This window comes from Prionailurus viverrinus, chromosome D3, assembly GCF_022837055.1.
Source record: "Prionailurus viverrinus isolate Anna chromosome D3, UM_Priviv_1.0, whole genome shotgun sequence".
Lineage (NCBI taxonomy): Eukaryota > Metazoa > Chordata > Mammalia > Carnivora > Felidae > Prionailurus > Prionailurus viverrinus.
The window spans coordinates 46706078-46767025 of record NC_062572.1 but is presented as its reverse complement, the minus strand read 5'-3'; the positions used below and the strand labels follow the sequence as shown (position 1 = coordinate 46767025).

At 38.4% G+C, this 60948-nt stretch overlaps 1 pseudogene; it reads right to left on the bottom strand.

Annotated features, from left to right (window-relative positions):
* Positions 1 to 21760: 21760 nt before the first annotated feature.
* On the bottom strand, positions 21761 to 22446 carry LOC125148926 (ferritin light chain-like; annotated as a pseudogene).
* Positions 22447 to 60948: the final 38502 nt, after the last annotated feature.

Here is a 60948-nt window from a genome sequence, read left to right as displayed (position 1 = left end):
AAGAATGTGTTTTTAAGTCTCTCAAGTTGTTGGCTGGATTAATTTCTCTGTAACTGTAGAACTGAGGGCCCTGGCTTCTTGCAGACTGTCAGTTGGAAGCCACCCTTAACTCCTAGCAGCTGTCCACAGGTCCTCAAGGTTTCTTGCCATGTGGGCTTTCCCAACATAGTTGTTTAATTCATAAAGCTAGTAGGGAGAGTCTCTAGAGTGAATCTGCTAGTAAGACAGAATGGTACATAGCATAACATAATCACAGGAGTGATAGGCATTCCATCATCTTTGTTATATTCTATTTGTTAGAAATCCACACACAAGCGGAGGGTGTTAGACAAAATATGAACTCTAGAAGAGAGGATCATGTGGAGTCAATGCACAGTCTGCCTGCATAGATGATTAAAGGACTTCAGGCAATTTTGTTTAAAACAAAATTGAAGCAGTAATAAAATAATAATTATAAATGAAGCAAATTGAGAGATGTAGGGATTTGGACTGAATGATAAATTGGTTGGGTCAGGTTTTTCTTCTTTTAATGTGTTATTTATTTTTGAGAGAGAGAGAGAGAGACAGAGTATGAGTGGGAGAGGGCCCGAGAGAGAGAGGGAGATACAGAATCCAAAGCAGGCTTCAGGCTCTGAGCTATCAGCACAAAGCCTGACGTGGGACTTGAGCTTATGAACTGCAAGATCATGACCTGAGCTGAAGTTGGATGCTTAACGGGCTGAGCCACCCAGGTGGCCTGGGTTCAGTTATGTTCAGAGATCATTAAGAAAAACTATAGGTTTGATTAGCAGTGCACTTTAATTTATTGAGTATTCAGACTTGTTATGCTTTAATTATTATTGTGTTCCCATGTAAATCTCATCTTTCAAATTTGGCTACAAGTTCCTACTTCTATGGTATTCACAGTATCTTTTAGCATGTTAATGGGAGCATATAGGAACTCAGTAAATTTCAGTTGAATGTTTACAAACCCCTAATGAATGAGTTTGTTACACATTTAAAAACAAAAGTGATAAAAAAAAAACCTACCAAAAGTGTTTTAGCCTTATCTGTTGGTCAATAAAGCATTATTTGATTGGGTTCATTTCAGTTGGAGTTTAGAAAAATAATGTGATTTGCTTGATTTAGGATTCATTTTTTAAAAAACTTTTTTACTGCAAAAATGGAAACAAATTTAAAGTAAATAATAGTGTTAGGGTTTATGTTTTTAATTTTTTAAGTTTTAGAAAATTTGCTTATTTTGTAAATTAGCAAAAATTCTCATTATTGCTATAAAAGTGTCACTGTCATTTATTTGCATTATTGCATTTTTTAAAGGAAAGTTGTTACCAGAAATTACACTTGAGTCATGACTCATTCCATGTATGCTAAAACCTATTGTGAATAGTCATTCAATTTATTAAAATTTTTTTTATTATGGAAAGTTCCAAACATGCAAAAGTGGAGGAAAATAGTATAATAAAACTTCATGTACCCAAAATTGAGTTTCAGTAATTATCAAAACTATGGACAATCTTGTGTCATATATAACTTCACCAACTTCTCACTACCTTATATCATGTTGAACACAATGTTAGGCATTATATAGTGTCATTTACAAATATTACAGTATGTATCTCTGAAATGTACTTACTGTGCTTAAAATGGAGAGAAATACTTAATATCAAATATTCAGTTGGTGTTCAGTGTCTTTAATGATTTCATTTTTTTTAAGTTGCTTTGAGTTAGATTTCAAACATGGTATACACATTTTCCTTAGTTGGTACATCTCTTACATCTATAGATTCCTTTTCCTTATTTATTCGTGTTTTGATTTAGATCCTTTAATATAATTTCTTCAAAGTGGTTGGAGACCTTGGAAAGTTACCTAATGCATTCCCTCACTTTCATGTCAAGTAAAATCACACCTAAACTATCTTGGACAGAAAGGTGCTGTCTGAGAAAGTTTCTAATTTGATGAAATCAACTTTGTTAGGGTGTCTTCTGCATTGAGATATCTGAGACTACGGAGATACTTTGCAGAAGGGAGCTATCTAAATGAATTTAATGTGCACCATAGACTGAACTGCTGGAAAGACCTCTTACTTCCTTCAACTCAGTTAACCAGGATTCACTTTTGCCACTAACCTGAGAAGAGGTTTTCTTTGTTATATATGAGAGTTTATTATGAAAGTATAAAGAATGCTTCTCAATGGAAGAATCTGTCCAAGGATGATGTATCCCTTTCTATGGGTCTCTGAAATTCTTACCTTAGACAGCAGTTCAGTTAAAAAGTATTTACATGCTGCTTTATATTATGAAAAAGTAATTGGTGTTTTCCTTAGAATCCTGGCCAAATTCCAACTCTGATAAATACATTCTACTTCCCAAAATTTCACTTGCAATTTCAAATGGATTCTGTACCCTTAATGACCTGTCTCAGCCTGTTTCGTGGTGTTGAAGTTCACCTATTAAGCAGCTGTTGCTTTTGGCTGCTTTTTGTACCTTTTGGGATTAGAAGGGATGCTGGCAAATTTGACAAACAAGTATGTGGTTCTAGAATTTAAACTTATCCTCTAATATGAAAAAATTGGAAATTTCCAGATTGAAAGAGAGGGAGGAAAAGAGAAATACACAGCCATTTTAGAACCATGGGCCTTTCATTTGCTCAATAAACTTTTATTAAGAAGTTTGTATTCTTACTTTTATGTAAGAAGTTTGTACCTTGTTCTAGGTATTGTGGGGGATATAAATATGAAGTTGATAATAGTTTTTGCCTTAAAGGAATATACAGTCTAGAAGAGCGAATGTTTTCATAATATTAATCAGTGCCAATTTATTTTTTTCTTTAGATATTTATTTCTTTTTATTTCCTTTTTGTTATTTTTTAAAATATAATTTATTGTCAGATTGGTTTCCATACAACACCCAGTGCTCATCCCAACAAGTGCCCTCCTCCCTGCCCATCACCCACTTTCCCCTCTCCTTCCCCCCCCCCCCACCCCATCTACCCTTAGTTTGTTCTCAGTCCTTAAGAGTCTCTTATGGTTTGTCTCCCTCCTTCTCTGTAACTTTTTTTTTCCCCCTTCCCATTCCCCATGGTCTTCTGGTAAGTTTCTCAAGATCCACATATGAGTGAAAACATATGGTATCTCTCTTTCTCTGCCTGGCTTATTTCACTTAGCATAATACCCTCCAGTTCCATCCACATTGCTGCAAATGGCCAGATTTCATTCTTTCTTATTGGCAAGTAGTATTCCATTATATATATAAACCACATCTTCTTTATCCATTTGTCGCAGGAAAAAACCTCTTTGACCTCAGCCACAGCAATTTCTTACTCGACACATCTCCAAATGCTAATTACTTTTTTTTTTTAAAGTCTTCTTTATAATGGGTAAAAACTGGAGCAAGTTCCATATCTCCTCAATCCTAGGTTTTCTCATCTGTAAAATGGTGATAAGAATCCACCTCAAAGTGTTTTGTGAAAATTTTATGATGTAAAGCACTAAAGATATTGCCTGGCACATAGTAAGTGCTCAATGAATATTAGTTACTATGGATTTCTAAATGTGCCACTGGGTCAGCTGTCAGGGAAATGTCAATGCCACTGAAGACAGTATTGGGTTGTTCATAAGGATTCACATATCTCGACTTGGGGTTATAAAATCATGAATAGACAGCTCACTCATCCCATAAACACCAAGATTATAGGAGAATTCCACACTGGGGTGCCTAGCAGCCTCTAAATCTTTCATTTACTAGTTCTCTGGTAAAGATCAAAAAGGGTGGAGATGGAATTGAGATCTTTCTGTTCTCACCCCATTATCTAACCTAAAATCCTGAGTGGTGGTAGGGACCAAGATTTGGAAATTTAAAGCTGTTACAACAGGAGAAAATAAAAACTTTACTGTTTGACATTGGCACATATTCCAAAGTCCCTCCCTATTTAACAAGCTTTTAGCTTTCTTATGAGACATAAGACACTTAAGGGAAAAAGTATTGCCACAAGGCTAATGATGACAACAGCTGCCAGCACACCTTCCATCAAAAGCAAGTAAAGACTTGAAACAAAACTGAGCTCCGGTTTGTTTTAGAAGCATCACTATGACATGCCTGTGCCGGCAGAGGCTCAGAATGCATTCCTTAACACTAGGACGTTAAGATGTGCTGGATGCCAGAAGCCCAGTGGTAATGAGAGAGCAATTGTGAAGCTTCATTCAGATGGTGTTCTTTCATTGTGGGCATGTTGGCTCTGAAAGTTTGGTGCAGGGAGCCACAAGAAAGATGGACCAATTCCTTTCCTTCATTAGGGGTTAGAGTCCAGCTAATACATTGATTACTTTCATCCTCCAGACATATACTGAATGCCCATTATATTCAAAGGCACTGTGTTGATGATTAAAGCAAGTAAAATAGTATATTTAGGACTGGCAGTCAATTATAATCTTCATATTCTATTCTTCGTGTAGTTCGGAGAAAACCCATTGAAATACTTTAAACTGAATGAAATCAACTAATATATACAATATGACTAGAGTAATAAAATTGATTCTTTTATAATGAGAATTTATAATGTGTAGAACACCATCCTGGGTACTGAGGAAATCCTGAAAATAAAATGGCTGAACTCTAATAACTTGGTTGGTGTGGAAGCAGATGCCTTCATTAACTTTAAAAAGAGGAATCTGTGTATTTTTTTTTTTTCTGGAAACAGTCTGCTTATAAACAGATAGTCCTTTTACTAAGTCTTAGCTTCCCACCTATGGATCAGGTAGCTAGCTCCTTCTAAAAACCTTAAATTAGTAAGTTGCAATCTCAACATTCTTATTTATGGGCTTTCCACATCCATTCTTGCTGTGATTACTTTCCTACCTTCAATTTAGATGACTGGTGGAAATCCATCCTATCCCTTTTAGCATTAAAAAAATTATATTTCTATAAATATCTATTGGGATAAACAGTATATATTTGGTTTTTAAATTTTAAATTATATTTTTAATTATATTTGTCTTTCACCTGTGAAATGAGAGGGATCATTGAGAAAAGTTTGTACAGATTCATTTTAAATCTGTGCTATCCATTAAAGTTTTATTGGCTAAGGAATGCTTTACATGGTCAGAATATGCTTTACTTCTAACTTCTAAAAGTCTATGAACAGAGGTTTTAGTAAACTATTACCATCAAGTTAATATGATAAGACAATCATACATTTCATTTTCTTTATTACCTAAAAATCCAGTTATTTTCATTTGCAGCCACTCTTCTTTTCCTACCATATATCCCTAAGACAGGTAATTTTCATTCAACTTCTCCTCCCCACTTTTAGACAATTCCACTGTGACTTGAGATATATGGAATTTAATCCTATCAGCTCTTTCTGCATTGTTTGTCTTTATGTGTTTTCTTTAATGTCTAGGCTTATGCATAGTCTTTTTTATCCTCGACAACTCCATTTTCCTGACATTATACTTAGCTCTATAGCATATATTAACAAAGATATTATTTCTGCTCTCAAAGAGTTAGCATTCTATTTGGGGATACAAGACATATGCCTTTTGGGAGAAGGAGTTCCTGCCTATATTTCTTTCATGAAATGTTTATTTTATGAAAGACTATGGTGATCTTAAGACTTAATAAATGTAAGTAAACTGCAAAACTAGGTACACAAATAGAAAAATATCTTTAAATGATTCAGAATTATGGAGTGATTCAAATACTAGATAGTGGTACAGATGTCTTTTAAAAATAGTTCTTTATGGGGCGCCTGGGTGGCGCAGTCGGTTAAGCGTCCGACTTCAGCCAGGTCACGATCTCGCAGTCCGTGAGTTCGAGCCCCGCGTCAGGCTCTGGGCTGATGGCTCGGAGCCTGGAGCCTGTTTCCGATTCTGTCTCTCTCTCTCTCTCTCTCTCTCTCTCTCTCTCTCTGCCCCTCCCCCGTTCATGCTCTGTCTCTCTCTGTCCCAAAAATAAATAAAAATAGTTCTTTATTTGTGTCAGTGGCCTTTCAGTTGGCTAGTCTTGGTGTGTTGGGACTCTGTCTGCTGTTGTTTGTTGCTTTAAATAGCATAATCAAATGGTCCAGCCATGCAGGGATTCAAATTGCTGTCAAGCAACACAATACTCTTATTTCTTCTCTTAAATACAAATTTTGTCTTTGTATAGTTGAATGTTTTATAGTCTTTCAGCCTAGTAAAATAGAAAACAGCAAAGTAGAAAGCACATGACTAAGTATTTTTGGAAATTATCTGTAAGAATGCTTCTGATTTCTGAAAATAAACAGTACCTCTTGTGGGTCAATTGATAACATGTGGTTGAAGTAGGTTACTTATAGTTAAGCAAATGGAAAAAAACAAACGTCAGCTTAATGGGAGCAATACTGCAATTTTAATCTTTTGAAGGTGCAGGCACAATATTTGCAAATGCCTGCTAAATTTCTGGATACAGGTAAGGTGGAACAAGCATATTCCACCTCGTTTCTCCCACTGAAGCTATAAAACCCGGACAGAATGAATTTGAGGATTCTGAAAAGTAAATGGTAGTAGGCAGATGGTAGAAGAAAAGAATTCAAAACACCACCAAGTAGGATGAGATTACCATTTCTTATCCTCTGGTAACCTCTAGCTTGAACGTGAGGTAGCTCCAAATCAAGAAGCAGGCATACACATGGACAGAGTGAGTTCCAAGAGAAAACCTCTAGTTCTGGCTTAAGGAAAAGAAAAGGGATCAGTTAACACTCAAAAAAGGGGGGAAATCCTGCTCCTTTTTCTCCTTCTTCTCCTCTTTTGAATCTCTTTTCCATTCTCTTGTGCTCCAGTCCCTAGGCAGTCATACTGTGGTAGTGGAAGTGGCAGCAGGAAGAGCAGCAGCTGGAGCCCTCAGCACCTACAACTGAGGGAGAGGAACATTTGTCTCTGATTGTAGGTGTTGTAGTTCCAAAAGGGTGAAGCGAATCTCTGCTGCTTTCTTTTCTCTCTTTCTATTATCCTGCTGCTATCCCCACAGAGGGATCAGTCTTGGGAAGTGTGTAGAGAAGTCCGGCTTCCTGACCAGATCATTGAAAAGGGAGCCATAGGACACCAGGAATACCAGGGGGATTATAAAGAAAGTGGGAGCCTGAGAATAAAACCTTGAAAGTTGTCTGTGAACTCTGGGGCTCATTCTTGAGCTCTCATGCATGGATCTTATCCTAAACAGCATACCAAAGACTGAGAACTGAATTAAGTTCAGCCCAAGTCTCAGAATGGTCATTGGGTGACACACACATAGAACAGAACTGAACACCAGGAAAATCTCAACTGACATAAGAATTGATAGATGCTAATATGTCACAGCTGTTGGAATTATCTGGCAAAATATGCTCAAAGAAGTAAGACCATACATTCCTTTTTTATTCTTAATGTTTTGCTGTGGTAAGAACACAACATAAGATCTACAGACTTAAGAAAGTTTTAAAGTATACAAAAAAGACATTATTGTTGACTATAGGTACAGTGAGATACAGCATGTCTCTAGAGCTTATTTATCTTGCTTAACAGATGCATTATGCCTGCTGATTTGATCAGTAACTCCCCATTTTCCCTGTGCCCAGTACCTAGAAACTGCCATTCCATTCTTTGAGTCTAAGAATTTGACTCTGAATTAAGATAAGCAGAATCATGAAGTATTTGTATTTCTGTGACTGGCTTATTTCATTTAGCATATTGTCCTCAAGGTTCATCCATGTTGTCAAACCTACAGATTCAAAAAATTCTGTGAATACTAACCAGGACAAACCCAAAGAAATCTAGGCTTAGATACATCACAGTTAAACTACTAAAAACTAAGGACCAAATATTTTGAAAGAAGCAAGATAAAAATAATGTATTATTCAAATAACTACAGTTTTCTTACCAGAAATTGTACAGGCAAGAAGAAAATGGTGCATTTTTAAAGTGCTGAAAGAAAAGAATTGTCTTCTAGGACATCCACTTAAAATGTCCTTCAGGATATGAAGGTTAAATAAAAATGGTCTCAGATGAGGAAAACTAGTAGAATGTATCACCCACAGACCTATTTTAAAAGGGTTATAAATCAAAATTCTTTTTTTTTTTTCTGAAATTTATTGACAAATTGGTTTCCATACAACACCCAGTGCTCATCCCAAAAGGTGCCCTCCTCAATACCCATCACCCACCCTCTCCTCCCTCCCACCCCCCATCAACCCTCAGTTTGTTCTCAGTTTTTAACAGTCTCTTATGCTTTGGCTCTCTCCCATTCTAACCTCTTTTTTTTTTTTTTCCTTCCCCTCCCCCATGGGTTCCTGTTAAGTTTCTCAGGATCCACATAAGAGTGAAACCATATGGTATCTGTCTTTCTCTGTATGGCTTATTTCACTTAGCATCACACTCTCCAGTTCCATCCACGTTGCTACAAAAGGCCATATTTCATTTTTTCTCATTGCCACGTAATATTCCATTGTGTATATAAACCACAATTTCTTGATCCATTCATCAGTTGATGGACATTTAGGCTCTTTCCATAATTTGGCTATTGTTGAGAGTGCTGCTATGAACATTGGGGTACAAGTGGCCCTATGCATCAGTGCTCCTGTATCCCTTGGATAAATTCCTAGCAGTGCTATTGCTGGGTCATAGGGTAGGTCTATTTTTAATTTTCTGAGGAACCTCCACACTGCTTTCCAGAGCGGCTGCACCAATTTGCATTCCCACCAACAGTGCAAGAGGGTTCCCGTTTCTCCACATCCTCTCCAGCATCTATAGTTTCCTGATTTGTTCATTTTGGCCACTCTGACTGGCGTGAGGTGATACCTGAGTGTGGTTTTGTATAAATCAAAATTCTTAACACAGAAAGGAAATGATACCAGAGGGATGTTTGGAGCATTCCCAGAGGGAATGAGGAATAGCAGTATAAATGGCAAATATCTGGGTAAATATAATAGACAACTTTTCTCCATTTCAGTTATTTAAAATATATTTGATAGTTGAAAGTAAAAGCTGTAACATTGTCTGGTGGGGGTTTCAATATATGTAGATGTAATACACAAGACAATTACAACATGAAGTTGGGAGGGTAAAAGGATCTATATTGTGGAAAAATTTCTACACTGCATTTGAAGTGGCAAAAAAATTGCTTCTAATTAGGCTGAGAATAACTTTAGTATGTGTACTGTAATATCTACAGCAACCACCACATACACTATACAAAGAGAAAGTAAAAAAACAAAAAAATCCCTATATTGGATAAATTAAAATAAACTCCTAAAAAATACTCAAATAACCCGAAAGGAGGAAGGAAAAGGATAACAGAGGAAGGAAAAAACATAAAAAAGAGAGAGTAACAAAATAGCAGGCCTAAATCTAAACATGTCAATAATTATATTTAATGTAAATGTAGACATCTAAGTGCACCAATTAAAAGATAATCAGAATGGGTAAAAAGGCATCACCCAAGTATCTGCTATCTACAAGAAACTTACTTCAAATATGATGATACAGGAAGGTTAAATGTAAAGGAATGGAAAAAAGCATATCATACAAACACTAGTCAAAAGACAGCTGGAGAAGTTTATCATAAGATCACACAAAGTAGATTTCAGGGGTAAGAAAATTACCAGGGATAAAGTGAGACATTATGTAGTGATAAGAGTCAGTTCACTGAGAAGACATAAAAATCCTAAATATGTTTGTACCTAACAACAGACTTTCAAGATACATTTAGCAAACCATAGGCAATATTGAAAGAAGTAGATAAATTGACAATTGTATTGGAAACTTCAATGCTTTTCTTTCAATAATAAAACTAACAGAAAATCATAAAACTATAGAAGAACTGAATGACTCAATGAACTGACATTTATAGAGTATCTTAATCCAATAACCCTAGAGTACATATTCTTTTCTTTTTTCTTTTCCTTCCTTTGCTCACTTTCTTTCTTTCTTTCTTTCTTTCTTTCTTTCTTTCTTTCTTTCCAAGTTTGTTTGTTTGTTTGTTTATTTATTTTTGAGAAAGAGAGAGAGAAAGAGCACAAGTAGGGGAGGGACAGAGAGAGAGGAGGAGAGAGAAGAATCCCAAGCAGGCTTCATAGTGTCAGTGCAGAGCTTGACAGAGATACGGGGCTTGAACTCACCAACAATGAGATCATGGAAACCAAGAATTGGACGCTTAACCAATGGGCCACCCAGGCACTCAAATACATATTCTTTTCAAATGAATAAGGAACATTCACCAAATAGACCATATCCAGGTTCATAAGACAAGCCTGAATAAATGTAAAATAATTGAAATCCTACAAAGTCTGTTCTCTGACCACAGTAGAAATCAACAAAGATCAATAACTCATATCAATAATCTAAGCTTCCACCTTGAGAAACCAGAAGACCAAATAAACTAGCAAAATAAACCCTAAGTTAGCATAAGGAAGGACTTAATAAAATTTAGAAAAGAAATCAATGAAATAAACAGAAAAGAGAGAAAACCAATGAAACTGAAGGCTTTTTTTTTTTTTTTAATCAGTAGAATGAATACAACTATAATCAGGACAAAGAAAAGACATAAGATACTAATGTTAGGAATGAAAAAAGGGGTATCCTTAAAGAACCCTGCATACATTAAAAGGATAATAATGGAGAGCTATGAACAACTCTACTCAGGTAAACTTGTCAACTTAGATGAAATGAACCCATACCTCAAAAACCGCAAACTATTGAAACATATCAAATTGATTTCTTGGGTATTCAGAATGTTTTGATATTTATCTAGCTGTGTTCGAGGGAGGAGGCAAGCTTAGGGTTGCCCTATTCCTCTTCCATCTTACCTCCAACTCCTGAAATATATCAAGTTAAAATAGATAACCTGAATAATTCTATGTCCCCCAGGGGTGACTCTCTCTTGTTCAGGCTTACTTTGGGCCATCAGAAACATGTTCCTTTGACTCATAGTTGGTGAGGGTGCAGTAATTCACTCTTTCATTTGACCACCTCAGTCCTTCCATCCTAAATAGTTGTCTAATAACTAGAATGAGAATGCCACCAGCTAGTTATTTGATATCTAGAAATTGAGAATCAAATTTTATTTTTGTCATGTGTATTATGTATTTTTAGATATCTGTAGCAAATGCTAGCTCCCAAGCCTTCTATACCCTAGCTTGTTTGTGACCTACCGCTTACAGTTGTGTTCCAAATAAGGAAAATAAATCCTAAAATTAATCTAAGCAAAAATATAGGAAGATGGCATTGTTGCTGCAGAGAGTTACCTCAAGGATTCCAAATAAGCTCTGAATTTTGTTTTCCTATTGTAAGATTATCCTTTCAGTTTCCTTTCTACATGGAAAATTAAGAGTTAACATATTGAGTTAATGTGATACTCAAGCAGGAGGACTTAAATGTGATATTAGAATTTTGGGGGTATCTACTTCATCTTAAAAACCCTTCCATGAGCTTTTTGTCTCCCCAGCGTAAATGATTTTGTGGCAATCAATGAACAGGTAATTATTCCTGTGCTGTGCTATGGAACCTGGCCAATTTCTTGGGGGAAAAAAGTCAGTTGTAAGAGTTGTTTGGGCATTACACAGTTTTTAATTGATTGATTTGTGAATACATGGAGCTCAGGATTGAATGGTACACATGAAGGATTTTAAGTTTCTGGGTGCTAGTCGGTGGTTGTTTAGAGTGTTTTACTCTGTTCAGTTTAGTCTTTCCTCATCTCTTTTCAATACTGTTAAAATGGCTTTTTAGCTGATCTTGACGACTCCAACTTACTCAAACTATCGTCCACACTGTCATTTTATAATCTTTCAACATTTTCTAATTTGATTATACTACTTTCCTGTTCAAAGGCCCCTCAGCAGTTTTGTGTTACATGCAAAAACAGTTCATATTCTTTAGCTGGCCTTTAGGACTTAAAAATCTAGCTCCGATCTACCTTACCAGTCTTATTTCCTTTAACATGTTTGCCTCACCTCTGTGAATTGAGTGCCCTAATGCTCCTCTCCTGCTGTGTTATATCATTATAGTACTTTGCACATGCTTGTCTCAAGGTAGTGCAAGTATTTATCTGTTTTGTCCAATAGAAGTGAGCTCCTTGAAGAGACGGACTGTTTCTGTATCTCAAATCTTAGCCCAGTGCCTGACATAATAAACAGCCAGGCAATGTTTGTGGAATGAATGATTGATTGCCTAAAAGAGTTATTGTATTTTTAGTGGTTTATTTCTTATTCATAAGAGTGAGCACCTACTCTAGAGAATCTGGCACATTTATAACTTCATAAATTACCCTTTATAATGAAGTGATTGCCCAAAAGAAGTTGTGAAACTCTTGTGGTGCAGCTTGTTCCTTCTCATTCATAGACTCAGTCCAGGGCTCTAGAGGGTGTTGGGAGAAAATCATGAGTGTAATTATTAGGCATTCTTCTTACAATCTGTAAGTATGACTAAGCACTTGACATACACAAAGTTAAATTTGGTTTAAAGCTCAAAAAATTACCCCCCCCAAATATTTTAGAATTTTCTCTTCATAATAGCCTAACAAGCTCCAGCATTTGTATATCATAAGAATACCTACTTAATAGAGCCTTGCCCAAAGTAGGTGTTCCGTAAATACTTGTTTAGTGAATTATTTTTCTTCCTTCTGTAGCAATAGCAAATGGCACCAATGCTTATGTTCCCCTGTGTATCTATATATGAACTTGACACTGCAACTCTTAGAATCATAGAATATTAGACCTAAGATCTTTGAACTCATCTTATTAAATGGCCTCAAGTTATAGATGAAAATATTGAAGTCTGGAAAGATGAGACCTTGCTTGAGTTGAACCCATGTGAAATTGCTGTTTTAATAGGTCGAAATGGTCTAAGGTTGGCCATTTAATTTGTTGCAACCTAATAAAGGTCAAAATGTACATTATATATCAGGATACAGAATTCTGTATCCTGAGCATGATAAAAAAAAGAAAGGAATTAATATCTGGAGTGAAAATGAAACATCAAATGGGTTAACCTTCAAGTTGTAGGAGAGAAACCATATCTGCTCCTGTGGCTTTACCTGTTAGTTACACATGATCAGGGCCACATTTGGATCATAGGATATAAGGTAATGTTTTTCACTGATGGCAGGTTGGGAACCTTATAAAGAAATAGTTGATAGATTTTTTATTTAAGCTCCTGAGGTATAAAAATTTCCTTCCTGAGTTTTTTGAAAATCACATTAAAAAACCTTTGGCTAAGTTTAACTGGGGTGGCTATATTTCAGAGGGTCAGAATTTCTTAGATGATTCCTATTCCCTGAACATTATAGATCCTGCCTAGAATAAAGCAATGTAATTGAAAGTGAGGATTATTTTGTTTACTCTGTCCTGCCTTAATGGGAAGCTAGGCTTGCCATGGGACTACATTTCATTTTTGGAATGAGCTTTCGACAGGAAGCATTCTGCTCATGCATGCATGACAGGAGAGGAATGTACCCTGAGATAATGATATTTTTACCCAAGAGTTTTGGCACAGAAGTTTCTTTGGGATATCTCTTTATGGTGTTTTTCCCCTTGACACATGTGGTCTACTTGGCACTTTTCTTCATAAACATATACAGTTCAACCCAAGCCATCCTGTAGATCTTTCTCTCCTTATTTTCTCTTGTTTCTGAGCCTTTCCAACAGATGAAATTTAACATTAGTTAGGCTTGGGGCCAGAGATGTCATCAAGTTCTTAGAGTATTCAGAGGTTTCTAATCTTAGAATTTGGGCCCTTTTAAGACCCAAAGGTGAAAAGCGAACACAGATGCAATTTCCTAGACAATCAGAGTAAATGTGTTTTTGTTTGTTTTTCTTTTGGATTAGATAATTACTTTGGCTCTTCCCTTTACCTCAGAAGTTCAGGTAATTATTTCTGCTTTCTGTTTTTCTTTATGTCTACTGAAAAGAATCAACGGTGAGTAATGGTTTAAAAATATTAGTCACATGTTTCTGATTTTCTTTTCTTTTCTTTTTTTTGTTTACTTTTGAGAGAGAGAGAGAGAGAGAGAGAGAGAGAGAGAGAGAGAGATCGAGAAGGGAGGGGCAGAGAGAGAGGGAGACACAGAATCTGAAGCAGGCTCCAGGCTCTGAGCTATCAGCACAGAGCCCAACTCAGGGCTCAAACTCATAGACTGCGAGATTGTGACCTGAGCTGAAGTTGGATGCTTAACTAACTGAGCCACCCAGGCACCCCTCTGATTCTCTTAATGAGCATATTCACATTTCCTGGATAGCCTATCTGATTAATTTTATAGTCGTTTAAAATAAATGTTTTATGGCTGCCTGCAAATGTAGCAAATGTTTATGTGCATAATCCATAAATTCCATGAGGGCTGGAATTGTCTGTTTTGTTCACTCTTGGATCCTCAGCTAGTACTCTGCCTGGCACATTTTAGGGGCTTAACAAATACTTGTTGAATAAATGGAAATAGAAATATTAACCTTGAGCTCTGAAAGAGGTAGTTACCTAAAATTGCAAAAATTAACCCAATGAAATATTCAAATATGAGGGCTAGAGAAGACATAAAAATTGCTATTCTGACTGAGACAGTCTAGATAGGCAAGTGTCTGTGGGAGATTTTAACCCTCATTCCTATCCTTCAAATCTAGGTATCCTTGAGCCTTAGAATCTGAAGGAAATGTTAGAGGTCATCAGATTTGATTACTTACTAGACAACGGTCCAGCCTTCAATTGAACACCATCTATAATACAGTGACTTGGTACTCACTAGTTAAGAAGGACTGCATTTTTTTTTAAGGGGAAAATTCTGATGCTAGAAAGTTTTGTCCTATGGAGTCAGAATTTATCTGACGATAATTTCTATACATTGGCATGAGTTCTGCTTTCTGGGACCACATGTGAAACGTCTGATAGCAGATCCACCAGGTCTGAATTAAGGGTATATCCTTTATGTCAGCACTAGCTTAGATTTATTTTAAGGCAAGGCCGAAAATAGATAATATGCCTCCCCGTTCCTTGGCACATGGTACACCTGAATTAGCATGCTTAGAACCACTTAGTGTTCTTATCTCATACATTGTAGGAATGTAATTGTTAACACTTTATAGGAGAGCAGTTTGGCTCTACATATGAAATTGTACCATTTCATCCAGAAATTTCATTTTTGGGAATTTACCTTAATGAAATACTTTCACAGTTGTACAAAAATAGATGAACAAAGATGCCTATAGGTGGTCCAGGGTGCTCAGTATAAAAACTTTAAAACAATTTAAATGTTCATCAATAGGAGATAAATAAATTGGATATATTGATTCAGTGGAAAAGAATTATGAAAAAGAATGAGATAGAGCTACACATATCCAACTGAAAGATGTTCATTATATATTATTAAATGAAAAGGTAAATATCATAAAAGCATGTATGACATGCTTTCATTTTGTAAAATAGTAATTATACTAATAATACATCTATCTAAGTATATCAGTCAAAAATTTGAAAAATTAGGGGGCGTTTGTGTGGCTCAGTCGGTTAAGCGTCTGACTTTGGCTTAGGTCATATTCTTATGGTTCATGAGTTCAAGCCCCACGTTGGGCTCTGTGCTGACAGCTTAGAGCCTGGAGCCTGCTTCAGATTCTGTGTCTCCCTCTCTACCTGTCCCTCCCCTGCTCATGCTCTGTCTCTCAAAAGTAAATAAACATTAAAAAATGTGTTTTTAATTTTGAAAAATTGTATAGTAAGCTGGTAGCACCAATCTCTAAAGAATAACATCATGATGGACTCAAGTTTTTTTGTTTTGTTTTTGTTCTTAATTTTAGAGAAAGAGATCACGAGTAGGGGAGAGGGACAGAGGAAGAGAGAGAGAGAATCCCAAGCAGGCTCTACACTCAGTGCAGAACCTGATGTGGGGCTTGAACTCACAACCCTGGGATCATGACCTGAGCTGAATTAAGAGTTAGATGCTCAATGAACTGAGCCACCCAGGAGCCTTGACTCTTAAGTTTTTACTTGATATATCTCAGTAGTCTTTGAACACTTAAATGAACAGGATTACCACTGTAATCAGGACAAAAAAAAAAAAAGCAGACATTTAAAAATGTCACCTGGAAGAACTATAGACTATTGGGACTAGAATAGGCTTTAGATTGAGTAAGAAGGGTCTTTAGAATTAATCTAACCTAACACCCTGATTTTACAGATAAAGAGAACTGAATCGTACAAATGTGAAATAAGCTGCCCACATCCCCCAAACCAGTTAGTAGCACATTCATTTTTATTTTTTTAAATATTTTTTAAAAGTTTATTCATGTATTTTGAGAGAAACAGAGACAGCACAACTGGGGAGGGGCAGAAGGAGAGGGAGACAGAGAATCCCAAGCAGGCTCTGCGCTGTCAGTGTAGAGCCCAACACAGGACTTGAACCCATGAAACTGTGAGACATTATTTGAGCTGAAACCAAGAGTCAGATGCATAACTCACTGAGCCACCCAGGCGCCCTGCAAATCCATTTTTAGAACACAGGTCTAGCACTCTTTGAATTATACCACAATGTTTTTTAAAAAGCGGTACAGATTTTGAGAAAAATAAAATATGACAGTATTTACTTTTACGTATCTCCATATTTCTTCTTTTCAGAAAAGTAGCTTCTCCTTATAGTAACTCATATGAGCAACAACTTCACAAATTGTGATAGGTTTTTTATTTATAAAGACACACATGTTATTTAAGAGGTGATTGACATCAAAAGAGAAAATTAAAGCCTAGTAATTCATGGAAGATTCTATAGTGCATTAGCAGTACAGGTGGAACTTGAACTGTGGTCTCAGGATTCTCAGTCAATGACTTCTTCATTTTGCCATATTGCTTCCTGCACATTGATGTGCATTTATTTAATATCCATCATAGTGCTAGATATACTAGTCACCCTTGAAAAATAAAATGTGCCAATAAAATGTTCATTCAAGAGACTTCAGCATACATAAGATCAATTAAGTTGAGAAAGTCTAGTGAACTAAGCCTGAAGGTTTGATCAAATTCTTTGTTCTGATATTAAAAATGGTGCATATGAGAACTTCTTTCCCTTTTCCTAATAAAGCAGTTCAAGCCATTTTATACAAATATGTAAAGCATCACAACCCATCTCAAAGAGGGATTATTTATATCCAGTAGGAAATGAAAGTACAGAGGCATTAAATGATTTGTTCATTAGTCACAAGGAATAAGAATATCTCTAGGATCCCTGTGTTCCAGGTGAATCCCAGAAGAACCATACCTTTCATGGATCCAAATCAACTTTGGACCACTCCTAGAATCCTGGACATATCTGGAAAGCGAGTAGATCCTTGCACTTTATTTTAGGTTAAGTCAACCACCAACCTGGCAGAACCTGACTCGTCTGAGCAGCGTCCACCAAACTACAGCTTCTAATCTAGGTTTACTCCACTAGAACTGGCAAACCATTTATTATTCTTTGGGTGAGGTTGCATGAATCAATAGTCAAGCCAATAGCAGATGAATGGAAACCACAGAATTAAAGGTGTTTTTGGCACCAAAACCCAAACTAAAAGTGCTGATCCAGGAATGACAATCTCTAAACATTTTCAGACAAGTTAGGAACACACGTAAGACCAGCTTTGGGCAGATCCCATTTGTGGGATCGGCACCAAAGGCACAGTGCATGTTTACCTGGGCACTGAGGCTGCATCTACCCCTTTGTGCTCTGGTTATGTTTTATGCAAATTTTAAGATGCAAAGCATTTTTGTTCCAGGCTTATTTTCTTAGTCATCTTCAGACTCTGCTTTGCTTAACAGATTACCTATACTGCAATAAAAATAAAGAAATAAGTAAGTCTCTGTGCCCTTGTAAAGTTTTAAAACATTCTGATAGATAGTTGAAATGCAGATCTTTTTTCCTGTAGTCCTTCAGGCCTTCAGGGCATATTAGTTCAGCAGGAGAAGATGGGGAAAGGTCTTCCGATCATGTAGAAGAGAGGGAAGGATAGAGAATTGTGTAGGAAGTGTCTCAGACTGCAGTATAGTGCCAAGAAACATTTGGCCAGATTGATGGGGAATCCTGAAATCACAGTCACCAAAGAGTCCTGTGGATTGCCAGAATGGGCCTGCCCTAGTGCCTCTGCTGTGCTGTCATTGGCTGGGAGCAGTCCATTGGAAGTGTGGCCTTAGGGCAAATGCAGTGGTGGATCCAGAGGGACAGGATCTGAGGCTGTCAGTCAATTATGCTCTCACACCAAAAGGTCTGAGAGGAGCATTTTCATGACTGACACATGGCAACCCAGTTGCCAATGATTTTTTTCTTCACTGGTTAAACATATTTGTGTTTTACAGTTGAAAACAACTGACAGGATCTAGGCTAAGGAGGTCCTTCTGAGATATTTTAACATCACTTACATGACCACTCTTCATTTTTAATTTTAAAGAAGGCAAACTAAATAAATGTATCTAAACAGTTTATATCATAGCAAAGTGGAGTAACAAATCTAACCCAGATTAGATAATTTAGACCCCAAACTTCCATTCTCTTTGGTTCCATAGTGGCTTTTGGACCTGATGAGTGTGGGTGTCCTTTTGCCATGGTACAGCTGAATGTTTCAGTTCATCCAGATGATCACACTATATCACTGTGGAATTTTGGACCGTGTGGAGACTGTCAGAAACAAAGCCCTGCTCCTGGCCTGTAATGCAGTTTGATTCCTTCAGGCAGTCTTTCAAGACTCCTGTATCATTCAGGTGGTTTTATCTTTGAAGTAGGTATTTGCCCTGTTTTTCCCTCTTCCCCATGTTTTCTTTCTCTCTTTGTTCACCTGAGTGGTGTTATTAGAGTCCAGACACCGTAACAAAAAGTTTGATAATTACCAGAGAGATTGGTAATAATGATGTTACTTGACATTTGGCGATCCACGCTGTTCCTCCAGCTCATGTTAGGTATCTGCAGTATGAATCCTATGAGGTAACTTTCTTATACTGCTAGAGTATGTGCTTTTCCCTTGTTATCTTGATAAATCTTAATTTTTCTAATTTCTTTCCAAGTTCCTTCTTTCTGTTGGTAACTCTTTTGTTTCTCCTTTGGTATTTTGGGAATAGTGATAAATGTTGGGTAGAAAAACTAAGAATGGTGAAGCATAACTGCATATATCCTCTGTACTTTGGGACTTCTTTGTTCTTAATGTATTACCAGGAGAAATTCCCCAGATGCCTGTATGGCCAGCCTAAGTTAGATAACTTGGTACCCATCCATCTCCAAAGACACCTTGGATTTATAATGGAGATAAGGCAGAGACAGGAGAGATTACTTCAGTGAACCCTGTTCAGGGCTGCAGGAGTCCTCTGAGTCTAAATGAATAAAATGCTATGTGTTATTAGGATCAAAACAGAAACTACGTGTTTCAGTTAGCAGTTGGGATATGCAGGTCATATCCTGCATGCAAGCTGATAGATACTATTAGTTTTGAGTTCTCCAACTGTAGTAGGTACGGCTATAGACTACATGTAGTTTTTGAAGCTTATTTACCTTTTGTGACACGACTAAGGCTCTCTTGCCCCTTCTGTGATTTGATAGCATATCGTAAAACTTTTTTAATGCACCTTCTTCTACACTCCTTCTTGATTACTCAATCCAAATGGTGTAAACAAGGAGGCATCCTGAAGAAATCAAGGGAAAGAGGTTGAGGAGATTGCCTTAAAGAGTTAACCACCTTCACTTTCTTGGAGGGTTCTGGCTTTCAGATGGTTTCATTTCATACCTCTCTGTTCTACAGTTCCTTTCTCCTTCCTCTCACCCCCACCACGCTGCACCCTACCCCCAAAGAAATATGGCTTAATCCAATTAAAAAATCACAATAACATAAATAGCAAGTAAATTCCATGTGGAAGCTTCATGATTTTGAAATGGGAAAAGCAATTGTAACATCTTTTGTTTTATAGGGGAGAAGTGCTAGTAGGGGTAGTAGGGAAAGAGGTCTGATGATGGTTGGGAGTTAAGAATAAAGGGTTAGAGGTGTTGGGGAAGAGTTTTGATTTAGGAGCTACATTATCTTTATATTCAAAGAGATATCTTCATCTCCATTGCTTCAAATGGACCTGCTTAAAATTTTCTCCTCTCACTTCCCACCCATTTAGTATCAAAGCAACTTTGTTGAAGGAATATTTCCTTTTCCTAAAGGACTCCTCATAGAACAAGTCAAATCATTACCTCCTAACTATCTGCATTTGAAATAAGTTTTTCTTTATAAAAGCCATTATCCAGAGAACGAAAAGCCAGTCAGCAGGAGAAGATATTCAATTTCAGCAGTTGAAAGAACATCGAGATATGGGCATATTCCCTTATGTTAAAAAGGAGCCGGGAATGAACATTTTTGAACTCTTATGGTGTCATTACATATAGAAAGTCATTTAATTCTAACAGCAGATTATAAGATAGCTACAGTATTGTTAACCTTACTGCACACACAAGGAAACTGGGGCTGAGAGAGAGGTTAAGTGATTTGTCCAAGGCCACACAACTAGTATAGAAGTGGTGGAGTTAAGACTGGCTTTAGAGTCCATGATTTTCCCATTCTACTCTTCAGGGTTAGACTATAATGTCACACACACACACACACACACACACACACACACACACGCGCGCAGCATCAGAACCATGGGTAACCCATTATGATTGTTTCTTGTGGATGAGACTTTGGATTTAATAATAAACTACCCCCTGAGGAGAAAACACCAATTATGAGGTGAGAGAATGTCTCAAACCAGACCTGGGAAGAAAAGACAGAATAGTTTTTGACAAAGCAGATGCTTTCTCTTTAAAACTTGTTCATCACTTGGCTTTTCTGATTTCCCTGCTTTATCAACCACTATTTCTGTTTCCTATACTGATTCCTACTCTTTTTTTCCAAATGATTATGCTGAAATGACCCCAAACTCAGTTTTTAGAACTGTTATCAACACAGACTCTTTCTTTATATCTCATTATTCCAAGAGCTTTAAATAACAAATCAGTAACAGAAAGACAAACAAACAAACAAAAATGAAAACCAAAACCAAAGACCAAATCTGTGAGGATGACTATAAATATTTATCTCTAGCTTGGATCTTCCCCCTGAACTTCAGGCTCATATATCCAACCTCTTCAGTATCTTCACTGGAGTGTCTACAGACATCTCAGACCTAATGTGTCCAACACTGAATTCCTGACGTACACCCTTTTCCTGCTCCACATGCCTATGCAGTTTTTTTCCATCTTAATTATGACAACTATTTGCTTCCAATTTGAGGTGAAAACTTTGTCTTTGAATCTAGAGTGAGTCTCTTGTAGGCGGCATATAGTTGGATCATTTTTTCTTTTAATACATTCTGGCAGTATCTGTATTTTAATTGGCAAGTTTAATCCATTTATATTCAAAGCAATTGCTCGTAGTGAAGAACTATTTCTGCCGTTTTTCTGTGTTTTTTATGTATCAAATTTTTTGTTGTTGTTTCTCAGTTCCTCTAATACTGCCTTCATTTGTGTTTGATCTTTTTTTCCTACTGTATCATGTGATTTTTTCATTTCCTCTTCTGTATAAACTTGTAGTTATCTTCATAGTGGTTACCATGGGAATTATAATTAATAACCTTGCATTTATAACACTGTAGTTTGAATTGATACCAACTTTCTTTCTTTCTTGCTTGCTTGCTTGCTTGCTGCAAAAAAGCTTTATTGTTTTCATTTGGTCCACGGATTGGGAGAGGGCTCAGGGTGGTTAAAAAGCTGCCTAGTGGATACAAGGAGAGACTCAAGCACAAGCCCTGGCACCTGGGGGAATGCCAGAGGGACCCTCTCAAAGGCTGCTGGGCTCCAGAGACTTCTAGTCGTGCTTGAGGGTGAGTCTTTCGAAGAGATACTCGCCCAGCCCAGCCTGGGGGCTGGACAGCCTGTGATTAGTCAGGTGGTCACCCATCTTCTTGATGAGTTTCACCTCCTCATCTAGAAAGCGATTCTCCATGAAGTCACAGAGATGGGGGTCTGCGTGGGCAGAACCCAGGGCATGCAGATCCCAAAGGGCCTGGTTCAAGTTCTCCAGAAGCAGGGAGGCTACCATGGCATTCAGGGTTTTACCCCACTCATCTTGGGACGGCTTCTGCATGTCTTGGAAGAGGGCGCGACCCCTGCACTGGTTTTGCATCTTCAACAGATGCTCAGCTCCCCTCTGGCTTCTCCTCAGCCAACTCGCAGAAGAAGTGGCCCACATCCTCCAGAGCCACATCGTCACTGTCAAAATAGAAGCCCAGAGAGAGGTAGGTGTAGGAGGCCCACAGATACATATTGACCAGTCAGTTGAGGGCAGCCTCTACCTTGGTGGAATAATTCTGATGAATCTGGGAGCTCATGGTTGATTGGTGATGAGGAGCTAAGTTCAAAATCGGGTGTTGGCTGGTCCTGGAGGCAGAGGGTGGGCAAGAAGATGGCTCCGAAGGTTGTGACTGGAAAAAAGGTTGGAGGGTGGTCAGAGGCTGGTAGTGTTGGGAAAATGAATGAAGTTTTACACTGTAAGATGGCAGATGGGACTAAAACAAGCTCTGGTCTCTAGCTTGGAGACCCCTCTTCTGGGTTCTTCTTGCCCTGTTTGCTGCGGGCGAAAACCCCCACAGATATGGAAGCTGACAACTATAAATTACCCTTCCCTCTTGCATTTGGTGCTCAGATCTTTGGAGAAACGGTCTCCTCTGAACCTGCTGGTGTTAAATAAATCTATGATCCACTGTACAGTAGAAGGGGCATCCCTGGGTCTGTTCCATCTGTTCCAAACACTGTTGAAGCAAGAGACAGATCCACAGGACCACCAGGAGCACTGCCCTTAGTTTCAGTACCATAAAGAAACTGTGCTCCTACACAGCTTTGCTTTCTTTATGTTATTGTCACAAATTTTATCTGTATACATCATATACCTATTAACACAGAATTATAATTTTTTTATGAATTTGGCTTTTTATGAACTTAGCTTTTTATTTAATTGGCTTATCATGTAGGAAACAAAAAGGGGTTTTATTTTATTTATGTATTTATTTTATTTATTTAATTGGCTTATCATATAGGAAACAAAAAGAGGGTTTACAGAACAAAAAAAAATACTGCCATTTGTATTTACCTATGTATGTAGGTACATACAAAACCTTTACTAGAGTTCTTTATTTCTTCATATGGCTCTGAGTTACTATCCAGTGTTCTTTCATTTTAGTCTGAAGGAGTCCTTTTAGCATTTCTTATAGGGAATGTCTACTAGTGATGAACTTTTTCAATTTTTTGTTTACCTGAGAATATCTTAATTTCTCCTTCATTTTTGAAAGATAATTTTGCCAGATGTATAATTCTTGATTGGCAGGTTTTTCTCCCCCATTCAGCCCTTTAAATAAATCATCTCAACGCCTTCTGGAATCTGTGGCTTCTTAATAAATTAGCTCTTCAGGTGCCTGGGTTGCTCAGTCAGTTAAGCGTCTGACTCTTGATTTTGATTCAGGTCATGTTCTCATTGTTTGTGGGATCGAGCCCCATGTCTGGCTCCACACTGGAAACATGGAGCCTGCTTGGGATTCTCTCTCCCTCTCTCTTTGCCCCTCTCATGCTAGTGCGCGTGCATGTGCTCTCTCTCTCAAAATGGAAAGATAAATTTTAAAAAGGAAAGAAGAAAGGGACTGGTAAGATTTTAAAAAATTAGCTTTTTATCTTTTTAATGATCCCTTGGATATGACAAGTTACTTCTCTCTTGCTGCTGTCAAGATTCTTTCTGTGTCTTTGGCTTTCAACAATTAGATTATAACATGTCAGTGTGGATCTTATCCTATATGTGAAGTTTATCAGAGTTGGAGTTTGTTGAGTTTCTTGAATGTCAGGATTCATATCTTTCCTCAAATTTGGGAAGTTATTAGCCATTATTTCTTCAAATATTCTTTCTGCTCCTTTTTCTCTCTCCTTTCCTTCTGGAACTCACATTATGCATATGTTGGCATGCTTGATGGTGTCCCCAGAATCTCTGAAGCTGTATGTTGCTCTGTATTACTGTTTGCTTTCTATTTGTCCATAAGTTCTTTGTCCCTTCCCCCCCTTTTTTCCCTGCCTTCTTTTGGATTAATTGCATATTTAAAAACTTTTGTTTTCTCTCCATTTTGCTATACTCTTTGTTTTATTTTTTAGTGGTTGCTTAGTGTATCTAACATGCATTTTTAAGTTATGACAGTCTACCTTCTATTATATTGTGCTACTTTCAACATTCACTTATAAGGACTCTTGTAATTACATTGGGTCCACCCACATAATCTAGAATAATCCCCTTATCTCAAGATCCTTAACTTAATCGTATCTGTAAAGTCCCTTCTACAATGTAGGGTAACATATTCTTAGGTTCAATGGATTAGGACATAGATATCTTTGGGAGGGGCCATTACTCAGCCATCCTATAAAGCATTGATATAAAGTATATCTCTTTCTTCATTCTCTCCCATTAAACTATTCATTAAGTAACTACATGCTGAGGGCATCTTTAGCAGAAAGTTTTCATGTGGACAAAAAGAAAAAGTTTAGAAGAAAAGGCAGAGTGGTAGAGAAGAATGATCCCTGAACTTGGGTTCTAGTCCTAGATCTGTTTATCAGTAGCTGTTTATTTTAAAAAATAACCTACCTCTCCAAACCTCTGTTTACTTGTAAGGTAAAATAACTAGGAAATCTCTTAGAACCTTCTGTTTCTATAATTTGATAAATCTTATGTATCCCACGATTTGATTAAATAAGGATATGAAATGTGCTCATTGCGGAGTAGATTCAAGGCTTGTGATCCAGCGCCTTCTACAGATTTTGCAAGGAGGTTCAGTTCTTTAGATAAAAGAGAATGACATTCTGCTTTTGCTACCAGAAGAGAACTGTACAAATCTAGTTGCACATGAGGTAATATAACCTAAACAGAGCTATTGGGGGAAGGCCCAGGAGCCAGAGAACAAAGATGAGAAAAAAGACAAAGGACTGGCATGGTCTCAGTGCTCAGGGAGGGATACCTTCTAGCACTGTTCCAAGAAGATCCAACCAAGGTGCAGGTAAAAGCCCCATCATCAAACACTTGCAAAGCCTTTCCCTGAAGTCATGCCATGGAAAAACAGACAGGCAGTGACTCAGAACCTTAGCTGTATGTGGGAGCCACTGAAATAAACTGTCAAGGAGGAAAGGTGGATTGCAACAGCTTCTACCAATGGTACCGTGGCAGTATACAAACTGGGTATAGAGTGGAGGCAGAATTCATAGTCAAAAGTATTGTCAGAGATCAAGAAAGTGCCTGCAGGTTGCTAATCAGCATGTGGGTCTGCATGCCTAAAAGTGAAATGACAGGGAAGATGGCTCTTCTGCTGGGACTTTGTCAGCTATCCAGGTGCCAGAGTGAGAAACAGATTCTGTTGTGGCAAGAGGACCAGAAAAATCTTCATTCTTAATCTGGCCCATCACCTGAGAATTTGCACCATGTGAAAAAGCTGATGGTGGGTAACAGCTGCATGTTGAATGAAGCAGCAAGCATGCCAGCCACACTTCATATTGAGTTTAATGAAGAGATCAAACTTATTTTTCCAGAGTTCTGTCAGAGATCACGAGGGAACACAAACACATATTAAAGCAAAGCAATGGATCATTAGAGATGGGACCAGTTGTTTGACTGGAATAATTTGAATACAACTGCTAAGGACAAAAGTCCATGTGTAAGGAGGGGGAAACCTTTCATTCTCATGCTAAAGAGAGAAGGGGTTATAGAGAAAGATTTTTGATGTTTAATTTTACTATAAGATTACAGAAAAATTGGGGCTTAGTTGGTTGAGCATCTGACTTTGGCTCAGGTCATGACCTTGCAGTTTGTGGGTTCGAGTCCCCCATTGGGCTCTGTGCTGACAGCTCAGAGCCTGAAGCCTGTTTCAGATTCTGTGTCTCCCTCTTTCTGCCCCTCCCGCACTCACACTCTGTCACTTTCCCAAAAATAAACATTAAGAAAAAAGATAACAGAAAAATCTTACTAGCTTTTTGGTAGGTATGCCACAATTATGTCAAATTCCTGGAACACATTACTAAAATAATTTTCATTTAGGTGGCTCTAATCTTTAGCGTGTGGACATTAGACTAGTAAGTTATATGGACTATTAATTCACTGACAAATTTGAAGAGAAAAATTAGTAAAATCGTTTGTAAGCCTGGACTGTTCTAGCAGTTTGATCAAAATGGTATATTTGGTATGTCTGAGCAGAAATATTTATAATGTCTTTTGATATGAGAAAGAGGGAAACAATGCCAGTGGTATAAAATAAACTCTGGACCTCTAAGCAAAAGATGGCCCTCCTTGTAGCTTGCTCATTGGCAGAATAAAAGACTTCTTTTGGTTGATCCTACTTCATGGTTTGTTGTTTCTAAATTCATTCTCAGGCCAGAGTTGAGTAAAATGCATGATTAGAGGCTTCTCCAATTGGGAATATCATTGTAAGGCAGAACCTGTTTTCTTTTCTAGAATTAGAAAATTGCAGGGGTGCCTGGGTGGCTCAGGTCATGATCTTAGGGTCTTGGGATCCTGCCCTACTTTGGGCTCTGTGCTGAGGGTGGAGCCTGCTTGAGATTCTGTCTCTCCCCCTCCTTCTGCCTCCCCCCACCCCTTGTTGTCTCTCTCGAGAAGAAAAGAAAAGAAAAGAAAAAAGAAAATTCCAGTGGGATGCAGAGGAGCTAGTGATGTAAAGGAGAGAAGATCATAGAAAAATCTTTCTGGCTTTCTAGTAGCATTAGCAGAAGTAGCAAAATCAAGCTTCTGGCTTAGCAGTAGCAGTGGACTGGTTTTCAGTAGTAGTTGCAACAAGACTGAATTTACAGGGTAGCAGTGGGAGCAATGTTAGGGGTGATGGTGGTTGCCTCACAATTGAATTCCTGGGAGCAGTTGTGCAAGTCATAGTGTTTACCATTCTTTGGCATTATCTGTGACTGCTTTACTGGATGAGTTTGGCAGCATGATTTTGGCATTAATTTCTTGGTATGTAGCTCCAAGCCTGGTTTTCCAGACCTCCTATTTATTTTGTAAGCTGCCTAATGTCCTTTCAATAGATTATTTTCACTTTAGTTCTGCTAGACTTTGGTTTGCTGCTTGCAACTCAGAACCTGGATACCTCTGGGACCTTGTTAAAATATAGATTCCAGGGCCTAGAAAAAATCAATCAGAATATCTGGCATTGGGCACAAGAATCTAATTAAAAAAATTTTTTTCTTAATGTTTATTTTTTTTAAGAGAGAGAAAGAGACAGAGTGTGAGTGGGGAAGGGCAGAGAGAGAAGGAGACACAGAATCTGAAGCAAGCTCTAGGCTCCCAGCCATCAGTACAGAGCCCAATGCGAGCTCAAACTCAGGAACCGCAAGATCATGACCTGAGGGGAAGTCAGTCGCTTAACCGACTGAGCCACCCAGGTGCCCCCACTTTAAAAATTTTTTTTTCATGTTTATTTATTTTTGAGAGAGAGAGAAGAATCTAATTTTTTAAAGATCCTGAATCAATCAATATTTTCTTTTTCTGTAGAAAGTGATAGAGAACTGAATTCAAACCAGTTTACACAAAAAAGGGAATGTATTCACATAATTTAAAAGTCTAGGCAGTACTGAATTCAGAGCTCAAGCAATGCCTTTGGGATTTGGGTTCTACATTTCCTGGTTCTGTTTTCTGTAGTGTTTTCTTCAGTCTAACATCCCATGCCATTGCAAGATGGTGGTAGAGACATCCTCTCAGCTTGTGTTCTAGTAAACAGAACACTTGTCCTTGTCCTGGAAACCATGGTTCTGATGGAGATCCATGTCTAAAATGTGAAGCTCCAATTAGTTGACCTGAGTCTCCTACCACCTCTGGAGCCCAGGTTCTTTCAGGAGCACATTTTCTCTTTTCCCTTGACTGATGGTATCAATTTTTTTGTTAACCAATAGGTATCCTCATGCTTGCAGTTGAGTTTTATATTCATTCAGTCATTTATTCACAAATAGATTGAACTTACAAGGCATTGTGTTAGGCAAAGGGGATTTAAAGTTGAATATGATATGGTCCTTCTTTTAAAAGAGCATAGATTCTAGAGGAGGAGACACATAAATAAAACAGTATTTAAATCTATTTGAGGGGCATTTGGGTGGATCAGTCAGTTAAGCTTCTGACTCTTGATCTCAACTCAGGTTTTGATCTCAGGGTTGTGAGTTCAAGCCCTTTGTTGGGCTCCAGACTGGGCATGAAGCCTACTTAAAAAAAAAATCCATTTGATTTATTATTGAATATCAAATGCTTGGCACTCTTCTAATGCTACATATATAGCAGTGAATAAAATAAAGTACTTGTCCTAACAGAGCTTATATTATAATGGAATAAGACAGAAGATAAAGCAATAAACACAATATAAGAGACAGTGACAAGTTTAATCGAAAATAGACAGGGCCTCTCTGAGAGGGTGGCAGAGATGTGAAGGAAATGAGGGAGTGAGCATGTGGATATCCCCAGGAAGAACACACCCGACAGAGGAAACATCAGGTGTTAAGGGCCTGAGGCAGGACCAGGACCGTGCTTGGCCAGTGTAGTTGGAGTAGAATCCTGGGGTGAGTTGTTGAAGGTGAGTTTCGGGAGGGAGTTGGGGGGCTAGATTATGTAGGGTCTTATAAAACATTGTAATGCCTCTGATATGGGAAAAACTTGGAGATTCTTAACAGAGAAGAGACATGGTACACTTGTTTCAAACACTCTGGCTGTTGTTTGAAAGGAGACAAGATGGAAGCTGGGAGACCAGTTGAGGCTATTACACAATTTGAGTGAGACAGAATGGGACTGACCAGGATGATGAGTAGGAAGTGATTGGATTGTGGATATATTTTGAAGGCAGATCTTACAAGATTGGCTAGTGGATTGAAGGTGAGGTGTGAGAGAAAGAGGAATCATGGATGACTCCAAGGTTTTTGGCTTGGGCAACTGGAAGAATGAAATTGTTATTTACTGAAAAGGGAAGATTGCTGAAGGAGTTTGGTAGGCTGCCTACTAGACATTCAAGTGCATGTGTTAAGTCGTTAGTTGGGTATTCTAGTCTAGTTCAGTGTAGATGTTTGGTTTGGGATTCATATTTGGGCACTGCTCTCTTTACAGATGTTATTTAAAGCTATGAAATTGATAACATCACCTAGAGAGTGAGTCAGTGGAGCATAGAAAAGAGCACTCCAGGTTTTAGAGATCAGACTGAAGAGGAGAAGCAGCAAAGGGGATGAAGTAGTAGCTGCCAGTGAGATAGGAGGAGAACAAGGCGCTGACTAGAAGCCAAGAGAGGAAAGTCTTCCAAGAGAGAAGGAGTAATCAATTGTATCAAATGCTGCAACTGTGCTAGATCAGTAAGATGAAGACTAAGGGTTGACCATTATTCATGGCCATGTTGAAGACATTTGTGACTTTGTCAAGAGTTATTCTGTGAGAAATGTCAAGATGAAAAAACAACTTAATGTGTTCCAGAGAAAAGGGAGGAGAGGATGGGATGACAGTGGGTATGGACAGTTTTTTTGTGGGGGACTTGCTATCGAGGAGAGCAGAGAGATGGGGGTGGGTAGTTGGAAGTGGTGTGGGGTCAAGTGAGGGCTGTGTGATAAGTGAGTATAAGTGTAGTGTAGTTAGGGTGCTTTGCAAGTACATAAGAGATTTGCTGCAGGAGATGTTAGGATAACATTTACAGGAAGGTCCAGCACTTAGTTGTAATAGAAGAGGAAGAGAAGATTTTTCAAATGAGGGATATGTTTAAAGGTACATAAATGTGACACAACATGAGGTTTGGCAAACTGCAAGGAATTGAAACTGAAAGAAAAGGCCATGAGGCACAGGATAGTCAATATCACACCTTGAAGTGAATTTTACTCTTTAAGTGACATAGAGAACTTGTGAAATAGTTTAAGTAGGGAAGTGAAGTGATGAGATTTGCATCTTCCAAAGAGAAGCCTAGAAGCAGTGCAGCAGATAGATTGAAGTAGGGATAGACTGACATCAAAAAGACAGGAGATTGTTGTAGGAACTCAGGTAAAAGTGATGAAAGACTGATTTTAGGCAAATGGCAGTGAAATTAGAGGGAACAACTATGCAAGATAGGAAGAAGTTAGGATCCATAAGAGTCTGGTTATTTGGAGGTCAAGGAGTGGAGTGTGCAGGGAAGAAATGTAACAGGACTTTCAGGATGTTAGGTCATTAGCAGAGCTAAGGACTAGAGGATTCATTTTTAAAATACTATGTTAGTATTGGATATGTTGAGTTTAAGAGATAGGAGATTTTAAGGTGACAAATGTAGTAGACATTATGAATTTGGAGTTCCAAGAAGAAGTTTGGGCTGCACACATAGATCTGGGAATCGTGAGACATAAATTTTGACTAAGTCATGGATTTGGATGAAGTCACTCAGAGAGAGGGTGCAGAGCAAAAGTTCTTAATCTGAAATTTGCTTAATGTAGCTGGAGGAAAACATCCAGCTGTGCTGAGTGGTCCCACTTTAAAAGTATGACCACATGTTTTTATTTTTTTAATGTGTATTTATTTATTTTTGAAAGAGAGATTGAGAGAGAGAGAGAGAGAGAGAGAGAGAGAGAGAGGCAGAGAGAGAGGGAGACAGAGAATCCCAAGCAGGCTCTGTACTGCCAGCACAGAGCCTGATGTGGGGCTCTAACTCACAAACCGTGAGAGCACGACCTGAGCTGAAATCAAGAGTCGGCTGCTTACCTGACTGAGCCATCTAGGTGCCCCTGACCACATGTTCTAAGTGATCCTTTCATGGCAGTGCAGCAACCTTATTTCTCAACCCTGTAACTACCCTTCCTTAATCTTCACATTCAACTGATGATTTTGCATCTAATTGAGAAAACAGGAACAGTTACAAGAGAACAACTTCACCTTCTGACCAACGAATCTACTGGTTACTGTGCATCTGTACACATACTGCTTTTATTCTTGTTGCAACATGGAAAATGTTCCAGCTTCTAACTCTAGTTGCACTGGGTCGTGGCCCCTCTTCTACTCAAAGACTTTGCTTTTGCAATCATCCCCTTTCTCTTTTGCATCATCTGTTTTCTCCTCTTTACTCATCATCCCAACCTCATGCTGTAATATGACTCCATCTGGAGAAGGTCTTTCGTGACCTCACATTCATATCCCCCACCATTTCTGTTTTCCTTCATAACAGTTCTCTTGAAAGAATTGTCTGTAATCACTCTCTCACCTCCCATTATTTCTGGAATACACTCTGGTCAGGCTCTTGTCTCTGATTCTACTAAAACCAATCTTAAGGTTGGTAAAGATCTCTTTCTTGCCAAGTTCAATAAACAATTCTTAATCTTCATCTTACTCAATCTCTTAGCAGCATGTGACACAGTTGATTACTCCCTCTTACTTGAATCGCTTTTGTGTTGTTGTTGGCTTCCAGAACCTGTTATTTTCTTAGTTTTCTTCTTATCTCACCAGCTGCTTCCTTCTCAGTCGCCTTTACTGGGTCTTTCTATTCTTACTGAAATTGAAAGGGTAAAATACCCCAGAGCTGAGTCTTCAGCTTTTTCTTCTTTATTTGCTCTTCTCCTGGGGTGATCTCATCCAGAGTCATGGCTTTAAATAACATCTGGTCAAATATGTGTCTCAGAGAGGTCTTTCTTCTCTATGACTCTCCTACCCTGCTTTGTTTTTCTTCATGGCAATTATCACTATTTGAAATCACATATGTATTTAAACGTATTTACTTATTGTCTGTCTTCCCCATGAGAACAGGGTTCTTGTCTGTTGTGTTCTCTATTGTATCCTCAGCAACTAGAATAGAACAGTGCCTGGCACATAATAGGCTCTGAAAAACTATGAGCCAATATAAGCTAAATTTTAAGCTAAAGAGTTAAGATAAACGCAGTCAAGAGAATCTTGGTTGGATAAGGGAAGAACAAATGTGATTCCATGTGGTAAATGAGAAACTTTTGTTATTTTGGAGCTGTGGAAAGAGGAACAAAGAAAGTGTGAAATCCCAATCTAGTTGATGGGGCTTTGCTTGGAGGGAGAAGTGGTGCTGAAGGTAAGAGGTGCTTGGGGGAGAAGTGGGATACTGCTGTAACAAATACCTAAACATGTGGAAGTGGCTTTGAGAGGTGTAACAAGTAGAGACTGGAAGGGTTTTGAGGTGCATGTGAGAAACAGGAACATTAAGGAAAATTCTGCTGAGAGCTCAGAAAGAAAGGAGTCGAGCTAGAGAGAAAGCTTCCGTCTTCTTAGAGAATCCATAATCATGGGTGTAATGTTGGTAGAAATAAGGACATTAAGGGTGGTTCTGGTGGGGTGTCAGGTGGAAATGAGTAACATGTTATCAGGAACTAGAGGAAAGGCAGTCCTTGTTATAAAGTAGCAAAGAACTTGGCTGAATTGTGTTCATGTTCTACGGTTGCAAGGAAGGTAGAACTTGCAAGCAATGAACTGGATTTTTAGCTGAGGAGATTTCTAAGCGAAGCATTGGAAGAGTGGCTTGGTTCTTCCTAACTGCTTATAGTAAAATATGAGAAGAGAAAAATGAGTTGAAGGATGAATTTTTAAACAATTCCAGAACCGGAACTGGAAAGTTTGGAAAATCTCAACCTATCCATTTTGCAGAACATGAAAAATAAACTTGTTTTGTTTAAGCCACCCAGTTATAGTATTTTGTTATAACACTCCAAGTACACCAAGACAGATTTTGGTAGCCAGGAGCACCTGGAGAGGTGCAACATGCATCATGGTTGCTGGCTGCTTTTTCCCCTCTGGATTCAGTTCCGACTTTGCTCTCAATCAAAATGGTCTGGGAACTGGTTCTTTAAAAGGTTGGGTCTCTTATACAGCCTTTGCTGGGTAATTATTTGTCAAGGTAGTTTATTTTCTTATTTCTAGAGAGAAGGAGCATCTTCTGAGACAAAGGATTACAGCTTGCATGAAAGGCTACTTGGTTAAGAAATGACCACCCGGTCTGCCTGACCCAGAAAGGAGAGTGTGGTGTATATTGCGTTCCTGCCTTGAAGGAAGTTTTTAAGCATAGAAATGTGAAATGGGCAAGTAATCGAAGGGCCTCAGGGTAAGGTAGAGGTGCCAAGGCTACCCAGAGGTGGGAGTTTATAAGAGGCGGAAAGACATCCTGAGGACAAGTTTATACAAGAACGTTCAAGGAGGGACATAAAAGGAGGTGAGGCAAGAAGCCTCACGATTTACTTGGCATCTTGCAAATCTTTTTGAGAAAACTCCAACCAGGGACTGTCAAAAAGCCTTCCTGTCCTCAGATGCTTGCACTTGCCCCAAACCTGCTTCCTTGCTGGATGTGCAACTCAAACCAGTCTTTAGATACTCAACCTTGGCAGCATTTGAAGTAAATCATTTCTTGCTTAGCACTTCCCCTGGTGGGAGGGAGGATGCTCCTGAGCACGTGCTGGCGTGGTGGCCCTTCCACATAATATTGTGAAGAGAAAGGTGTGGGCCAGTAAATGTGCTGGGCTATTGTTTTTTAATTATTTATTAAACTTCCCACTAGAGCAGCTAAGGAGCCTACTCTCTTTTTAATACTTCTTTTGTTAAAAAAACATTAATAGATTCATACCTCTAAAACCTGCAAGAGATTATGTTTTTGCTAAAAGATGAGTATTATTTAGCCTTTATGAAGTACCTGCAAAATTCTTAACAAAGATAGGTATGTTATGCTGGCTAGGCCCCGGAGATGAAGCTAGAAACATTATCAATATTACTGTACATACAGTTTTTACCAATCTGCCAAAATTTTGTCCATAAGGCTTGTTAACCATTTGGAGGTATTTTACCATCAATGCACCTGCCGTACCTCAGTCTGATGAAGAGTAGCTATAGTTTGTTAATGCTTTTAATGACATGTGTTATCTAAGGAGTGTCTTATAATGTGGATAACAGTTAAACTTAGTCTAAGAAATAATGCCTACCTAGGAAAGCAAATTTTGTTTGGACAGTTTTGTAATATCAAGAAGGATGGTGTGCTTGCAGAAATTTTTCTTGCCAGTGAATTGACAGGTTCTAACTGAACTAGAAAGATTTACTGTTGGATACCATACAGGCAAATAGAGACAATATGAATACCAGAGAACTGATAAGATTGTGTTGCATGTGCACGAAATCTGCTTGTAAACATGACTTTTGCAGGAAATGTATTAGTCAACAAAATAAAAGGCTGTTCTTACCAAATACAGTTGACCCTTGAATAACACAGGTTTGAACTATGCGGGTCCACTTATATGAGGATTTTTTCCAACAAATATATTTGAAAAATTTTTGGAGACTTTCAACAATTTGAAAAAACTTGTAGATGAAATAGCCTAGAAATACCATAAAAATTAAGGAAAAGTTAGGTATTATTTTAAGAATAAAGTATGTAATACATATAACATATAATATGTGTTAATTGACTATATTATTGGTAAAGCTTTCTGTCAACAGTAGGCTATTAGTAGTTAAATGTTTTTTTTTTAAGTTTGTTTATTTATTTTGAGAGAAGGAGTGTGTGTGTGTGTGTGTGTGTGTGTGTGTGTGTGTGTGCATGCATACGCAAGAGGGGAGGGGCAGAGAGAAAGGGAGAGAGGGAATCCCAAGCAGGCTCCACCCTGTTAGCGCAGAGCCTGATGCAGGGCTCCAACCTATGAACCATGAGATCACAACCTGAACCAAAATCAAGAGTTAGCTGCTCAACTGCCCAAGCCACCCAGGCGCCCCAGTAGTTAAGTTTTTGAAGAGTCAAACATTATACATGGATTTTTGACTTCATGGGGGTGGGGGGTTGATGCTTCTAATCCCGGTATTGTTCAAGGGTCAACTGTAGTCTGTTTCTCTTAATTCATGATTCTCAAAATGTGGTCTCTAGACCAGCAGCATCAGCTTCACCTAGAAACTTGTTATTAATGCAGATTCTCAGGCCCTGGGTAGATTTACTGAGCAGAAACTCTAGGGTTGGGGCCCAGCAGTCTGATTTTAGTCAGTCCTCTAGATGATCTCAGTACATGTTTGTTTGGAAACCACTGTCTCAAATCCAAATCAGTACTGGGGCCCACAGTACTTTTTTCAGTTCTACAATTATTTAGGAGTCTTTATGTTTGGAGGTCTTGAGACGTCAAATGTGACTGATCGGATTTTTTATTGACAAAATGTTTTCTATGGATGGATAGGCAATTGATGATTTTTTTTAAGTAGGCTCCACACCCAAAGTGGGGTTTGAGCTCATGACCCTCAGGTTGAATCTCATGGTCTACCAACTGAGCCAGCCAGGCCCCCAGTGATTTTTTTTTTCATTAACTCCTCCCACAAATATTTTCTGAATGCTTACAATGTAGACACTAAACAAATAAGAGTGAACAAGACCAGAAAGAGCCCTGCTTCACAAAATACTATTCTCGGCTGAATATTATAGCTGTTAATTTATCACAATGACTCAAATTGCCTAGACTATAAGGGGAAGTTTTTATAATAGTCATCTATCCTGAAGAGTGAAAATTGTCCACTCCTTACAGTAGGATTGATTTTTTTCTACACTTGACCCGATGCTATAATAATGTTGCATTCACATTAAACTAACACCACAGGTGAAAAGTAAACAGTTTAGTCAATCAGTTGTTTCATTAAACAACCCCGAATGACTGGGTTTTACTCCACTACATTGTCCAAACCAATCAATAGTGTTGGAATTATGTCAATTTAGCACGAATATTCTCTTATAAGGAAGATTATATCTGGAGATTTCAGGTGAAAAAACCATGGGTGGATGAAAAAGAACATTTGGAACATAAATGATCCAGCCTGGTTATTAGCTGATGTTAGTCATTTTTCCACGAGTGTTCTAGTTTATGTTGTAATATATACATACAGTCTACTTGCACAAAAAGAGATCAACCACGTTAACAATAAGAGATGATATAAGGAAAATTCAGGACTAATGCCTAGCTTTATAAAATTTATTTGCTTGCTAGGAAATAAATGACAATTCTAGTTTTCATCCAGTATAGTGGTTTTGTTACAGGCAAAATATGAAGTAAAGCCTATTTTAATTCCCTCTACATTTTTTGAATATATGGTAGGGGAATAGCAACCTTTACTAAAGAAGACACAGAATCTGAACTTGTCTGTTCACACAAGGGAACTAAACTGTTTTATTTCTGTCACTGTATCTTTAAAAGTAACTATTAAACACCATGTGGGATATGAAGATTCTGTGAACATTTTATATGTTAAGCAGTCATTGTCCCTGATCCTAAAGATGTTCCTTTCTCAGATACTAACAAGAATGAATGATGGTCTTTTAGAGAAAACTGCCAGGCTTACTCTCTGGCTGTGCACAGGGAAACCAGAAACATTTGTCTTGAGTTTGACCTGGGGCAAGAAAAAACAGGTATGGCTCCTAAGTGAGGGTCCCAAACTCAAATTTTTTGAAGGTGCTAGACTGGTAGCATAAATATATGGGCAGGACAGGTGTATGAGACCAGAGGAGGTGGTAGGGATATACCTGGATAGAACATGTCTTGTGTAAAAGTGGTTCAACTTCAATTGCTTCAGTCATATCTTATGCATGGAGATATATTCTTGACTCATTTATCAAAATTAACAGATTAAAGGCCACTGAAAGAGATTAAAGTTCAGGGACCTGGCTCCAACCTTTGATCTTTGGTATCAGGAAACTGGTTTCTCCAGGTTTGATACCACAAGATTGTATTAAGTTGACCTATATGAAATTGTCATTTTGTAGGTAAAAGAAATTATCAAATAATAGCTATCTCATATGATTAAATGTAATATTTTCTTTTTAAAAAATGCTTATTTATTTATTTGAGAAAGAGAGAGAGAATGCACCCACGAGGGGGGAGGGGCAGAGAGAGAAAGGGAGAGACAGAATCCCAAGCAGGATCCATGCTGTCAGTGCAGATCCCAACATGGGGCTTGAGCTCACAAACCATGATATCATGACCTGAGTTGAAATCAAGAGTCAGATGCTTAACCTATAGCCCCCTAGGTGCCCCTAAATCTTTCTTTATTAACACATTTTTTAATTTTTTTTTTTATTTTTGAGAGAGACAGAGAGAGCGAGAGAGCGAGCACATGAGCAGGGGAGGGGCAGAGAGAGGAGACACGGAATCTGAAGCAGGCTGCAGGCTCTGAGCTGTCAGCATAGAGCACGGCGCGGGGCTTGAACTCATGAACCTCAAGATCATGACCTGAGCCGAAGTCGGATACTTAACTGACTAAGCCACCTAGGCACCCCCAGGCACCCCTAAATCTAATATTTTTTATCAAGAACTAACAAAAACAAGACACATACTCTTATTATCTCTTCCTCCATTCTCTAAGGAAGAGGTGTTTTTAGTTTATATGACTGCTTGCTTTTCTCTCTGTAAAGTCAAATTCTCCTCCTGTGGTCTTGATTCAGTCATTCAACATAAGTTCAGTCTTTCAAAAAGTGTTTTTTTTTTAAGAAGCTGGGAATACCTTTGTGAACAAGATATACTCCACATTTACTCTCATGGTACTTATAGTCGAGCTTTAGAGAAATAAACAGGTAATTAAGTTACAGTAAAATCTAGAACTCACAAGCCACAAGATCATGACCTGAGCCAAAATGGGTTGCTTCACCGACTAAGCCACCCATTTCATAATTTTCATTATTTTAAAAACAGTCCTAGAGACTATAGATGTTGGAGAGGGTGTGGAGAAATGGGAACCCTCTTGCACTGTTGGTGGGAATGCAAACTGGTGCAGCCGCTCTGGAAAACAGTGTGGAGGTTCCTCAAAAAAATTAAAAATAGATCTACCCTGTGACCCAGCAATAGCACTGCTAGGAATTTACCCAAGGGATACAGGAGTGCTGATGCATAGGGGCACTTGTACCCAAATGTTTATAGCAGCACTTTGAACAATAGCCAAATTATGGAAAGAGCCGAAATGTCCATCAACTGACGAATGGATAAAGAAATTGTGGTTTATATACACAATGGAATACTATGTGGCAATGAGAAAGAATGAAATATGGCCTTTTGTAGCAACATGGATGGAACTGGAGAGTGTTATGCTAAGTGAAATAAGTCAGGCAGAAAAAGACAGATACCATATGTTTTCACTCTTATGTGGATCCTGAGAAACTTAACAGAAGTCCATGGGGGAGGGGAAGAAAAAAAAAAGAGGTTAGAGAGGGAGAGAGCCAAAGCATAAGAGACTCTTAAAAACTGAGAACAATCTGAGGGTTGATGGGGGGTGGGAGGGAGGGGAGGGTGGGTGATGGGTATTGAGGAGGATACCTTTTGAGATGAGCACTGGGTGTTGTATGGAAACCAATTTGACAATAAATTTCATATTTAAAAAAATTAAAAAAATAAAAACAGTCCCAGAGGAAGAGCTGCACTCATATATTTACATATATATTTGCACTCATTATAGATATTTTAATTTATTAACGTAAATTCCTAAAAGTGGAATTATAGAAAATCTGTAAGTTTTGGGGAAGAGGGAGGAAGGAAATTGTGTGTGTGTATGTGTGTGTTTGTGTGTGTGTATGTGTAACCAGGCTGCAGGCTTCTCCACTAAAAATAGTGAGTGTGCATCTCCTGAGGTCTGAGAGTATGTCTTTAAATGCCCAGCTGCACGTGTGAGTTGTCTTTGATTTTCATATTTTATCTTAAAAATTCATGTAGATTTTTGCACTCTATTAAAAAAAATACAGTGTAACGTGTTATGCCTCTATATCTTTGAGTGAATTTTATGTTCCAGGAAAGTGTGTCAAGAATATTCTGTTGCTCATGTAACCCTCTTGACACTGTCCTATTTTTTGTTTGAAAAGCATGTAAAAGGCATAAATCAACAAAAACTAATTGTTGATCAAGGAACAACTGTCAACCAAGCATTGTGCTAGGTTAGTGTGGGGAATTACAAAGAAGTTGAGAACATAGTCCCTGCCTTTGAATTGCCTCCAGTTTATTTGCTTCCCTTTAATAGCCCATCAAAGAATTTATGCCTAACCTGGTAACTGCCTGGGCTAAGGTCTATGATGCATTTACTTGACAAAGTGGAAAGTCCCTGCTTGTGTTCACTGCTCTACACACTTCCAGGGACTTGCTAATGTGTTTGTTTTGGATTTGGTATCATCATTAGCATCTGTAGCATTTTAGAGTCTTGGGAAGGAGATCAGGTATCCTGCTGGTGAGAGGACAGTGTAATGAAAATAGGAGTTTTTAAGGCTTTTACATTTGGGACAAGTATAGTACAGGAAGTATAAATGAATTAGAACCTAAGTTAACCAGGACTTCCAATTCAGTAGACACATGAGTTAAGGAGAGTGAGGAAGATGTCCATAGGAAAGTCACTTACCAGGGATATGAAAGTCACATTCAGAGCCCATTCTGTCTGTTGCTGTTTAACTTCTGGGTCTCCTACTCTTCCTTACAGTGACCCTGATTGATGCCTAAAAGAGTTCCAAGAACAATGTAGGTAAACGTTTGGTGAGTAAATAGTTGTATGCTCCTAATAAGGAATCAAAGGCATTGACTTGTATTTAGCATTCTGGGCTTACTGAAAGGCATGCTCCTTAGTTTTAAGAAGACCTTTAATATCAAGAACTGATGTAGAAAATGTTTGTGAACCTTGAGCAAAACCAGAGCCCTTTTTTTCATCTTCTGAGCTGTGTCTCCCTGTAGCTTGGTTCCAAGTTTTTGTCATTGCACACGTTGGGTCTGGCTATAAAGGATCTCAGACAGAGAAGGGTGCCCTGTGTCTGTCCTTTCTGTCCTGACTCCATGCTGGTACACCTGACCTTTGTCTAGCTCCCTTGCTTAATGGGCTGCTTTCAAAGCTTTTGACTTTAGACTCAGTGTTCTTCAAGGAAAATTCCAGTGTTTCTTCTGACCTATGCACATCTTAATTCCTCAGAAAGGAAGCACCTGTCCCCTTGCTCTGGGGATCATCATCAGCATGATACTCACTCATGTTCACACCAAGGTATAAGACTAGATATCTTGATTCTGAGATATCTTTGCTCAGGTTATCATCTAAGACTGAGCTGAAGAGCTGGCAATGCAAAGGGCAAGGCATGGAGTCAACACTGATGTACAATAAGTTATGTTGCCTTTGACTTATTTATTTAAGTGAACAGAATTGGATTAATCATTGTCCTTGGCTCATAAAATACTATTGTCATTGTTTCTTGAATGGATCTTTTATTGATTTCAATTAAAAAAATTATTGATATATAGTTGACACACAATGTCATATTAGTTTCAGGTGTATAACATAGTGATTTGACAATTCTATACATTGTACAGTGCTCACTACTATTATAGTTGTTTATTTATGCTTTTAATACCTGCTCAAGAACTAATATGTACTAATAAATATCTACCTGTATATTTATTTTTTCCTAATTTATTTTTAAATTTCCCATTTTACTGATAACAATGAGACCTTTGGCAGCTCTGAGTGGATATGTTTACTTAAAATCTAAAGTTATCTTTACTTAAAAATAATCTAGTCTACAAAAAAAAAAATTCTCCAGGTGTCAGACTTCCAGGTGCAGCCATTCACGAAGACAGTTTCATGAGATATATAATGAAGATCTAAAGCCTGGTGTGGAATTTCCGCCAGGTGGAAGTGTCACTAAGATTTGGAATAGTTTTTATTTTGACCTTACTTTCAAGGATGCTGCCTGACCCTGCACCAGTATCCATAGAGGATAAAGACAATAAAAGCTGGCCTGTGTGTTTAGTTGTAAAATCAGTGAGTTATTTAAAAGTAAGAGATTTTAGCATTTACAAATTAGAACTGTTTTTCTCCTGTAATCCAATTCAAAGGAAGTGTGAGTCACATGAATCTTCTTTTGTGTTTTGTATTGGCACTGGATTGCCTGCTGGTTGTGAGTTTATAGTCTATAAACAGTTATCTCAGACCAGACTTTCTTTTTCCCTTGAGTTGAGTTTCTGATCATATTAAACATATTAAACATTGGTAAAGGAGTCTTTTAGTTTAGGGATTTAGTTGTTTGTTGATCTGGACCAGCACAGGAATTTTTTCCCCTTTGCATCTGGCTGTAGTCTTATGTTCTTGCCTGAACATGTCTGGATCTGGAAGAAAAATTCTGCCTTGCTCTACAAAGCACGTCTCCACATTGTCACTCCTCAGGACTGGTGAGTTTCTAGTTTAGAAGATTTCAGTCTACAGTTTTTCTTGAAAATAAATGTAACATGACTGCTTCTGCAATTGTAGCTGAATTCTGTCCTCGGTAAAATAGGTAATAAATAATTTGGGAAGAAAAAGGCCCATGATCATTCTTAACTTAAAGCAATATTTTCCCATTATACTTTCAATAAGTATAGTTATTAATAATAATACTAGTTATTATTAATAATTGAGACTTGCTCCTTTGGATTTACATGTATAAAAACATCCATTCAAAATGAGTAAGCTAGCCTTTTATTTCATTGGAAAAAGTGTCCCAGCTCGGATAAAGCCATCAGCACCACCTAGTGTCATCACACAGGCATAGAAACACAAAGTCAAACTTCAGGACAAAAGGTCCAAAAAAGTCCTTTGGACATTTGGGGAAGTTGTAGGTAAGACCACCTAGGACAATTCCTTTGTGACTCATACTATTAGCCTCAACATTTTTTTATAAAGTTGAAAATGAGGAACATAAGAGAAGATGTCAAAGAAAAGAGTAAATAAGTACCAAGATTATGTGGAAGATATGTATAGGGAGACTGGGGAAAGGAATTGACATTTACTGAATACCTACTGTTTACCAGGCTGCATGCTCTGCTTATGCTTTTCTTGGAGGAGGGAGTGGAGTTGGGATTTTTCTCTCACTAAATCCTCTTTTGTGCAAATGAATGATACAATGGGCTGATGAAGCAGCAGGAAGAGAAACTAAGGAGACAATCTCATTTATAATTGCAGCAAAAATAATAAAATACCTGGGAATAAACTTAACCAAGGAGGTTATGAAAACTATAAAACATTGATGAAAGAAATCTAAGATGACACAAACAAATGGAAAGATATTCCTACTCATGGATTAGAAAAACACATATTGTTAAAATGTCCATACTACTCAAAGCAATCTACATATTTAATGCAATCCCTATCAAACGACTAACAGAATTGGGGCACCTGGGTGGCTCAGTCAGTTAAGTGTCCGACTTAGGCTCAGGTCGTGATCTCATGGTTCATGAGTTCAAGCCTCACATTGGGCTCTATGCTGAGAGCTTGGAGCCTGGAGCTTGCTTTGGAGTCTATCTCTGTCTTTCTGCCCCTCTCCTTCTCGCTCTCAGTCTCTCTGTCTCTCAAATATAAAAAATAAAACATAAAAAAAGAGACCAACAGGGGGCTCCTGGGTGGCTCAGTCGGTTGAGTGTCTGACTTCAGCTCAAGTCATGATCTCATGGCTCTTGAGTTTGAGCTCCACATGGGAGGTTCTGTGTTGACAGCTCAGAACCTGGAGTCTGCTTTGGATTCTGTGTCCCTTTCTCTCTCTGCCCCTCCCTCGCTCATGCACTCTCTCTCTCTCTCTCTCTCTCTCTCTCAAGAATAAATAAAACATTTAAAAAAATTTAAAAAAAAGACCAAAAGAATTTGTCATAGAACTGGAAAAACAATCCTAAAATCGTATGGAACCACAAAAGACCCTGAATAGCCAAAATAATCTTGAAAAAAAAAAAAAAGCTGGAGGTATCACAATTCCAGACTTTGAGTTATACTACAAAGCTGTAGTAATCAAAATATTATGTTCTTGGCACTAAAAAATGGACACATGGATCAATAGAAGAGGAGAGCAGGCACCTGGGTGGTTCAGCTGGTTAAGCTTCTGACTTCAGTTGAGGTTATGATCTTATAGTTTCGGTTTGTGAGTTCAAGCCCTGCACTGGGGTAATGTGCTGACAGCACAGAGCCTGCTTCGGATCCGCTGTCTCCCTTTCTCTGCTCCTCCTCTGCTTGTGCACTCTCTTTCTCTCTCAAAAAATGAATAAATATTTTTAAAAAAAATAGAAGAGGATAGAAAGCTCAGAAACAAACCCATGATTAAATAGTTAATTAATCTTCAACAAAAGAGGCAAGAATATGCAATGGGAAAAAGACAGTGTCTTCAACAAATTGTGTTGGGAAAACTGCAAAAGAATGAAATTGGACCACTTTCTTACACCACACACAAAAATAAACTCAAAATGAATTAAAGACTCAAATGTGAGACCTGAAACAATAAATATCTTAGAAGAGAGCACAGGCGGTAATGTTTCTGACATCAGCCATAGCAACATTTTTCTAGGTATGTCTCCTGAGTCAAGGAAAGCAAAAGCAAAAGTAAACTATTGGGACTACATCAAAATAAAAAGCTTCTGCATGGTGATGGAAACAATCAACAAAACAAAAAGACAGCCTACTGAATGGGAGAAGATATTTGCAAATGATATATCTGATAAAGGGTTAGTATACAAAATATATAAAGAACTTATACAATTCAACACCAAAAATTAAAAAAATAATCCAATTAAAAAATAGGCAGAAGACATGAACAGACATTTCTCCAAAGAAGACCTACAGATGGCCAACAGACACATGAAAAGATGCTCAACATCACTCATCCTCAGGGAAATGTAAATCAAAACCACAATATGATATCACCTCACACCTGTCAGAATGGCTAAAATAAAAAAAACGTAAGAAAAGTGTTGGTAAGGATGTGGAGAAAAAAGAACCTTCATGCACTGTTGGTGGGAATGCAAACTGGTGCAACCACTGAGGAGAACAGAAGGGAGGTTCCTCAAAACCTCCTACAGAACTACCCTATGATCCAGTAATTGTGCTACTGGGTATTTACCTGAAGAATATGAAAATACTAATTTTAAAGGATATATGCACTCCTGTGTTTATTGCAGTGTGAGTTAACAATAACCAATTTATGGAAGCAATCCAAGGGTCCATTAATAGATGAATGCATAAAGAAAAGGTGATATTCACTGCTGGTGGGAATGCAGACTGGTGCAGCTGCTCTGGAAAACAGTATGGAGTTTCCTCAAAAAATTAAAAATAGAACTACCCTCCAACCCAGCAATTGCACTACTAGGTATTTATCCAGGGGATACAGGTATGCTGTTTCGAAGGGGCACATGCACCCCAATGTTTATAGCAGTACTATCAACAATAGCCAATGTATGGAAAGAACGCAAATGTCCATCGTTGGATGAATAGATAGAGAAAATGTGAATATATATACATATATACACACACATATATGTGTGTGTGTGTATATATATATATATATACATACACGTATATATACACACACACACACAAAATGGAGTATTACTCGGCAATCAAAAAAAATGAAATCTTTCCATTTGCAACTATGTGGATGGAACTAGAGAGTATTATGCTAAGCGAAATTAGTCAGAGAAAGACAAATATCATATGACTTCACTCATATGAGGACTTTAAGACACAGAACAGATGAACATAAGGGAAGGGAAGCAAAAATAATAAAAAACAGGGAGGGGAACAAAAACATAAGAAACTTTCAAATATGAAGAACCAACAGAGAGTTATTGGAGGGATTGTGGGAGGGGGGGTGGGCTAAATGGGTAAGGGACATTAAGGAATCTACCCCTGAAATCATTGTTGCACTATATGCTAAGTAACTTGGTTGTAAACTAAAAACATAAGTTAAATAAAAATTAAAAAAAAAAAGAAAAGGTGATACTCTCTCTCTCTCTCTCTCTCTCTCTCTCTCTGTCTGTCTCTCTGTCTCTCTCTCTCTCTCACACACACACACACACACACACACACACACACACACACACACACTGGAATATTATTCAGCCATAACAAAAGAAAGAAATCTTGCCATTTTCAAGGACATGGATGGAGCTAGAGTATAATGCTAAGTGAAATAAGTTAGACAAATACTGTATGATTTCACTTGTGTGTGGAATTTAAGAAACTAAACAAAGGAAACAAGAGAGAGGGAGAGAGACAAACCAAGAAACAGACTCTTAACTACAGAGAACAAACTGATGGTTGCCAGAGGGGAGGTGGGTGGGGAGGGGGAGGAGTGAAAGAGGTGAAGGGGATTAAGAGTACACTTACCTTGATGAGCACTGGGTAATATATAGAATTGTTGAATCACTGTATTGTACACCTGAAACTAATAGAATTCTGTATGTTAACTATACTGGAATTAAAATTAAAAAACTTAATAAAAAATAGAATGTTTTATAGTGAACAGTCTTGGAAAATAGTGTTTCCTTCAAAGATAAGGTCTCATCCTGGAGCGAAGGTTGGCAGGTTGGTTGCAACCCATTATAAGATTTGGGCTTCCTAAGCCTGGGGTTGCTCAGCAGTTTGCTCAGCATCCACTTGGCCACTTCCACTTTGCCTCTGTGGGGCCCGAGAGGCAAGGGAAATGGTTGCAGATATGAAGCTCATGCTGCTTGCTATGGTTGAGTAATAAAGTCTTTTCTCTGATCCAGTAATTGTGTATCTTCTAGCAGTAACAAAACTGTAGCAGGCTTACTTGCTACCATGCAAGTAGAGCAAAATCTCAGATACTTTGCAGGTTTTGACAATCACTATCCCAACTTACTGCCCAATCCCTAGACACCTGGTTCCTACAGTCATGTAGTTCCTGACCTTCCCATTGTTCAGAAGATGGGTATTCCAGTTTACCATGTCCTTGCTCTTGCCCCATTTTAAGAGAACCAGATATTAAGAATAATCCAAAGATTAAAAACTAAAACCAGTGGATGATTAGCTACATAACATGTGACATTTGTATTACATTTTACAATGCATATGTGTAATTATATAACATTGGAATTTCAGGAACTGGTTTTTTATAGGTTTAATACAATTTTAGTTAACTGTTTATAGCATGATGAATTTCCAAGACTCACTGGAAGTGTTTATTACATTTAGTGTGAAAAAGCCACAGGAGATTGAAGGCATTTATACTGGGCCAGATTTTCCCAAAGATACAGTTTTTCTTATTTTTGGAAACCTGAAAGTCATTCTCAAATTTTAGAATTACAGTGTAGGAGTAGGTTAGTTATGTGTATGTGCGCGTGCATGTGTGTATGTGTGTATGTGTGTTTGTTAAAATGCAAATTATCTAGTTTCATCCCCAGATATTCTAATTCACCAAATCTAGGCTGGGATCCAGGATTCTACATTTTCAAAAATGTAATTTTGGAGTGGGTTGTGATGGTGCTTTCTTGAGAACCACATTCTAAGAACTGTCTTGAAACATAAAAGACTCCTCAGGTAAATGAATGACTTAAGATATGCAAATCGTTTGTACGTCTGTGGCCTCGGACAATAAATTATTTTTTATTAGGTTGCTGGTGACCTTTGCTGTAAGAATAACTGAGTGCCACCTGGGTGTAGGGATACTTGTGGTTTCCAGTGTACAGGATAGTAAATGGCTGAAGCAGTTGTACTTTTTAAAATATTCACTCAAGAAATACTGAGCCCTGGCTATGTACAGCAATATGCCTGTTGCCTAGGATGATTTCATTTTAACATCCATTGCCTTCCTTTCCTTGTTTCCAGTTCTTGTAATTGGATTTTTATGAATAGGGCTTGAAATCCCAGAAGATATGGATTTAATCTTTAAAAAATTTTTTTAATGTTTATTTATTTTTGAGAGAGAGAGAGAGACAGAATGCGAGCAGGGGAGGGGAAGAAAGAGAGAAGGAGACACAGAATCTGAAGCAGGCTCCAGGCTCTGAGCTGTCAGCGGAGTCTGATGTGGGGCTCGAACCCACAAACCATGAGATCATAACCTGAGCCGAAGTTGGGGGCTTAATCAACTGAGCCACCCAGGCACCCTGATATGGATTTAGTCTTTATCCAATTCAAAAACATCTGAGTGGATGCTCACCAAAATCCATAAGTTAGGTCAAAAACTGCTATCACCTTCATTTTACAGATGTGAAAACTACTGGACAAAAAGGTTAAATGATTCGCCAAGAGTCACACAAATAGGAAATGATTGAACTAATGCTTGAATCTTGATTTCCTGACTCCCAACTGCCAATCTTCCCCATACACAACATTACCCTCCCATATGAGTTTCTACAGGGATTCCATTGCAGTTTGGATGTAATTTGATTTTGATGAAATGTGATTTACATGTACATTTTCAGAACAAAGAATCTCCTATTGTCTAAGCATGGTACACCTGTGCAGCAAAGAAAAACATTGACATCCTTATGATGTCATAAAAAATACCCCAAAGGAAAAGACAGGGTTCTGTTTTCAAAATGAAGTGGTATATGCAATAAACAGAACCAAGCCTAATTACAGAACATCATGCTCTGTCCCCTAAAACAGGCACATTGAATTGTCTTACCAGCTTAAAAATGCCCCATGAGAGGAGGGAATGGAAAAGACAGCACAGAACAGGCTCAGAATGTAGACACACTACCGTGTTAATTATGAGGGGGCTTGGGAACTATACCTTTGGTTTCTTGTTCCCAAGTACCATGCCAACCATTGCTCTGGGTTTCCTGCCTTTCCCAGAGATTTCTCTAGATTTTGTATTTTGCAGGGCACCCAGACCCTGTCTGGCTTTCAGTAAACGTTTGGTAACAACAATAACACAGAAGTGACTGTTTATTCAGATGGAAATTAACATGGATGAGATAACATTCTGGATTTCTGTTTCCCACCCCTAAGATTGTAGGTTTAAGCAACAAAAGAGAGAATGGATTTAATACACATTTCTATTACTGATCGAGATTGGCAACGCTTACCATGGGATACGTTCTTTATTATTTTCAAAATGCTGTCACATGTATTAGTGTCTTTTTTTTTAAATTTATTTATTTTTGAAAGAGACAGAGACAGTGCAAGTGGAGCAGGGGCAGAGAGAGAGGAAGAGAGAGAGAATCCCAAGCAGGCTCCATACTGTCAACACAGAGCCTGATGCAGGGCTCAAACCCACTAAGCTGCAAGATCATGACCTGAGCTGAAACTGAGTTGGATGCTTAACTGACTGAGCCACCCAGGTGCCCCATGTATATTAGCCTCTTAATTAACCAAATCCCTATGAAGTGAGACATACATTTATTTCATTTTACAAATGGAACTCAAGGAGATTAATTGATTGCCTAATACTGCAATGATTGAGCTTGTCTGAATTTGAACCTGGCTCTTGACTCATTTTTAATTTTTTATTCATGTAACATAGCCTGAGAGTCTCCAGCCAAAAAGTGGGCATCACCTTAGAACTCAGTACTCTGCAGCATGGTGCAGTGGTCAGACTTCCCTGATCCTGGGTCTGATTTCAGTTCTGCCTTCTACCTGGCTTGGTTAAATGATTTAGCCAACCTAAGTCTCAATTTCTGTATTAGTCAGAACTTCTGGTTACTAGTGGCAGAAACTCAGCTACTAGCTTGGATCCTGGGAAGAATTTATTATTGATATAACTGGAAAAGCAGGGGTGTAACAGAGCACAATGGGAACTGAGGTCTTATTGCAGTTGGGGTTGCCTTCTCTACTTCTCATGGGCCCCAGTCTGAGGCCCTCTACTGCAGGTCTGCCTGTCTGTGCTGTATGCCAGGGGTTATGTGCTGACATGCGTGCAACTTTGCTATCAAGGGAAGGGGCCCTTCATCCCAGTTACAATTCAGGAAAATCTAGAGAAGAGGCTCTGGTCAGGTTACTCTAGCACTGTGGATAAAAGTGTAAGATATTGTAATGGCTCAGTTTGGGTCACTGGCCCTGGAGAGCACAGGGCACCACATTGGCTCCACCTGAACCACATGCCTGCGGTGGGGGAAGAGCAGTTTCCTAAAAGAAGGGAGAGGCTGTTACTAGATGAGTAAGAAAGGGGTTTCTAGGCAGATAAAATCCATAGATGTACAGTATGCACTTTTTATATGGTTTTTATAATACTGGCTTTTATAGATTTGTTGGTGAGGATTACTGATTGATTCATTGAAACTACCAAATCTGTATCTTCAGTTCTTGATACCTCAAAGTTCCAGATCTCTACAGCCAATTGCCTATTGGACAGTTAGACATTCCACCAACATCTGAAATCCAGTGGACAAAATCAAAGCATTAACTTCTTCCTCAAAGATGTTTATTCTTATCTTCATCAATGGTACTTCCATTCACCCAGCTATCCAAACAGGAAACATGGGAGTCACCTTCAATTTCCATTCCCAACTCACCTCATTCAAATAGTTACTAAGAACTGTTAATTCTACTTCTACTCTCTCAGATGTTTCTGATTCTCTCTTTTCCCATCTCTGTTCTTGTTCTCATCTCACTCCTGGATTACTTACTGATCACCTTCTCTCTAATCTTGCTTCTCTCTCATCCATTCTCCGTATTGCTGCCAGAAGAATTTTTCTCAAATGCAAATTTCTTCCCAGTTAGAACTCTTCCGTGGCTTCCCTCGCTCCCGCCCTCCTTTTCTTTTTCTTTCTTTTACAGATTTTATTTTTAAACAATCTCTACACCCAGTGTGGGGCTTGAGTTTACAACCTGAGAAACAAGAGTCACACGTCCTTCCGACTGAGTCCGACAGGACTTCCCGCCCTTTCTCTTTCTTTCTTTCTTTCTTTCTTTCTTTCTTTCTTTCTTTCTTTTTCTTTCTTTCTAAAAAAGATCAATATCAAAAATCCGTGTGGCACCAAGACTCCTTCATTGTTTGCCCTTTGGTTTGCCCCTTAGGCCTCATCTCTTTCCACTCACTTCTGAAAACAACTTCATATTCTGATCTTATTGAATTATCTAGAAAACACCATGCTTTCTCTTCTCTCCAGACCTTAAAATGTGCCTAGTAAGTAGCTGGTTATTCATGAATAGATATTGAATTAATTAATTAAATAATTAGGGGCGCCTGGGTGGCGCAGTCGGTTAAGCGTCCGACTTCAGCCAGGTCACGATCTCGCGGTCCGGGAGTTCGAGCCCCGCGTCGGGCTCTGGGCTGATGGCTCGGAGCCTGGAGCCTGTTTCCAATTCTGTGTCTCCCTCTCTCTCTGCCCCTCCCCCGTTCATGCTCTGTCTCTCTCTGTCCCAAAAATAAATAAACGTTGAAAAAAAAAATTTAAATAATTAAATAATTAGTGATAGTGTCTGGCCTGGGGCAGGTACTCACTATATAGAAGTTATTATTTGCTACTTTGTAAACTGCCAACTGTATTGTTACATTGATCTTGGTTTACCAAAGGCCAGAATCTTCTTGTGTTGAAATACTTATTCTTAAAGGTAACAGTTGGATTTCCATGGTCTATGTGGTTAGTAGTCATAACTGGCCTTGGGCATAGACTTGCAGGGTGGCACCTCCATGGGGTGCCTCAATGCCTTTGTAATGTCTTCTCTGTCTCAAACACTACATATATTACCTACAAGTGGGGAGAGCATCTATAGCTTTTTTTCCTTAGTGTATGGACAGATATGTCTATTAGGCAAATTAACTAACCTAGTTCTGGGGTTGAGGGAAGGGGATATGGCTTTTTGATGGAGAAAAAGGCCAGACATATGTTAGCATGGCCTTATTAGTACAAGGCAAGAGAGAATGATCAGGGAAGGATGAACTGAGGGAGGCCAGGTGGGCTATGAGGGGCTGCATCAAGAAAGTCAGGCCAGGGAGGTCCAGGGACTCAGCACAAAGAGGAGGGCTTGGGACACCTGCCAAATCATTGAAGGACAAGTCAGGGGAGAGAGGAACATCATGATGACAGTGAAAGAGCACTGGATAAGAAGACTTGTGTTCTAGGCCTGGATCTACCTTGAACAACTGTGTTCCTTTCGCTAGGTCACATGTTTTTCTGAATTCATTCTTGTAGGACTTTGTCTTTTTATTTTTTAATTAAAAAATGTTTATTTATTTTTGAGAGAGAGAGAGAGAGAGAGAGAGAGAGAGAGAGAGCGCAGAAGCAGAGGAAGGGCAAAGAGAGAGGGAGACACAAAATCCGAAGCTGGCTCTAGGCTCTGAACTGTCAGCACAGACCCCGATGTGGGGCTGGAACTCGTGAACCACGAGATCATGACCTGAGCTGAAGTTGGATGCTTAACCCACTGAACCACACAGGCGCCCCTTTGTCTTATACCGTTGCCATTAGGAAACAAAAATATATTAGGCTCTGAGATATAAATGTTTTGTCATTAAAAAGTTGATTGTTTAGAAATTTCATCACTTTTTCATGTCTAATTTCCAGTCTTCATAAAGAAATGTGCAGTGAGCTTTACATTTTTAAAATTATCTTGTAAAAACCTTTCTAGGGGCGCCTGGGTGGCGCAGTCGGTTGGGCGTCCGACTTCAGCCAGGTCACGATCTCGCGGTCCGGGAGTTCGAGCCCCGCGTCAGGCTCTGGGCTGATGGCTCAGAGCCTGGAGCCTGTTTCCGATTCTGTGTCTTCCTCTCTCTCTGCCCCTCCCCCGTTCATGCTCTGTCTCTCTCTGTCCCAAAAATAAATAAAAAACGTTGAAAAAAAATAAAAAAAAAAAAAACCTTTCTAAAAGAATTTTATTTAGAAATTTTATTAAAAAAATTTTTTTTAATGTTTATTTATTTTTGAGAAAGAGAGACAGTGCGAGTGGGGAAGGGGAGAGAGAGAGAGGGGGAGACACAGAATCTGAAGCAGGCTCCAGGCTCTGAATTGTCAGTACAGGGCCCAATGTGGGGCTCGAATTCACGAACTGTGAGATCATGACCTGAGCTGAAGTTGGAAGCTCAACCAACTGAGCCACCCAGGTGCTCCTAGAAATTTTATTTTTATGATCTAAGTATAACTTTTTTGGGGGATCAAGCCTAAACTACTTTTAAAAGGCAATTTTTAGAAAGTCTTTTAAAAAGATAATACCAAAAATTAAGACTCGTTGCTTATTATTTTCAACAAAGTCATGTTTCTTAAGAAAGGAGTGTGATGAAGTGAACACATTTTTTTTTTCTTAAAAAGAAAAAGTTACAAGAACCTATTCCTGTAAGTTAGAGGACTCAATTTTTCATATTTAAATCTCTTTTGTATTTCTGATTGGCAAAGTACTGAACTAAATTCCCCACAAGATCCGATTACAGCAAGTTCTTGGACAAATGCTTATCTCTAATTAATTGTATTTTCATCCACACTAACTATGTGGTTGTATGATACAGCTTTGCAAATTGTATCATACCCCAGTAAAATTGAACTGATTTAATACAGTGATTTCCCCACTGAATTTGGGGATAGTCCCAAAGATAGAATCCAGAAAGTTAGCTGGTGTTATTTGGGAAAATGTTTTTTAACGGTCAATCCAGGAACATGTCATCAAATTTCTTACACAGATTTGTTCCTGGGAGCTGGAAACTGATCCCTTTCTGTGATTAACCTTTGGCTCTTAAAGTTCTTGCAATTCTATGTCTGTTCATGAACCAAAGGAAGGGGGGAGGTGTCAGAGTCTCTGCAGTCATTCTGATCACCTCTGCTCCTCAAGGACCAAAACAGACATAGCTAAGTTTACATTTTATGCTGGTTTGTTTTTCCCTCTTAAGTTTCTGTTTTACTGAAACAGGCCATTTTATGTCCCCTGGAACCAAAGCTGAATTCCCACTCGCTTGCATGACTGCTGGCAGACATCAGGGGCCCCCTGTCCCTGGAATTCTGTAGCTGGCTACCCAGCACCGAGGCCCAGAGCCATCCCCTGGCTGTCTTGGTGTTTGCAGCTGCAGGAACACCTGCACCCCTCGAACCTGGTGAGAGCATTTTTGCATCAGAAACCATGCCTGGAGAGGATCTCACTGAAAAAATTCCATCTTGTACGTCATCTTTCACTAGTTCCCTCAGCTGATTAGAGCCCAAGGAAAAGAATGCTAAGACTCCCCCCCCCCCCCCCCATTACAGACCTGTGGGCTTGTACTCTCAACACCAGTCATGCTTCCTCATATCAATCTGCTGAACTAGTAGTAAGGGAAAAGCACTCCTCTGTCAGGACCCCACTTTTACCCCATCCTCCAGACCCCAAAGTCTTACTTGTTAAAATAAAGCGGTATTTAAAGTCATAAAAAAAAAACTGGTCAGAAATAGAGGAAACACTCTTTAATGATAAGCAATAATTTAAAATTATTTCAGTAAATTAAAGTCATTAAAAAAACAAAAGCCAAGCCATGCAGAGGTGTGTGTTTGTTTCTGAGTGGGTGGTAAGCTGAGAGTTTAATTTTATTTTCGTTTTCAAGGTCTGTTTGGGAGGCTTAATGTGGGAAGTTAGGTGATTATGAATGGAAAGTATTGCGCAACCACATATGTCTGATTTGTTTTAAAAGAATGATGAAGAGAAAACTCTCAGTACATTTGTACATTGTACATTTCTTAATATCTGTCTGTCAAGAAGTCTTTTCTAGTTTTGAACCTTCCTTTGCACAGAATAGGTGACATATAGGTGTTTTCTAGGACCTCAAATGTAGACTACACTAACAACATGTTCTGTTCAGAAATGTGTTTTAAAGCAGGCTTTGTATTCTTCTAATCATGGGCTCATTTCATTGTTAGATCTTTCTTATTATTAGGCACCCCCTTTAAAACGTGAAACAATACCTGCTGCCCAGTAAATGCCTCCTCTATGTTGAGTGAATTAACAAAGGAAGCCTTCCCAAGACTAAAACCATCTTCCACCAAATTCTATGGTATGGCTAAGGGCTGGGTTGCCTTTGTCTCTGTCAGGGCATTTATAATCCTTGGAGGGATCTCCTGAAATTTAGTAAATGCCTCCTTGAGCTGAACGACACATTCCTTTGGCAGCCAGTGGGTGGAGTGGGAGTACTCCTATACAGTTTGTTCAGCTCAGACAGGGCTAGAGTTCTGCTTTCCAAGGCAGACAAATAGCCCCACTTTGCCCACCCCAGAGGATCAGGAGAAAGTCCTCCCAAAACCCAGAGGAAAAGCAGGACATTTAAGGAGGCCAGAACCACTCCTCTCTTCTTTATCTTTTTATCTCATTCCAAATCATACATCTTTTCTCCATCTTGGATTGTCTCAGTACCAACATGTGATAGACATTTTGGCCAAAGTACTGGTTAAATGAAGAGTCCCAAGGGGAAAACACAGTCTTGAGGCTCCCTCTGGTGGAAAATTATAGTAATCTACATACTGCTCTGCTACATTAAGGAATTCATTTCAGAAATAAATGTAAAAAGACTATATGGTATATATAGTAAAAATATTTTTTTTTCAACATTTATTTATTTTTGGGACAGAGAGAGACAGAGCATGAACGGCGGAGGGGCAGAGAGAGAGGGAGACACAGAATCGGAAACAGGCTCCAGGCTCTGAGCCATCAGCCCAGAGCCCGACGCGGGGCTCGAACTCACGGACCGCGAGATCGTGACCTGGCTGAAGTCGGACGCTTAACCGACTGCGCCACCCAGGCGCCCCAGTAAAAATATTTTAAGATATCATCATCATGCATTCCTATTTTCTATACAATAATTAAAATTCTTAAATTACCTGCTCACCTCTATAATGCTGTTTTATTTCAAAGAATTTACTCTCATTTTGAAAGTCTAAGTTAATAGCTCCTTGTAACTGAAAACCTAAAGTCTTCCACCCTATCCCAAACTATAGATGAAAGAAGCAAACAGTTCATCCATTATCCATCTCTATTTCCATTTGAACAGAGATGACCCAAGCATGGAAGATTTAGATTTTGTCATTTGTAATGAACTGCTGGGACTGGACTCTTCACTGCCCTGCCCCACCTTACCCTTAATGTACACAATACTTACTTAACTTGGGCTTTAGTATATATCCTGGTAGCGCTCCTCAGGGCACTTCAAGGGAATGCCAATGACTTCCTCTGGGGCCCTGTTCCCTGGGCAGCTCCAAGCTCTTGGGAGACTTTTCCTGGGTTCAGACACCCGATCAGTGGCTCTCTTTATTGCTCCCTTCAAAAGTGGACACTTGAGGGAGAGTGCCTGGGTGGCTTAGCGTCTGACTCTTGATTTCTGCTCAGGTCATGATCTCATGGTTGTGGGATTGAGCCTGGAGTCAGGCTCTGCAATGACAGCATGGAGTCTGCTTGGGATTCTGCCTCTCCCTCTCTCCTTGCCCCTCCTCTACATGTGCTCTCTCTCAAAATAAATAAGTGAACATTAAAAAAAAAAAAAAAAACCACAAACCAACAACAAAAGAACAAAATGGACAAAATGGACATGAAGGAACCATCTCTGCCTTCTTCAGGTCTGACTGTTGCTCATGTTCCTTCTCATTAGGTTAATCTTCTCTTCTTCAGGCTCACATCCCTCTTAGTATGCTCTGAATGTCAGTGCTTGAGCAGCACGCCTTACTTCCCTCCCAGTGAGCCTTCTTTCCACTACTGGATTCACAAGCTGGTATTAATTTGTCTCCACATATCTTGCTCTTTTGACATTTGTAAGGTTAACTGTAGTTCCATTACTTTTTTTTTTCTTCTAGTCTTCTTTCTCTTAAATAGACTGTCTCTACTGTCTACTTATAACTAGTAATGATCTCACCTGTAGTACACTTAGGTTAGAAAATGTTCTTTTCTGATACTTAGCTCCCCAACTAGCATCTGATGCCATCTTTTAATTTAATTTAATTTTAAAATGAACATGCAGCAAAATTGACTCTTTTGGAGGAGTGTATAGCTCTAGGAGTTTTAACACATATAAATTCATGCAACAACCATCACAATCAAGATACAGAAGAGTTCTGTCACCCAACATACTCTTTTATGCTACCCTTTTGTTGTCATATCCTTCACCACCACTCACCCCCAGCAACTACTAATCTGTTCTCAGTGCCTACAGTTTTGCCTTTTCCATGATATCATATAAATGGAAGCATATGGTATATAGCTTCTTGAGACTGGCTTCTTTCACTGAGTATAATGTCTTTGATATTCATTTATGTTGTATGTTTGTGAGGTAATTAAGTTTAAATGAGGTCAGGAGAGTGGAGTCCCCATGATGGGATTAGAGTCCTTATAAGAAGAGGAAGAGCTCTCTCTCGGCCTTGTGAGTCAGTCCCTTACCAAGAACTGAATCTGCCAGCACCTTGAACTTGGATTTCCTGGTGTCCAGAACTGTGAGAAATAAACGTCTGTTGTTTAAACTACCCAATCTATGGTGTTTTGTTATAGCAGCCTAAACTGACTAAGATACTATCAGAAGCTGGTTCCTTTCTGTTACTGAGTTGTGTTCTGTTGGATGAATGTACCACATTAAAAAAAATTCATTTACCCATTGACCATTGATGTACACTTGAGTCGTTTCCAGATTTGGAGATTATAAATAGAGCTGCTCTAAACATTTGTGTACGTGTTTTGGGGTGAACATAATTTTTATTTTTTTAAGATAAATAACTAAGAGTGTCACTGGTGAGTCATACGGTATGATGAGTACATGTTTAGTTGGATAAAATTAAAATTAAAACTGCCTGCTTCCCAGAGTGGCTAGTACCATTTTGAATTCCCACCAGTAATATATGATAGTTCCAGTTGTTCCGTCCAGTACTCGGTATTGTCATGATTTTTTATTTTAGCAATCCTAATATGTGTGTAATTATGTCTTACTACAGTTTTAATTTGCATTTCCATAATGACTAATGATGTTGAGCATCTTTTTATGAGTTTATTTGCTATTGTATGTCCTCTTGAATGAAGTATCATTTGCCTATTTTTTAAAATTGTTTTTTTCTTACTGTTAAGCTTTTTAATTTATTATTTCAAATTTTAATTGTTTGTTTTAAATTTTGGGCTCACTTATAGTCTGTCCTTACTGTTAAATTTTGAGAGTTCTCTATATATTCTGGATACAAGTCTATTTTAATGGGCATGTGATGTGTAGATATTTTCTCTCAGTCTATAGCTTGTCCTTTCATTTTTGTAACAGAGTTTTTCAGAGATGAAAGGTTTTTTCCCCTATTATTTTCTTGTTTATATAAATAATATGATATAATATAATTAATATAATGTTTTCTTGGGTATGTAAATATACACACAATTTAAACCATTTTAAAGTACCTAATTTATTGCATTCACAGTGTTGTGGAAATATTACTACATCTCTACTACTTATTTCCAAATCTTCTTTTTCCACCTTAAATTGAAATTTTGTACCCATTAAACTATTCCCCCATTCCCTCTTGCTCCTGACTCCTAGTAACTTTTATTCTACTTCCTGTCTCTCTGAATTTGCCTATTCTAGGTACCTCATATAAGTGGAGTCACAATATTTGTGACTGGCCTACTTCACAAAGTATAACATTTTCTTTCTTTTTATTTAATTTTTTTTAATGTTTATTTATTTTTGAGAGAGAAAGAGAGTGTGAGCAGGGGAGGGGGAGAGAGAGAGGGAGACACAGAATGCAAAGCAGGCTCCAGGCTCTGAGCTGTCAGCACAGAGCTCCACCTGGGGCTAGAATTCACAAGCTGTGAGATCGTGACCTGAGCTGAAGTCGGAGGCTCAACCGACTGAGACACCCAGGGGCCCCAAAGTATAACATTTTCAAGGTTTATTCATGTGATAACACATATCAGAATTTCACTTCTTTTTGAGGATGAATAATATTCCATTGCTTGTGTATAGAATATTTTGTTTATCCATTCATTTGATGCCCACTTGGGCCGTTTTCAACGTTTGGCAATTGTGAATAATGCTGCAGTGAACATGGGTGTACAAGTATTTGTTTGAGTTCCTGCTTTTAGTACTTTTGGCATCTTAGGAGTGGAATTGCTGAGTCATATGGTAAGTCTATGTTTAGCTTTTTGAGGAACCTCAGAGGAAAGGTTTTTAATTCCGATGAAGTTTAATTTATTAATTTTTAAAGTGAGTTGTGTGTTCAGTGTCATGTTTAAGAACTTGTCTAACCTGAGGTCTTGAAGATATTTTTCCATGTTTTATAAAGTTTTCTGTTTTACATTTAGATCAGAGGTCCGTTTTAATTTAATTTTTGTATAAAGTGTAAGTTTAGGCTGAAGTTTGTTGTTTGCATGTGGATGTCCACGTGTTCCACACTATTTGTTGAAAAGACTATTCTTTCTCTTTTGAGTTTCTGTATCTTTTTTCAACTATCAATTGACATTGTTTATGTGAATCTTAATTTTGTTCCAACAACTTACGGCTGAATCCCTTCTTTGATAACACTGTCTCGATTACCATATTTATTAGTAATTTTATAATCAGTAGCATACATTTTGGCTATCGTGGTTCCTTTGCCTCTCCATATAAATTATGGAACTAGTTTGTATACATCTACAACAAGTTCTGCTGAGAGTTTGATTGGAATTGTGTTAAAAACCTTTAGATCAATTTGGGGAGAATTGATATTTTAAGCATACTGAGTCTTTTAATTTGCAAACATGGTATGTGTCTCCATTTATTTAGGTCTTATTTCATTAGCCTTTTATAATTTTCAGCACAGAGCCTCCACATTCTTGTTAGCTTTACACCTGAGTACTTAATTTGGGGAGGGTATTCTAAATGATATTGTCTTTAAAATTTTGGTGTTTAATTGTTCATTCCTAGTATTTAGAAATATGATATTTTTTGGTGTGTGTGCTGACCATGTATTTTGCAAACTGGATAACGGACACCATGAAAAGCAGCTAAATTAAGCCCTCTTGCCAATACCTGAGCCAGGAACACTACCTGTTGGCAAGGGGCATCAGTTCCTGGAGGCTGTGGGATGGACCAGCCGGTGGGGGTAGTGGAGGAGAAGGGTCCGGGAACTGTGTGGTGGGAAGGACTTGCGGGGCCCTTTGAGGAACTCACACGTGTGCCTGCAAGAGATCCTGCATCAGGAGAATCCCATGTTAACCAGAGGTGTACTGAGAAATCCATTACCGGGTCCAGTTAGATAAGACACTTGTCTTTTTCCTTTATCCTCCTCCCAGTCCTAACACTTTAAATGTGCTAGAGGCTTTAAATCAGATATGAGATTGCATGTTTGCATTGACTTGTTCTAAGGTTTGAAAGCCAAAAGCAAGTAGAAAGTTATCATCATTTAAGAGAAATTCAATATAACATTGAAGAAAAGATAAAACCATTTCATACAATGCAAAAACTGGCAACACTGACTTAGAGTCACTCATGCTTCAGCTTCAGCTTCAATGTCGCTTTTCAGGGATGGTCAACCTTCAGACTGGATTAGGTGTCATTCTGATAAACGTCTATAATCCTGCATTTACCTCTGTTTTATCATATATCACAAAGTACTTAACTCCTGATTTTTTTTTAATTTATTTTTTAAATTGAATCCTAGTTGACACACAATGTTACATTAGTTTCAGCTGTGCAACATAGTGATTTGACGACTCTATATGTTATGCTATGTTCACCACAGGTGTAGCTACCATCTGTCACCATACAGTGCTATTACAATATCATGACCATGAACTATACCTTCCATGCTGTCCTTTTATCCCTGCGACTTATTCATCCCATCACTGGAACCTTGTATCCTCCACTCCCCTTCACCCATTTTTCCCAGCCCCCAGCCCTCATGCCCTCTGGCAACCGCTCGTTTGTTCTTCATATTTATGGGTCTCTTTCTGCTGTTTAGTTTTGTTCATTTGTTTTGTTATTTTAGATTGCCATATAAATGAAATCATATGATATTTGTCTTTCTCTGTTTGACTTATTTCACTTGGCATAATACCCTTGAGATCCATTCATGTTGCAAATGGCAAGATCTCATTCTTTTTTTATGGTGGAGTAATATTAACTCCTGATTTATTCTGTGTATCATTAGGCTGCAAGTTTGTTGAGGGCAGGGAATGTCCTTTGTTTACCAGTGTATACATAGTGCCAGCGTGCTGGCTGTCACTGATTTAGACATTTTTAATATGTACATTAAGTTAACCATGCAGAGAAACTTTGTCCTTGCTATAAATTGTTTCATAATCTGCAAAATTCTATAATTTTTTCCAAAGCAAAAAAACTTTCTAATTAAAAGAAAGATAAAAAAACATTTTTTTCAGTGTATGAAAATCTTTTTACCAGAGCTGACGAAAGATGAAATGGACTGCCTAGAGAGGTAATGAGTTCTCTGTCACTAGGGGGGGTGTCCATGTCTAAACTGAATGGCTGCTCGATTTGGGGATTTGTAGTGATTCAGATTAATGGTAGGACTAGGTTAGTTTTATTCTTATTTTTATTTTAAAGAGAAAGAGAGAGAGAGAGTGAGAGCGAGAGTGAGAGCATGCATGTTAGCAGGGGAGGGGCAGGGAGAGGAGAGAGAGAATCTCAAGAAGGCTCAATATGAGCCTCATGTTGGGCTTGATCCCATGACTCTGGGATCATGACCTGAGCTGAAATTAAGAGTCAGATGCTCAACTGACTGAGCCACCCAGGTGCCCCCTCTTGAAAAAATAAAAAAAAATTTTTAAGGACTAAGTTACTTTTAAAATTCTTTTCAGGGTGTGTAGGTGGTTTAGTCGGTTAAGCCACCGACTCTTGATTTCAGCTCAGGTCATGATTTCACGAGTTCGTGAGATCAAGACTCAGGATTCTCTCTCTCCCCCTTGTTCTCTGCCTGTCTCTCTCTTTCTCAAAATAAATAAATAAATAAATAAATAAATAAATAAATAAACTTAAAAAATTCTTTTCTATCCTTAGCTTCTAGTTAGTGTTTATTATGCTTTTAAGTCGATTATTACCTATTATTTATTGAACCAAGTACAACATTCCATTCTTAAATTGATGTTGAGGCTCTCTGATGCTCTCTAAGGCTCATCCTACATATTACCAAAAAAGAGTATAAGAAGCCGGAAACACCATTCAAGGAAATGTTTTAAAATAATTAGCTCATTTATGATAACTCAGATAATGTATTTTATCAGTTGCAGTATAATTATTTCTCATGAGTAATTGTTATTGCAATGCAGAGGTGAGGCTGAATTAATCTGACAGGAAAAAGGAAGAATAAAAGCTTTAGAGATCAAAGTTAGGGAAACTAGCTAGGGAAATTGTAATGTGCTATGAATCACCT